This window comes from Tamandua tetradactyla, chromosome 4, assembly GCF_023851605.1.
Source record: "Tamandua tetradactyla isolate mTamTet1 chromosome 4, mTamTet1.pri, whole genome shotgun sequence".
In the NCBI taxonomy this organism is placed as follows: Eukaryota; Metazoa; Chordata; class Mammalia; order Pilosa; family Myrmecophagidae; genus Tamandua; species Tamandua tetradactyla.
Window position 1 is genome coordinate 127,669,449 of NC_135330.1, and position 72,089 is coordinate 127,741,537.

Sequence of the window (72,089 nt, forward strand, 5' to 3'; positions counted from 1 at the left end):
GGTCATAGAAATACTATGTTTGATTTCCACTCTTAAAATTGTATTGCCAAGCATAGTAAGTTATTACAATGTTCTCTGTGTACTAGAAAGATGTGTGTTGTCATGAGGGCACTAACATATTGTACCTGCTTATTAGGTCAATTTGCTAATTTCCAGTGTGATGTGTCTGGTGGAAGGCTGCTTTTCTAAGCCAATGCTCCCATCTATTCCCAACTCCAGATCAGTGACCTCATGTTGGTATCTTGAAATCAGCCACGGTGAGAGAATTTACACCAAAAAAAAAAAAAATAGCACATGCAATAAATCATGGCTTTTTTATTCTGGTGAGTCTGTTGCTAAGCATTTACCAATATATACTTGGCTGTCTCTTAGTATGTGCATGTGTACACATGCTAGTTTACAGGTCACTGAAGCAAGGGGTGTTAAAACTTCTCACTACAATTACGTGTCTATTATTCCTAGTAGTTCTGTCAACTTTCACCTTATATACTTTGAACCTATGCCTTTCTAAACTTAGAATTTTCCATCTTCCTGCTGTAAGTATGAACTTTCCCTTTTTATCCCTAGTGAAATGTTTTTCCTTATAATCTACTTGAGCATTAATATGGCAATATCGGCTATTTTTTGTTAGATTTTTAATGGAATATATCTTCCTATCTTTTTGTTTCCACCTTCTGTACTTATGTTTATTTATGCCTCTTATAAGCAGAGTAGAGTTGAAGTTTACTTTTTATAAATGGAGCATTTAGTTTATGTATATTGAATATTGTTATTCATATATTTCAGGTTTAAATCTATCTTATTAGGTGACTTCTGTTCGCTCCATCTGTGCTATGTCTGTTTTTTTCTTACCTTTCTTGGCCACCTTAATAAGATGATGTAGACCTAGCATAAGGATGGACATACTGATTAAAGGAATTGAATTGAGAGCCCAGAAATACTTCCTTACACTGACAATCAATTGATTTTTGACAAGGGTGCCAATTCAGTTGAATAGGAAATAATGATCTTTTCAATAAATAGTGCTGGACAACTCTATATCTGTATGGAAATAAATGAAGTTAGGACTCTTCCTCACTCCATATAAAACATTTACTCAAAATGCTATCATAGACGTGGAAGCTAAAACTATAAAACTTAGAAAAATATAGAAGTAAATCTTAGATATGACACGACACGCACAAGAGACAAAAAAAGTAAACACATTGGACTTAATTACAATTAAAAACTTTTGTGATTCAAAACCACCATCAAGAAAGTGCAAAGTGAACCATAAAATGGAGAAAATATTTGGAAATCATTTACCTAATAAGAGATGTATATCTCAAAAACATAATGAACTCTTGGAACGCAAACCTAAAACTATTTAAAAGCTCAAAGGATCTGAATAGATAGTTTTCCAAACAAGATGTGCAAATGACAAAAAACATATGATATGCTGTGCAACATGATTAGCCATTAGAGAAATGCAAATCAAAACCACAATGCAATACCACTTAAACCCACTAGGAAGGTTCGGATCAGAAAGATTTAGTATGTGTTGTTAAGGGTGTGGAGAAATTGAAACACTCATATATTGCTAGTGGAGAATATATAATATTCAATAAATTGATGCTAGTTCATCAATTTTTCAATTTTTTAAACATAGTTTTCCAGAATAGGCAAATAGAGATGCACAGCATAGACTAATGTTTGTCGGGGATGGGGATGGGAGATAGGGAATGACTGCAGATCAGTTTGGGGTTTCTTATTGAAGGGATGAAAATGTTCTAAAATTGATTGTGGTGAAAATTGCACAACTCTATGAGTACAGTAAACATTATTGAATAGAGACTTTAAATGGGTGAGTTCTATGGTCTTTCAATTATATCTCAATAAAACCATTAAAAAAAATCCTTTACAGGGCTATTTCATTTTTCGCTTTTCTCCTCATAATACCACATCTCCAATCCTCCCTTTCAACCTCATTTTGGCCTCTTAATTCAATAAGAAAGAAGTATTCAAGAGGGAAAAAAAAGCAATCACTTATTTTATACTTAAACCCATCTCCTATTGCCTTTTTTGTTGGTTTCGCTCTTCCCCTGACCTCCGTATAATGGTGTGTCTGAGTTTGAGTTTGTGGAACTATATCGAATCATAGGCAATCACATCCAGTCTCATGGTTTTTAATCCTAATTGTATGTTAATAAATACTATGTATAGCTCCAGTTCACTGCTCATGTCACACTCCAGAGTAGTATATCCAACTCTCAATTCAATATCTAAAACTTCACATCCAATGTTAAACTCTTAAGTTCCACCCACCCCTAAAACCAGTTCTTCCTACTTGTTCTTCCTTTATCTTGGCAAATGGCAACTTTATTACTGTACTTGTTTAAAACAAATATCATAGAATCTTTGTTGACTTCTTTCTCTTACAAAATATTTCTGATCACTTCTTATTTTCCCTATTGATATCCTTTTAGTCCAAGTCACATCATCACCCACTTGGATTATTAATTAGCTGCAGATCAAAAGCCTAGTTTTGATGCTTAGTAACAAGGCAGTTAGGTATTTCGGCATTCTGGATGTATTTTTCATCATTTAATATCCCCATTTTAGGACAGCGCCTCTATTTTTACTTATGGCATGTATTTCCTATTTCACAGTACCTCTCCTTTAAGTATATTGCAAAGTAATCTTCCAGTTTTCTGTGATAGAGTAGCTGTCTTCCATTTAAAAAGGGTATGGAAAGAAAATTTGAGAATCAAGTTGCTTTTTATATGTTCTTTCAAGCAATATTTCTATACTCAGTCCATGTTTGCCACTTTCAGAAATACTTGGCTCTACTTGTTACCTTTCTGGGATATTTTTGTATTTGAGAGATTTGCCCATATTCAGTTGACTTTTCTGTTTTCCCAGTTCTTTTTTTTTTTGGCATGGGTAGGCACCAGGAATTGAACCTTGGTCTCTGGCATGGCAGGAGAGAATTCTGCCACTGAGCCACCTTCACACCACCCCAACTTTTTAATGCATCTGAAGGTTTGAATCTGTTTTTTTTTTTTTCTCTCTGGTTCTCTTTGCCTGTTTTGTTTTGCTTGTTTGTTTGTTTTTCTTTTTTGGCCTTTAAAAAAAAATCCCTTTTCTGTCATTATAATAATGTAGTTTCTAAAGAATCAGTGATACAAACAATTTTCAATCTTAAATTTGTTCATGTCCTACTTTATCCTTAAACTCATTTCAAGTGCACTTTCATTTTTACCCTTCCACTTAAATTGCTCTTGTCATGGTAAAAGATATTTCAATTTTTCCAATCCAGTAGTCAATATCCAAGCAACTTTCAACAAAATTGTTTACTCATCTAGTCTTGAAACACTTTTAGCATTTGGTTTTCAGGACATCATTTATTTCACTTATACCTGGGTTTCCTTCCACTTCATTGAATCTCCCTATCCCCATTCTTTGCTGGCTTCTACTTATCTGCTGGACTTTGACATATAGGTGACCCCAAGGGTTCAGGACTTATTTCCTTTACATGAGTTCATTTAGTGTCATGGGTTTAGGAAATAGTTAAATAGACGATCCAAAATCCATATACAGTTCTGAACTCTTCCTTGACCTCCGTACTGATCATGTAATTATCTTCTGACAGATCCACCTCACTGTCTGAAAAGCATCCTCAATTCAACATTGAAAGCCCAAGTCTTTCTTCCTCAACTCCCCTAACATCCTCCACGTTCTTTTGTTCTCAGATTAGTTAAAGGCATCATATGCTACTAATTCCTCTGCATCCTATGGCTTCTCAACATGCCCATAATAAAAGCTGAAGTCTTAGCACGGCCTGCCTGGTCCTTGTTCTTTCAGCCATGGCATGCCTTGGGACCTCATTGCATGCTGCTATTCCCCCTTCATCACTATTTTCTCAGAGACACTGAGTTCAGCTGCGATAAGTCCCTAAGGCCTTAGAGCTTTTCTGGTCTTTACTCGCTCTAGCTGGCATATTCACATCATCTTTCATAGTCAGCTCTATATTTTAATTCATGTTTCAGCACAATAGTCACCTCCTCAGAATTTCTCTTTTTCCCCAGAAAATTGCTTTGACCCTTTTTTATTTTCCTTATATCAATGATTATCTTGGTTATTTATTTGTTTTTCTGTCTCCTCCCTAAAACATATGGTTGAATAAAAGAATGAATGAATATATCAAACAATAAAGGAAGTGATTTAAATAGTGATTTAAGTGATTGAGGATATGATTAAGGGAAAAATAGTGATTAAGGGAATGAGGTGTGATGTGAAGTAGCCTAGACAGCCTGGCATTAACATTGAATTAGTTGTTTAAATCAAGTGTTATTTTCCTCATAATTTAACTCTGAAACCCTGATAAATATTCATTAATACAAAGTGATCAAGGAGTTAGTAATAAATCTGAAAGTGTTGTGTCATAGAAGTCAGGGGAGTAGTGCTTTTTAAGAAGAGGACGCATTCAACATGTGTCAGGTCATGCTAAGAAGGCAGGTTAGATATGGAATGAGAAGGGTCCTTCGGACAACTAGAGACAAAAAGGACAGAAAGAGATAACTGATATTATTTATTTTCTTGGAGTTTTTTTTTTTTTTTCTGAAAGCATAGTGAAAGATGGCAGGATATTTGGTGACTGAAAAGAGTGCTGTAGCTAACTCATTTGGTACTGGAAGAGAAGTCACAACTTTTGGATGAAGGAACAACTGTCCAGTTTCTTAGATGGGATAAAACTTGGTCTGTGAGTTTACAGATAAATACCAAGAAATTATTCAATATCTTCTTACTAAAATTTTAGGTAGCCTCTATGTCACATGTAACAGACAAGCTTGTCCATTTCATAATGCAGACTTCTTTTTGTTTGTTCTGGCTTGTTTTGTTAGTCCAGTTCTGTATGTCTTCTGTTTATAGGGTGGTATTCATCCTATATTTGGCATTAGGTTGTTCTTCACATTTTTTAGTTTTGGTATTATATATTTTGATCAAACATGTTTTGATATATGTGTAGGCATTTCAGTAGGAAGATTAATAGGTGATTACATTCAGATACCATATATATAGAGAGAGTGGGAGAGAAGTATATAAAGACTCGTAATTAGTCTTTTATTCTCTATTCCTCAAGCTATTCCTATTTAAGTTAGATCATAAAGACATTAAAGATATTAGTATGTGTCACATTATCTTTCCTTCTTACAAAAGTAATATTTTACTTTCCATATTTGTAGAGGTTGGTATAAAAGAAATCCATTTGATGAAGTTTCCTGGGGCTTCTGCCAAGTAATTATAAATACATTGACAAATATGATGCAATATAATATATAGAAGGTTAAGGAAAGGTTAAGAAATGGGAGAGCAAAAGATCACCTAAAGTACAGTAGCAAGGGAAAATGGAGATTTGATAGGGCTCCAGGATCAATCACTTTTAACTCTGAAATTAGATACAAAGTTATCCATCCATCTTATGGCAATTTTCTGGAGAAGCATTCTGACTTGTGTAGACATTACGTAAAAAATAAGAAGGACTACATGGAGCCATTTCTCTTAGTCTTATTGAGTAAAAAATTCACCTCCTTTCAGTGAGGATGAGATGGAAATACATATAGGATCTCAAACACTTTTAAACATATATAAAGTATACGTTTCTAAGCTAACTTTCTGTAGAACATGTATTATTCTCAATCAGCTCTATTATGGATTAAATTGTGTCCTTCTAAAATATATGTTGAAGTCTTATTGCCTAGTACCCTTAGAATGTGATCCTATTAAAAAATAGGAATGTTAGAGATGGAATTGGGCAAATTAAAAGACTATACTGGAGTGTGGTGGACTCCTAATCCAATACGGCTAATGTTCTTATGAGAAGAGGAAAATTGGACACAGACAGACAGACAAAAAGAGAGAAGGTGGTTATGTGGTGGAGGTAGAGATCGCCTTATGGCACAAACCAAAGAAGGCCATAGTTTGGCAGCAAGCCAGAACACTTCAGAGGGACCATGGCTCTGCCAACACCTTGATTTCAGACTTCGACCCTCCAGAACTACGAGACAATGAATTTCTGTTGTTTTAAGCAATGCAGTTTGTTTTTTAAACCCTAGTGAATGACCTAGCAAAGGTTTATGTGTTTAATCATTCCTGGTTTATATTTTTTGATGTTTAATTAAATTCTTTAGATATTATTAAATACATATTCTTAAGAGATGAAACCAAGTTTATGTTATCAAAATCTGGCACCCGGAAGGGACAATACAAGAAAATAGCAAACTTTACAAAAAATGTGGTCTTCACAAACTTTCTAATCCTTAAAGCTTTAGCCAGTATTTGTTCAATGACTCATTTATAGTAATTCCCCTTTAAAACTGAATTCACATAATTTACTTGTATTTCCATAAATGGCATGCTTTTTTCATAAGAATTTTTTTTAAATCTGAGATATTTCATTTTGTTTTCATTGCCAGGAAAGTTGGACAAACAGAGAATTTAATTGAATTTACCAAATACCAAATGCCTAGTAACCTCAATTTCTGTGTTATTTTAAATACTTCTTATTAATTTCAATTTCACTTGTCCTGATTTATGTATATTTAATTTGTATGCACTTGGCACTCCAGAAAAACTGACTAGGCATAAATATTAGATATATAAAAAGCACCTGTTTCATAGAATAATTATAAACTTTACCTTTAAGAGCACATGATATTCTAAATGAAGGAGAAAATAGGACTTCAATAATACCATATTAAATGTATTATGTTTGTTCTGAGATTGGCCTAGAACTTTTATTTTTTTTAAGCAGATCTAAAGATAAAGAAATAAGCTCCAAGTCCATTAGTCACAGTATCAAGTGTGGAGGAATTGGATAAATCATTACAAAAATGGTACAGTCAAAAGCAGAGTAAATATAGGAGAGTGATTTAAAGAGTTAGATGATAGATTTATAAATGACATAAGTAACTGTTATAAGATCATAAGATACAAGTAGCGGGAAGTAACGCTTCAAATTTTTCTCTCTATATATATCTCTTGTTAAGAACCAGCACCAATATGAAGTAAAAAATGTTTAAAACAAAAATGTTCTAAATCATCAAGATGATATAAAATATGGGGGCAGAAAAACTGAAGAGACTTCTCAAAGGAAATGCATAATTTATTATCTTGATGTGCGTTCCTAGTTCTTTGAAAATATTTGTTTTCCTTTTAAAAAAAATACTTTTTTTTTTTTTTACATTCCAAAATACCAGATAAGCACTAAGGCTGAGATTTGCATTTATTTTTTAAAACTTCATCCTCCTGTCTCTCTAAAGCCCATTTGCAGATTCTTTTAGAAAAGGGTAAAATTAAATGGCCAGTTACCTTGAGGAGTGCCATTAAAATAATTAATTACCAGATTTCTAAAGTGACCTTATTAAATATTAAGTATCATTATAATAATAGTTTAATAAAAATATATCAGTTCTATTTGAAGTAAAATTGGAGTAATGATTTATTTTTTCATGGATAAAGAGGAAAGAAGAAGCAATATTTTAGTCTAGAATTCATGTCCTTTATTTAATTTCTGGCAATCATAAAATTATTGCAGAGATACTTCGAGTGATCTTTTATAAAAGAAGTATTACCCATGAAAAGACAGAAAGTCAAATGATCATATTTAGTGTTCACTTTGTGCCATTTAAGAGACAGATCAGAAAATGCATAATTACCTGAGCGTGTTCTAAATTGAATTGCAGAGAGAGAAGCAAGTCCTGAACAGATCCTCATGGAGGTGAAGGGAAACTCAAGGTCTCTCTAGAGACCTACCACTGAGGTTCACATGTCTTAGAGAAGTATCGAGACTCTCAATACATTTGAGTCAGTATTTTCTCTGATCTTTGATTAAATGGATGCCAACTCTCCCCATCACTGCAGATACACATTCCTCTATGTAACAGAGAATGTATGTATATGTGTATTTTCTAATCCAGACCAGAGACCTACAGAGAAAATTTATGCTAGAGAATCACATCAGTCTTTTGCAGAACACAGCTTACCTTTAACATTGCTATAATGCTGAACAAGCATAGATTTCCTTCAGAAAACAGGAGCTACAGAAGCATTTCCCTACAAAAACAGGATGTTTTAAAAACCTATGTGTCAGCCAGTTCTCTGGAGACTTAGAGACACTGTCTTCCTTCAAAATACATTTACATGAACAGAACATACTGTGAATTCAGTTCTCCATATGAATGAAGAAAACATCATACTTATGAATAGAATATCTAGGGAGCATCCCCAGGAAAGATTTAGGCTTGCATTTCATTTCATTTCAACTCCAACACTTCATAGAACTTATTTTGGGTCAAGCGGTTACTGTAGTTAGACTCTGTTTACTCTTGGCAACAAGCCAAGGATTACTTTTACACAATTTTATAGTTAAGAAAATTGAGATATATATATATATATATATAGTAATCTGTTCAAGTGGCTTGTGTTAGCCATGAGAATGTGCCATGCAGTCTACTGCTACAGCACAGCAGGGTAAGTAAACAAAGGTCTTAGTTGCTTTGCTTTAAATCTATCTTGTGCTAATGCCATAACTCATTTGGGCTGCTCTCGGACAGTGACTTCTTTGGCAGGATACTGAGGTGGACCCATTCCGGGGAGACACAGGACTTGTATAATGGCTGACTTTGGCTCAAGGACTTTCAACAACTTTGCCAAACCTTCCTTACACTGCACTTTGAACTGCAATACAAGATACTTCCACTTATACTGCTCTAAGTTCAATCCTATTTAACCTGTCCAAGGGATAAAATATATGGAACATTTAATTCATGATTTTAGCATACTCCTGATATTTTGAAAAAAAATTTTAAATGCAGACCTGAAGACTAAGCACAACAAAATAAAAGATAAAAATTAGTATCTATTTAATTTAATTTCACTTAAGTATAAGTGCTGAATCCTAATTAATATGCTTGCAAATAACTCAACCATGTATCGTAGAAAAAAATACAAAGTACATATCAATAGATAGAAAAAAATTAATGTCAAAACATATTTGCTAGGGCAGGCCATGGTAGCTGCCTCCATGCTGGAGATCCTGGTTCTATTCCCAGTGCCTGCCCATGCAAAAACAAACAAACAAAAATTGCTAATATTCAAAATCTATTCTTTAAAATAGACATCAAATTGAAAATGTGAGGTTACTTTCTTAACATAATAAAAGAAAACTCATTGTAGTAGACAGCCCCTAAGATAATTTCTGATATCCCTACCCCCTGTTGTTCACACCCTGGTGAAGCCGCCTCCATTTGAGAGTGGGCAGTATTTAGTGTCTTGCTTCTAAAGAATAGAATGGCAAAAGTGATGTCACTTTTGAGATGAGGTTATAAAAAGACTGCAGTTTCTGATTTGAGTGCACTTACTTTCTTGCACTCTTTTTTGGGCTGCCTGCTTTGGGGGAAGCCAGCCACCGTGTTACACGGCATTCCGGAGTGCAGGCTCAGGTGGGTAAGCTTGGATATAGGTCATCTCCCAGTTGGCTTTGGGGTCAGACTGTAGACCTGGCTGACAGATGAACTGCGATCTCTTGAGTCCCAAGCACCCAATAAAGCTGCACTCAGACTTCTGTCCCACAGAATTAAAGAAATGATAAATATTTGTTGTTTCAAATCACTATGTTTTGGGGTTAATCTATTACATAGCGATAGATAACAAGGCATATACCAGTGCACACATTTTTCATAATGGTGAAAAACTGAAGGCAATCCCAGTAAAACCAAGATACGCTCCTTTACTATTCAACATTCACCATCGCAATTTGGGCCAATTCAATGAGACATAAAATAATAATGAAAATGGAATCAAAGCTATTTTGTTTGAAAATGATTACATAGCTGAAAACATTTAAAGAGTTGACTGAAAAATTAATTAATAAGAAGTTTCAAAAATAATAGTTATATAAGGTGAATAAAAACATCGTAATAAATTTAAGGTATCTCAGCAATACATGCCTAAAAGAAATAATAGCCAAAATCTCACTCACAATAAAAATAAATATATAAAATACTAAGAATAACCTTAACAAGAAATGTACATTTTCTAAATAAAGAGCATTGAAATACAGAATTTAAAAGAAAGTGAATGAATGATGTGCTTTTTTCCTATATATATAAATGGATAGTGTAAATATAATAATATCTGGAGCTTATACAGAGCTTACAATACACCAGACACAACCTGAACACTTTTTAAAGTCATCTGATCCACCCAATACAAGGAGATAAATATGCTGTTATTATACCCACTTTACAGGTTGGAAAACTGTGATCCATTAGAGACCAATGCCTTACTCAAGTTCATTCAGTAAGAAGTAAATTTGAGTTTCAAACGCAAAGGCAGAGCATGCTTTGGTGAGGCTTTCAGCTGAGTCTTTAGATATTGCCCTAAACCAAGAGACACGCCTTGCTCCATGTCAACCCCTTCTAGGGCAGCCCTCATTCAGTAAGTTGTTAATTCTGTGTATAAAGGTTTAGCTCCTTTGCTTCAATGATAAACAACTCTGAAAAACCATCTCAACCACAGAACTTTCTTTCTGATCAACTGAGGGCTCTGTTGTAGCTGCCACTGTTCTCCCTGGGCCCAGTCCTGTGTCTCACACATAACAGAGAATTCCCAAAAAATCTCCTACACAGAACTCTCAGATTTTCAGGTCTGCTTTCTGGAAAATCCACTTTCAGATGTCAGGCACTCTAGCTCTATAGTCCTTGATCGTAATCAGTATGCTGTACCACTAAAACTTTTTAAATTTTTATCCCCAATCTACATTAAAAGAGTCATTATTCATTCATTCATTTATTCAGTACATTACTATTGAGAACATATAACAAAATAGACACCTGGTCTATTACACATATTTCCTGAGCTCATAGGACTCATATCTAATCAAGGAACATGATTTAATGATCTTTTGCAACAATTTGTGATTGATATGGGAAATTAGAAGTTTGATGAATGCACATTGCATAGCATTATATTTAGCCTAAGGGGTAAGGAAGTAATAACTGGATAAAGTTAGTGATGAAAGATGAGGCTGGTGAGGAACAACCAAAGTAATATCAGGAAGTTTGAACTTTCACCTAAGTGTAATGAGGGGCTTTTGAAAGTTGTCATTTTAGAAGAATTGTTCAGTCTTTATGGAGATTATTTTTGAGGAAGATGGGAGACTTGCTAGGAGGATAGTGTAATAGTCCATGGAGAAATAAACATGGTATGGACTAGGATACTGTAAATGGGTTGGGGTGCAGCAAAGGAAAGTAAAATAAAAGGAACTCCCACAGTTTGGGCTTAGATGATCTGTTATTGGGTGGTGATAACATTTACTGAGGTATAGAATATTGTTGAAATTTCCAATAAATTATCTTTGGAAATATAAAAAGAAAAACATGCAATTTTTTTTTCTGGGAAAAAAATGGAAAGTGATAAAACAAAGAATTTTGAAATAGAAGAATTAATGGAATAATGAATTTCCCAATCAGATATGGGTGAAACTGTAATTTGAGACAATGCATTATTGGCACAAAAATATAGAGTAAAACAACAAAACACTCCAGAAACAGATAACAATGTACATGTTATATGTGATCAAAGTCTGTGAAAGAAAATAGTCAGAAATAGAGCTAAGTTGTTTAGTGATGAATGGCAGGAAATCATGTAGGTGTTTGGGGCAGAACCAATTTAGATTCTCACTCATCATTAAACACTAAATAAATAAAATATATTAGAAGAAAGTGCAGTTCAATATTTCTGTGACATTTGAGTAGAAATTTATTTTAAAGCATTACATCATGCGCAAATCGAACGCTCAAAACAGTTAACTTAATATCTTCGATTTGTATGAAAAAATAAAATGTCAAACAGGAAATTTGCAAAATAACTTTTAGTCATTATGTCTGACACATATATTCATTATAAATTTATAAATAATTTACATAACTCAAGTTGGAAAAACAATCAGACCTTGGTATATAACTAGGCAAGATAAAAGAATAGATAATTTCCCACATTGCATCTACAAAGGCATTCTAAGCAAATAATAAAACATTAGATCATACTAAAGGAGGGATTTTGGGGAGTCAGACAATTAATAATTGTTTTTAATGTTAATATTCAAAAAGTTACAGTGAGATATGTAGTCGCATACTCTTGTACAATATAAAAGAGTTTGTGATATTATTTCTGAAAAAATATTTGACAATATCAAGCAGAACTATTTTATTTATTTATTTATTTATTTTTTTCGTGTGGGCAGGTACCAGGAACTGAACCTGGGTCTTTGGGATGGCAGGCGAGAATTCTGCCACTGAGCCACCATCACATCACCCAAAGTATAACTAAATGTTGGTATCCTTTATATGATTCCTCTTCTATAAATATATTTTTACAAGAAACTGTGAAATATTGAATATCATAAATGCAAAACTCTGAAATTCATATTCAAATTATTCACTGCAACATACTGAAGAATAATAAGAAAACAGTGGAAACACCCTAATTATTTAAAAATTAATGAATCATGGTTTTCATTGGATGGAGTATTATGTGCCCATTTTAATAAGTTTTATGAGGTTTGATGACATGTGGAAATAATTTATATTTATCTTAAAATATATAAATTCAAAGTCATGGTACAAAATGATCAGAATTATAGAATATTATTTGAATCAGAATTATGGAATAATATTTGAATCAGACTTTAATGTGTATTTTGTCAAAATAGGAATTCTGATTTATAAACAAATTTATAGACAAATATATAAACGCTGCATTTTTAACAAGATCTGAGTGATATTGATGCCACAGACCACAGACTGAGATGCAAGTATATAAAATAAGGAAAAAAAATGAAAAGAAGAAAATATCCTAAATTTTATGATTTATATTATTATAAAATGGTATGGCTGTGGGTAACTGTTACTATAATTTTATATTCTTTATATATCCAATTTCTCTAAAAGTAATATGTATATTTTGTGATCAGAAAAAAATAAAGTTGTATTAAAGACACTTACCAAAGAGTGAATGAAGGGAAAAAGTACGCCCTAAAGGCAAACAGTCTGCACCCAATCATAAGCATCAGAATACTTTGATTTTTATCATTTTGGAAAAAAAAAATAAGGACCATTGAAAGGCATTTTCAAGCACTTTTCAATGAACTATCAGGAAATGGTTCTCTAATGGGGAAGAACGATATAATTTTAAAAAGAGAGAGAGAGAAACTAAGTATTGTGTCTTTTTATTTTCTCTACTTGCGCCTAAGTATCACCTCTTCTAACACAAATAATTCTCCTCTCATTTCTTATCTCAGATATTTCTGGTTTCCTCTACCACTCTCATTGAATGTTGAACCAATTTTTAATTGTTCTATTTCCATTTTTGGTTTTATTTTTCTACTAAATGCCATCCTTCACTTACTGCATGCAGACAGATGTATGCACAGGAAGTTGTGCATGTCAGCCCAGCCAGAGTTTCCCGTCACTGAGCTCCAAGGGGCAAGAATTCAGCCATATTGCTCACCATCTCATTTCCAGCACTTTGCAGAGTATATGGCATATGGCAGATATTCGAATATTACTTAACAAGTAAATAGTAAGTATATTATTTATATTACATTAGAATTATTTATATTACCTATATAAGTATATACAAGATCAAGAAGGAACTGATGTTTCAGAGTTGATAAGATACAAGATACGACATTGCTTTACATGGATACCAAAGCTGAGGCCCAGATCAATCAATCTCATCTTGAGAATGTTTGGAATTTAATAAAATTTCTGTCTTCCCAGTTTTTATTGTAAACTGGATATTTCATAGTTTTAAATTTTATTACCCCACTTTAAAGGTTTTCTCCTTCCTCTGAGAATTAGAATGTATCTTGGTAACCATTATGATCATATAACCCATAAGTATACTTTCAGTACCAATTCTATGTCCTGTCAAAGTCATGTTTATCCATAAATGTGAATGTAACTAGGTAGCAGGTTCTGGTGTTCGAATATTATAATTTCCTTGGAGATGTACAACTCTGTTAGAACATAACCATGGGGATATTTGCTTAAAACTGCGATCATCATTAAGAATAATTTAGAAAATTTGGAAGAGTTTGATTCCAGACTTGCTTTAAATCCTAGATCTAACTGAAGCCACCAAGTTTTTACCTCTGGCAAGATTGAGTTCCAATATAGTATTCCTGTGAGGCATTTTTGAATTGTATACCTACATTTGTTCATATTTTTTTCGTCTCCATTAAGTCTGAAACTACTGTGGGATATTGAAGCTTTGTTAATAATGGCTGCTACAGATTAATAAAATAAGAAAAAGAACACCAAAGCAACAATGTTTGGATTTATGAAAATTTGTGACAAACACATCATCTTTAAACATTGAAGATGATAATCCTAAATTTAGCTGTTTTATATTCATGATAATAAGTCTGGAAAGCTCAAATAAATCTTAGTCTTTGCAGAGTTAGACCACAAGACTGTCAGTAAAGTGACCTCATCTGTTTTGCCTGCAAAGAAAACAAAACTAAAAAAACAAATGCTGTGTATAAAATCATGAATTTCATAATTCAAGCCAATCTCATTCTAAATATCTCCTAGTGGTTTATGTTTCTGAGAATACGGAAAAAATACAGGATTCCATCAAGTTAAAATGTTGTCATTCTTGGATAGACAGTCAACTTGTGTGGAAGTCAGACCAGGTGAATAAATGAAAGAATAAAGTAATGTACATAACGAATCTAGAGATAAAGCTGAATGCCTACCTTCTTTGTGTTCCAAGGTCATTGACGTAAGAAACTAAGGGGGTTCAAATTGGGGGGGATCAAATCTATTTACCATTCTGGCTGGGATCTCTTCTTGGTAAGCTCAAGCACACTGAGAAATCAAATAAAATTCATTAGGAGAACGTAAACATTCTTTATTTGTTATCAGGTTATAGCAGTTCTAATTCTCACGCCAAGCAGAAATCTCTGGTCTTACTTATGCCAGTTACAGAAGTGGTTATATCCTAAGTATGTATCTCCCAATCTTTCAGCCTCAGGTAGATTTAGAATTGTGTTTTCTCAGTTAACAGGAATCTCTCGGATCAAGGAACCCTGAAATTTAATTATAGGGAGGTTTAAGAGAATCAAAACACTTTTACAATATAAGGGATTCTGTCTGTATTTGGTTATTTTGCGTATACGTAGTGTTTAGGAGAATTTAGCCTTCTTGTAATTCTAATTTATAATGTATAATTGAGTAATTGATTTAAATGTGTTTTTTGAGTGTAAATCATGCAAAATTCAGAATCATTTAAGAGAAATTAAGTCGCACCTTACCATTAAGATAATCTATAACAGTTATGCAATTATTTAAGAATGTTTGCTTTTTTAAGCCCCTCTATGACAGCCTCTACATCCTCCATAGAACATTAACATTAGATTTCTATGGTCTTCATTTTTTATTTTCTTCCTCAAGCCTTTGAATTTTGCCAAACCATAAATAACTTTTGGACCAACAGGAGTAACCATATTCACAGATTTTAATTCCTTGTGTAATTTACTCAACTCACAGGAAATCATAAGAATCCATCTCCTCCTCAGTTCCTAGCCTCTATGGGATCTTCAAATATTTGTTGTGCTTAACCCTAAAGCTACTATCCCACATGACTATTTTCCTGGCCTACCCCTTAAGATATATGCTTCTTCAGTCTTCTAGCCTCTCTATATTGTCCTTTCTCTTAAGCCAGTTTCCTACTAGTCCTCTCTTTCCTGTTTCTCAACCTGCCTGATCTATTCTGTTTGTAGCAAGTGCACATTTTACTGCTCACATACTCAAGTGTGCAAAAATGATACTTTATTTTCTTATAACTTAATTTAACTTTCATTTGATGCCTCATTCCACTCTTTAATGGAAAACTGAATCATGCCTGTTAGAGTAAACTTAGTCGAATTTGTCATTTCTGTTTAATATAGGTTTATAACCCTATCATATTAACATCTAAAATGGATTTCTCAGGTTTTCTCCCAGTCTTCCAAAACGGAGATAATTTTAAGCTCTGCCAGGCACACTATTGCCAGAGAGTCATTGTGGCGATAACATCCTCTAGATTCTTCAGAATATTAAAAAAGTTCTGATTCTTACGCATAAGAATGGTGAGCTGAATGGAATTAAAGTTTATTCCATTCCATTTTGCCATCTGGTGCCAATGACTCACTAATACATGGGCTGTGTCCTCCCGAGTTCTTCAGGAGGATGTTCCAGATTGTATTATTCTTGATCAAACAATCTAGTAGCAGACCCAATATTTTCCTCCCAGTTAGTGTCTGTACTCATCTGGGGATAAGGAACTTTCAGATATGACTCCACTCCACAGACTCAGAGAACTTAGATGATCTACAGCCATCACAAGCCTTCAAATATCCTGCAGATATTTCTACTCTTCAGCACCAGGCTTCCTGTTTCTGCCTCAGTTGAACCTAGGTGCAGAAGGTCAGGCTATCCCTCCTCTAAGACTCAACTTGAACAGGGATTCCACATTGGAGGTGGGGACAATGAATTGACTGTCCCCCATCCCTGGCAAATTGCTTCTAACATATTAGCTTTTCTCATCAATGCGCTCTCTTTCTCTATCTCCCCTTCCTCCTCTCCTTTACATCCTCTGTTCCTCTCCTTCTCCCACTTTCCAGTTTGAGGACTTTTCTATTTCAAAGATTTCCGAGAAGAGCTTTGGCCATACTTTGAACTTTCGGCGTCTATGTGAAACGAGGTTCTTATATCTAGAAGTGGAAAATGTGGGGTCATTTTTCTCTAGCTCTAATGTGACAACTTTTCTGTAGGAGGGAATGGTGGCTTCTGGTCTTGCAGCCTGAATGCCAGTGGCCATAGAGTAGCAAAAAGGAGAATGTATAATTTATGTCTCAGATTATTTTTCTGCCACACACCATTGACTTCTTCACATACATTTGTGACTTTTTCTTTAATTTCTTGAATTATGCAAAAACATGATTTTTTTTCCAGAGGGCAGTGTTGCTGCAAAAGTCATTTAATTATTAATTTTCTCACACCTCTTTTGTCTTGGAGTCAAGAAACGCAGAGTTCCTCTTCCCTCCGTCATACTGGGGCAACTGTTGTCCTTCCAACCTCTTGTAAAAATACCTGCTTCTGAAACGTTCAGGGCATTTGCTTAGTAAATGTTCAGAGCACTTGCATTTTCTATGATCATAAACTTCTATCTCTCTCTTTTAATACAAAGATATCAATTCCTCTGATTTATTTGATTTTAAAAATCTATAATCTCTCCACACCCTCTTGATTTTGTCCCAGACTTTTTTAGCTCCTACCTAAATTTCAAAGGTTTTTCCACATCAACTCTCCTCTTTCTAGTATCTTTGATGCCTTTACCCTGTTTCATTACTCCTGTCCAGCAAAATCTCAGATTCAAATGTCCCCTTTCTCCATACTCCTGTGTATAAGAGCAGTAACATAGGAGATCACAGAATTATGTAAGTTTAAGTTCAAAACATCTACTGGTGTCATTTCCTTAGTTGACTCCTTTTCCCTTTACTTGAAAGCTGTATTTCAAAAATCCTTCAATGTCCACAAAATTCTAAACTCTCCCAGCTCTTATAATGCTCAACAGGTGACTTAATCTTCTTACTTCTCAGAGAAAATAGTTAATTACTCTCTTAAATTCTTTCACCCAACTCTACAACTTCACGTGTACCCATCGTGGGCTTCTTCCCTTTATAATGTGGTATCTTTCATCCTAAGGCCACCAGCTCTACCTTTTCTCTGGATAATATGCCCTCTTGGTTATTTTAGACTTGTGCTATTGATTCTTCATCATTGTCTTCATTTCTCTCATCTCCCCCTCCCTATTGTCCCCATTGCATCTGAATTATTATTTTTTTAATGGAGACGGGGTGAGAGGCCTCCTTCAACTTTGCCCTATATTTATCTTCTCTGTCAAAGCCACATTTCTTGAAGAGATTTCATCTGCTCTTGTTAACTTCCTATTAACACTAAATTCTGCTGCAATTTTGTCTTCACACTCATCACTGCATTGAAACTTCTCATCTCTAGGCCACGGTGACCTCTCTGCTGCTAGATCAAACTGGCATTTTAAATTATACGAAAGATTTTCACTAGTATAATCTTCTTTTTGCATTATTTCAATCTTGTGGCATTATCCATATTTTCTGAATAAGAAACATTCTGAAAGCTAATTTGTTCAAGATCACAAAATTACAACTATATTTGACCCAAGGTGATTTTGAAACAAAAGCTTTGACTCAGAATCTTATACTAGGCTACAGTAAAAAAAGGTGAAACTATTAAAATTTCAAATTCAAGACTCTATGGATATTTACAAATTAACTTAAATTCATATATTTCCATTGTCTAAATTGATAGCTGAGGCCATGGTGTCTGAAGATAAAAATAACTTAAGGTGACTCAGACACTTTTGGGGAACATAGGAATCTAGTGAGGAAACCTGTGCCTTATAAGTTTTCAAGTAAAATCAAGAACATAAACATGTTAGAGACAATTTTTCTCCAAAGGAATGTAAATTGACTCAAGCATAAGTATAAAGGAAAACAATGAAGGCATACAATCTCTTAAAAACTTGCTTAAATGGCCCCAAAGGCCAGACATTGAATAATTATAGATCTCTGGTCTCTTTTTCCAGACTTCTCTTTGTTTCTTCATAACTGTCTTTCCATGGAGGTACTTATAGCTTGGTAGCAAGAATATTACAAAGAATAGTTACAATCCACAAGATTTTTCAGTTCCTTGCTATATAGTACAGGTATGTGCAAAATGCAATGGAAGCAGAAGGAAATAACTCTTGAGGGTGGGCTTCCCAGAAGAGATTGTGCTAGAGCTAAAACTTGATGAACAATAGCCCTTTTTTTTCAGGTGGAGAAGGAAGGAAAGGGCATTCTAAGCCGAGAGACCAGCATGCGCAAAATGCAGACAAAGAAATCATTGTGTGCTTAAAGAACTACGACCAGTTGGTCCAATGAAGCGTCAGCCAAGACCTAAAAATATAATTAGTAGGGAGATAAATCAAAATAGTTTGGAGGAATAAAAACAGCAGAGTGGATTTATTGTTCATACACTGGGAAATCTCCAGAGTGGCTGGTTTCAAGCACAGATGGATCTGAGGTTTAAAAGATGCCGTCAGTTTGCTGCCTTGTTTGTCTCTCCTCTCTCTTTGTTCCATTCTTTCAGTCTCTGTTTTCTTTCCTCCCCATCGTCCTTCCCCTTCTTTGTCTTCTTTCCTCTGTGTTGACCTGATTTTTGTACAAAATACCCACCAGCAATGGTAGACTAAAATAATCTACATAGCTTCATATTATTAGATCACAAATTGTGCACTCATTTTATGAGTAATCTCCTTTGCATGGAATGGAAAATTCTTGATAATATGCCCCTACTCCCTTGTCCCTTCATTTTTTTTGTTTTCTACTCATTGGTCAGTTACACAAGCATCAGGTTAAGAAACCCTGCTCTAGGTTATTATGCCTTTGGCATGAGTAATACAAATCGATATGTGAGAAAAGCAAAATAACTAGTAATAGGGATGATAACCAAGAGGTTACATTAGTAGCAGAGAAATGACTGTGGAGTTTGTGATCAGACAGGTATTAGTAAAGGCAGAGAACGTGCTCTATATTACTTACAATGCTTATGTCATAACTTATTTAACCAATCACATATGAATAAAATAAAAAGGTTTTACCCCATTACCATCAAACTCTGCAATCAGTAGGTTTGTACATACACGTTGGAAGTTATTTTCCTTTGTGAAACACTTGGCTAAAATATTGCACATTTTGCCAATAAACTTCCAGAAAAATTTTCCCAGTTTTTGTTTGCATCAACAATATACTTGTTTCTGTTTTCTACCAGTATGGATTTACTGATATTTGCATTTTTATGTGGTGATCAAACCGCTGTTGGAAGATAACTTTTCTATGAATATTTTCACAAAGTAGGAAAATATCGATTGTTGTTTTCTGTATACATTCATGGTTTGGTTAAAAATGGGTGAAGAGATGTTTGTCTCAGCATGTTTACAATCTTGTGACTTCATTTTCAAGGATGAAATTATCAGTATGTCAACCTGAAGCAGTATGACAGGTGTAAGGGAGAATTGAAAAATTCTACATTTTTGCAAAAAACCCACAACAACAATAGATTAGCAGTGCAGATAAGGGAGAAAGGAACCAGATGAAGAGGGCTTCTATTACTGGCATCATGTCTCAAATGGATGAGCCAGAAAAACAAATGAGAAAACCATTTGGATATTAATTAGAGAGCAGGAGGCTGGAAGAAGAAAGAAAAAGTCTGTAAATGAAGAACAGCTGATGCATCTTTAGTTCAAACTCCCAAAATCTTTTGCTTGCCTTTCCTGCTTGTTCTGCTGTAACAATATTGTGGACACTCACTGAAATATACTCAGCCTTGAGATTATTAATAATTCTAAAATAGAAACCAACAGCACACAAATATATTGTAGAGCAAATGTTTGAATTGACTCCTCTGACTTTATTCATCCCCTATTAAGATAGTTCTCCTATTATATTATAGTTTAATTTTGGGGGTCCTTAACTAAACTCTGAGCTCCAAAGAATAGGTTCAATGCTCACTTTTTTCAGATATCACGTTGGATGCCACATGCTAGGTGCTTAATGCCAATTTTTGCCAAATTAATTTATAAATCAATTTTCATGTCTTCAGGTATACCCCCTCCCAAAGCCACTGAAATACAGAACAATATACATCACTTTTACTATATGTTCATTTAACAAGTGTTCATAGTGTTAGGACTGTAAGGATACAAAAATTGACTAATTTTTATGCCCTACATTAAACCATAATTAAATCAGTGGGGGGAAAGGGAAGGGAGAAGGAATCATTTTTTAAAGGATGGCCTGCTATGTACAAGGCACAATTCTAGGCATTTTACATAAATTCTCTCTTCTTCTCCAAGAAATCCCAGGGTCATCCCCTTTGTACAGTTGTAAAAATGCATCTTATAAATATTTACAAATTTTCTCAAGGGTTAACACCAGGAAAGGCAGATCCAGGATATGAACACTTGTTTGCTTTACTTTGGTGGATGCTGCCAATTCCTTTTTACTTCATCAGGCTAGGCAGTGTTTTCCTTTTTCTTTTCAGTCATTTAAAATAGGAGCATAAGTAGTGCAATACTCATCAGTACATCTTTCATTCCTAGCAATTAAAATTACTAGTAATTTCATTTTTATTTACTTCAGGTTTTCATGCGTAGAATATGCTTGTTCTATATATTTTTCTATGATTTTCCTCCTTCCATATTTTGGTCTTCTCTATATGAGGCCACTCTCATATTGGAAGTTGAAACAGGCGTCACAGAACCTGGCAGTGAAAGCCTTGAGCCAGTGGCTATTAACTGAAATTCCTGCTCTGCCCATTTCCTCCCTTTTGCCCCCTGGAGCAGGTCTTATACTCTACCAGGACTTAAGGGATGTAAGATGAGAGGACAGGGACCCACATTGCCTGTTTTCATTTCACAACCTCCTCACAGCAATATTCTCAGACTCAGCTCCACACCTCCTACATTGTCATCTAAGGCCAAGATATGATGTTTTTCTTCTAAAGCACACAACTACACTGATTTATGTGATAGTCCTACCTGGCATTAATTAATCTATTCATTCCACACATCTTTTATGGAGTTTCTACTATGTACCAGGTGCATGTTTAGCCAAAACCAGTGCTCTGGGAATGGAAATCAAAGCTACACTTACCATTTCTTTGTGGATCCCCATCCTTGTACCTTCTTATTCTATATGTGTTTCATGTGAATAACCTGAGTATAAATTGTTCCACAACCTAGTGGGTGATTAAACAAATGATGAGAAAGATGTTGGTTTTTGTGAAAGTATAGCTTAGAGTTGTACAACATTTAGACACAAAATATTTAGCTCCATAAGACATTATCACAAACTGCTTCTAAAATATATTCTAAATTAGCACCTAGGATCCCTCCCCCTATTCTTTCTTTATTAGCTCTGAAAATTTTTCTTTGATTGTTCGTTATATGTTATTTGGATTTTAAATTAATTTAAACCAGTGTCCCCATTTTCTTCTTAGAGTAGAATTTAGAACAGTAACTTTAGAGTCATCAAAAATGACTGACATTCAAATTATAAGAAAAATGTACATGCTTAAGAAATAAACATGACTTTTTATTTTAGCTTCTAATACAAATCCAAAACATTTGACTGCATTTGCAAAATGTTATTTTACCAACACGAATTGTTTACTATAATAAAGCCTATGTATTATATACTGCTATGCCAATAGTAAATGTCCAATACATACTAAATTGAAAGTTCTGATCAATTTCATTTTCTACTGTGATTTTATTGTACAAAGTGAAGCAATCAGAATTGGAAGTAGAATTGGTAGAAAAGTGGACAAAGAGTATTTTAAAACAAAATCCCAATACTGTTTGTTTTCATAGAATTAGAGATTACAATTCACTCCAAATGACCCATTAATTGAAGAGACTCAGTAACTGAAAAGTCTATTTTGTCTGAAATAATAAAAAAGATACATTTTTAATAGATCTTTTACTTCATCAGAGCAACCCTTTACATGTGTAATCACAACACACCTACTCATGGTACCTCAACTACAAATAGCAGTCAAATTGGGTCTGACATGAATTTACCAATTCAGTACTATTCATTCTAGCTTAGTTGACTGAGAAAATCTTTTAAGGGGAGAAGTTACCTCTGGTTTTCTGTTTATTCCTGTGACTTCATAAAAGTGAAGTGAACACAACAGTGAATTAACAGTATTACAGTGCTCTGCATACAGTAGGCTCAAGAAGCATGATTTTTTTCCTATTTATATTTACAATACCTATTTTAAGATTTGTCCATTTTGTAACCTAGCAAATTATGATTAGATGTGTAATTAACTCCCTTGTCTTGTAAAAAGCAATTCAAACATCCCTTGTAAAATTGTACCCAAATAAAGCAATGATTCAATAATGAGTCAACTAAGCCAGGCCTTTGATAGATGTTTGAAGTTTTATTTTAGGAGAGTGAAGTTGTTTTCTATTACTGCTGTACTGTAACAAATTACCACAAATTTTAGTGGCTTACACATCCATTTATTAAATTGCAGTTCCATATCAGCAATCTGGGTGCAGAGTGGCTCAGCTTGTCCACTGCTTGATGTTTCACAATACAGAAATCAAAGTGCTCTGCAAGTGTATTTCTGGAAGTTCTGGGGATGAATCCACTTCCAAGTTCGTTCAAGTTAATGGCAAATTCAGGTCTGTGCAGTTGTAGGAAGGCAGTCTCTGTTTCTTGCTGAATATCAGCTAAGAGCCTTTCTTAGCTCCTTAAATTTCATCCCAACAACTCTTTACACGGCAATCACAACACATGTGCCCCTGGTACGTCGATTACAAATATCAGTCCTTCAGTTCATCTCAACTCAAGTTGGTCTGTCATGTATTTACCAGTTCGACATTCTGTTTGCATGCCTTATCATGTTGTCCCCACCATCTTCAAAGCAGCAACGGGTAGTTCTAATTCTTTCTTCTTCTCAGTTCTCTCTAGCTTCTCCTTCTGCCAAATCTCTGTGACTCCAACTGGAGAAAGTTCTCTCTCTTTTTTTTTTTTATTTTTTATTTTAGGAACTCATTTAATTAAATCAGGCCCATGTGGATAATCAAAGATCAACCCTTATTTTAAGATCAGTAACCTTAATTACATTTGTAAGGTCCCCTTTTGCCGTGTAACATAATATATCTATTGGTTCCAGGGATTAAGGCATGGACATCTTTGTGCGATGGGAAGAATATTCTAACTATCAAAGATTGGTTGATAAATAAATGGATTCTGAAAATATAAAGCTTCCTTTTTAAGAAACCAATCAGAAAATGACTGAGAATGATCAAGGAAGCTGAAAGAGTAAGAAAAAATTGGTTTCTTGGAATTTTTCCTGGTTCCATGAGGCAGATGTTTTGTTAAGTTTTCATAGAAATTTTATCTTTCTTTTCTGATATGTACTTCTGCTACTAAGGTCTTTCAGAAATCACCTTCAATAGGGTTAATTATAATTTTATGTAGGCAGTCTCCACCAAACAACTGGACTGGAAATGTTGGTATGTCATGGTATATCAGACATGTCTTGAGAGTCAGAAACAAAATTCATATGCAAAAAGTAGTTCATATGATTCACCTAAATTGCATTAGATATCTTATTTGAAAGAATCTGATGCATTCATTTATTCTCACCTATTCTTTACAGAAATTTGGGCATTCATATGCTAAGTCCACTTGTAAATTAGACAGGGATCTACCAGACTCTTTACAGAACTTAACTATATTGAGAAATCAATGTATTCAGGATAGTTGCCCTTAGTAAATTTGAAAGCTTAGAAGACGCTATGCAAGTATTTTAAGAGCAAATTAAATACCTGTTGTTGAAAATTCTTCTACTTGCAGTGAATTTCAACCACTACTTAGAAGAAAATATGTAAATCAAATAGAACTTTTTACTGCTGAAAAATGATTGAAAGCATCATAAATGGAAAACTGTCTCAACATAAAGCAATAGTGGTTTTTAGCACCTGGTTTATAGTTAGCATTGTCCTTATTCATTTGACTTTGAAAATGTTTAGGACTTTATAATTTAACCATGAAAATGTTAAGAAAACTAGTTTCCTAATTTTAATGAAGTGGTGGGGGCAATGGGGGAAGCTTTTCAAAAAGAAAACACTGTAAAATACTTTCATTTTGTAGAATTTTAAAATTATTGTTCACTTCTATTTCTTCCCTTGTCTATTTCATTATATCCTTAAATTACAATGTTTTTCCTTATGAAATCTAAAGTTATCTTCTTAGGGATTTTTTTTTTCTTGATTACTTCTCAGGGATATTTTTTTTTTCTTGATAATGATATGGAGGTTATAGAATGCAAGTACAGTAATTATTACACATTAACATTAAAAAAACCTCTCATGATGCATCACACTAGATCTCATAACTATAAATGCTGTTATGTATTATTATTTGAAAGATTTGCATAACTCCCCAAGTACAATCTGCATTCCATTAAATCAAAACTTCACATTTTCAAGGAAACTTAATAAAGCTTATTAACTCAAACTATGAATTTGAAATGATATAAAATATGTTCGTACAGTAAAAATCTATGCTATTTTTGAAATATGGTGGCAGGGTCACTTTGTTTATGTACAGTCAATGAGTTTCATAATTAAATTTTAATTATTTTGAAATGTAAATTTATGATCTCTTCAAAGAGAATATCTGGTTCTCAGTGCCCAGCATATATTTATATTTCTTTAATCTTTTAAGTAAAAGATAGGAACTAAGGGGATTTCCAAATTATGAAATGAGTAAAAAAAATGCATGTTATAAAAAAAATCTTTAAATTTGCCTCATTCTATCTATGAAAAGGACAGAAAATATTGACCCCTATTTTTTTCATACACAATGCAAATGTTGTATTTTTCCAAAAATATTTATATTCTCCTGTATTAACACCCCATATGTAGAACAGATTTCTGAATATCACACCCTTGTTCCTTGGGTATAGGTGCTCACGTGAGAGCAGAGATGGAGACTACTCGGGGATGGGGGAGGAATACATACAGCCACTACCATTTGCTCTGGGATGGGGGGAGGAATACATCCAGCCACTACCATTTGCTCTGGGGTGGGGGGAGGAATACATCCAGCCACTATCATTTGTGGGCTGCATTAGTTCTTCCAAATTGGAGGATGGAGAAGAACTTATCCCTTGGGCCTAGCCCAGTTCCTTCCTTGTAATGGGCGCAAGTTAATGTAAATGTCCAGTAAATGAACAGTTGATGTTAATTGTGTTTCTTTGTTTCTTGAAATTGAAGTTTCAAGAAATCATACCCTAATATGTAGTGTGAATAAAATAGTGATCCCTAAGTTCTTTCTGGGCTGAAATATTTTGTATATAGAGAGTTTTTTGACATTCAGTCATTCTGGGTTTACCTCCATTTACATTACTATGAGCCCAAACATCCTCATTTTCAAATCAGTCCTGTCCCTCGTATACACATTTGAACCTGCCCTTCTGTATCTCATGAGATTTACATGAGTTGTTCAGGAGTAAATATTTCTTCCATATTGCAAATCAAGCTTATTCTTTTCAGTAGGGCTCATAAAATTGTCTTTAATTATTCTCAGTATTCCCCAATTTCTTAAGTTTTTAACTGTATTCTTGTAATTACTATAGTTTATACATTTCTATATATTTCTCTTTGTTCTATAAGTAGATGCAGAGGAAATATATTATTCTTAATAATTAATTTCAATAATTAGTTTTGACTGACCTCATTTTTAGATGACATTTCACTTCAGAGATTTTTTTTTAACGTCTGGCATATTGGCTTTGAAAGTAGCGCTTTGGTTAAAAAAAGTCTAAAGACAAAACTTAGAGTGCTTTGACTGTATAGGTCATCAGTCTAAAACACTGGCAATTTCATAGGCTTTTGTTTTGTAATAAAAACATTAGTTGAATGAATTTGATGGAAAAAATTAATTAATGAAATGCTTAAGACAACCTCATGACATTAATGCTTAATTCTAATTGCACTAAGAAGAATACTTGTCTAGCACTCCATTTGTGCTAAATATTTCATTTTAATTTTTTCATTTAATTTTTGAAATAACATCATGAGTATGACTCAGTTCAGTTTCCACATAGATGGATTCTTAGGAGAAAAAATTGATTGGAAGAGAGGACAGGGGGATTTTTTTGAAGGTGGGCCTGCTTTTACTTCTACTATGCATTTACTTATGCTGGGTTTGAAAATTCTACCAGTAAATACATAATATCAATTTCTTCATAATACTCAAAAGAAAACTGAGACATAAGATATGTTAAGTGACTCCTTTGATCCAAAAGTACTGTTAACCTGAAATCCTGTACACTTTTTTGCCCTAACTGTCCATTTCACTTTCTCATATTTCCTTGACCTTATCTGCAATTGCTTGGGACAGATATATTCTTCGCTGATAGTCACAATACATTTGAAATTATTTTTATACCTTATATTGTCCACTTCATATTTCATTGTATCTTTTCCTATATTTTCAACATGAATCTTTGGCATAGATATTTTTAGTGCAACTACAAGCAAAATGCTGCAAATGCCTTGGATAAAATTGCCTTGATAAGGTCAACCTCATATTGGAATAGATACCACATGGGCACACAGTAATGTTTTTTAAATTGAATAGAATTGACAATCATAAATATGAAATAAACTGGGTTAATTAGTGTCTTTATAATTCCATCTGTGTCATAAAGCCCAATATTATAGGATGGAGTATGGCTCCAGTGCTTTCATTGCTGATTTACTGTTTAGTAAATGAGTTCTGTATCTTCTTCAAATATGCTAAATAGGCTCAAAGGCAAATTATGGAAACCATGAATCTTGAGGTCTATCATATGTGTAATATTAATTCCTGTGATAACAAAAGTTTCTTTTTCAGCTGTAAATTATTTTACATCATATTTTGTACTATTATTTCTTTCCTATTCCTAGTTTAAGCTGCATCTTTAACCTAAAATTGTTACTACTACCTTCTAGGCAGCCTCCAGAATCTTCTTCAACATAAGTTCCACACTGTGGCAAAAATGATCTTTCTAAAATACAAATTCCCTGATGAAAATTCCTAAAATTCCCATTAGCTTTGGGATAAAATTCTAACTTTCACCCATGACATGGGTGCCTCATTATTTTCCATCAATTTACTCTCCAAGATTGTTCTTAATGTTCTCTCATTCTCTTCATCCCTTTAGTCAAGAACTAAGCTTGTGGTTCTCCACATATGATAGGCTCTCTCTCACATGTGTCCCCATCACTATTCTCTCTTCCTAGAATGCCCTTCCTGTTCCTTCTGCCTACTTTCCCCTTATTAACTTCAAGACCTTTTTCTAGACTTGATAGACATCCCTCCCTGTGAGAAAGGCTTAGATTAGAAAACAATCACTTCCTTGGAAGCCTTCTCATATGGCAGCCTATGAACAGACATTTATCACACGCAATGTTTTGAAATAGGAGGTTCACTTACTGGCCTTCCATACCATAATATAAGTTCATCAAGGGACTTGGTCTTGTTCTCAGTTAAATCCCAGTCGTAAAATAAATATGCAGAATGAATGACTGAATGACTGATTTTTTTTAATCACTGCAATTTTCTCACTTTTTGATATAAGTGACATTAGTGGAATTAAGTTTGAAAGTTTAAATAATCAATCAGTTTTTGTTTTACATCCTTCGAGAAAGGCATTTCTAATTTCTCAGTCATTTGAGAAAGACATTTTCTTCAGAAGAAAAAAATGCTATTTTAATAACTATTGTATATAAGGACAGACATTTCAAAATAATTACTGACTGCATGTATGTGTATGTTGTTTGAAAAATGTGCACGATTTTTTTTTATAAGTAGAAATAACCAAAAAAAATCTTAGGGCAAGGCTTTTATTTTGGAGGGCAGGAATTACCAATTGCGTTGACCGATATTTTTTCCATATTGTGAGTCCACCTGTTTGCCAATTCTCTTTGACTATATATTTATTGACTGTTTGCCTTGTAAAGGCACAGTGTTAGGCAGAGACTGTCAATGTCAGCAACATGGCATTTTTCAGCAATTGACTGCTTTCTTGAAGTAAACAAATTTACCTTGGTCTGGGGAGGAAAGGTTCTGTATCCATTTCTCTGGCCTCCTAGAGCTGAGGGCACCCAGTACCAAATATCACTGCTCTACTTTCATTACCTTCTCCATTGTCTGCTAGAGGTCGGGACCCCACAGAGTCCTCACTTTACTGAGGACAGGTTGAAAACTGAGTCTCCAAGGGAGAGGCTTGCTTAACTCCTCTTTTTACAGTTGTCAGTTCAGATGTTTTCTGGGAGCACAGATTTGAATCCTAATGGGATAGCAACCAAGTCAACTTCATACCCTGTCTGTAACATCGTTTCTAGTAATGTTATTTCACAGCAAAATCATGCCTGGTGTTTTCATAAAACACATGCAGAGTATCCAAACCTCAAAGGAATTGGCGGGGGGGGGTATTTTTATTCTTTATTATTATTTTTATAATACATATAAAACATATATGTATTAATATATGTCATATAAAATAATATATTAATATATGTTATTTTTGCTTATTTGTTTTGTTTTTAATACACTGGTCCTACCAAAAAAGTTTTAAAAGAAGCATTTGTTTTTTTAACCATTCAAATTCATAGCTGATAAAAGCATTTCTGCCAGGAGAACTTTTTTTTCTTCAAATAGGTTCAGGAAGCTGCTCTAAAGAGTCAAATAATGTAAATTGTTTCTTTTCCCCTGTAGCTGAAATTTCTATGTTAATTTTAAATTTCCCAATTCAAATTAATGAACAATTTTTTTTTCTGTAGTATAGGAATGGATTTGGCAGTGCAAAGATCAGAGCAATCTCTTCTTCATTAAATTGGGCACAGAGGACTCACTGGTTCACAAACTGTTAAATGGATATTAGGATTTTTAATGAATGGAACATTTATTTTTGTGCCAGCTCAACTAACAACATTGACATGATTAGCATACATTTTGGCAACTGCTCTAGCACAAGGTGTTAGTAAAAAGGGACTTTTATCTTCTAGCTTAATTTACTTCAGCTTCCCTTGGTTTAAATGTTTTTAATGTGAACGAGATATATCTTTTTTACAGAAATATGTCCTTTTATTAATGTTACAGGAGTTTCTCATGCTGGACATGATGCTCATACCCCACAATATGTGAATCTTCTTCAAATTCAGAAATGAATAGAATATTTTATTTATACTGATTGCAAAATCATTGCATTATGTAGGATTTATTGTTTAATGGTTCTGCTGTTTTTACAAGTATTGCTTACTTTAAAAAAGAGAGATAAGAAAAAGCGAATGACTAGATGAGGATGATTTCCTCCATTGCTTTACAACAATTATGAATGCAAAGTTTGGGTGTTAAATGATCTTGGTATCTTAGCCCAGGTGCCTTTCATGAAAAAGGAATTTACAATAAAAAATATATTTTGATAACAAACAATAGGGCCTAAGATGCTTGTTTTATTTATTCAAACTGTCCAGTTGAAGAAAACAAGAAGAAATGGGTTAACATACATTCAAAAGGTCTTGAGCTTTTGCATTCGATTCTTTTTTTTTTTTTTTGGCAGAGTATTTTTATTTTTTTTTTTAATTATTGAAAGCTCTTGGAACACAGCTATCAGAGATTTTGTCATAAATATGTAGTAGAATGAATGTTTATAGTTGCTGTTACATTTATAATAAATTAATATGCATGTGCACAGGCATGAGTGTAAATTAACATATGAGCTTCCATCAAACATATAAGCATATTCTATTTCTATTTCTATACATGTCTATAACTACACAGATTTAATAATTTACCCAATGTTTACTTGAGTAATGAATTAGTTTAATATAAACTTTTAGCATAGCAGAATACCTAAGGTTTACCAACACTTACCCCTAGAAGCAAACAAATGCCATTAACAGGCACTTCAGTGAAAGAGCAATCCCACATTCAGATATAAAATGGTAAAAATGAAAAGGAATTATGAAAATATATAGCTTTAATCTGCAGACATATAAACACTTTTGGTACAGTACAGACACATGATACCCAAAAGTAAAATGATCCAGTTTAAGCTAACACTAACAATCCTTGTTTATGCACACAAGTTTGCTATAGCTCTCATATAAAATAAGATTTCCAGCTCACACAATGAAGTGAAAGTGACCAACCACGGATGAACCAGCTTTCTTCATTGCAAAGGATTCAGTCAAAAGTTAAATTATCAAATAAATCTGCTGCTGGGCTTACAGATAAACTCGTAGACTTAATCCAAAGTCAAAGAAAGGAGGCCAGAAATGGTAACCCACAAACCTAAACAACAAAAAGATAAGTACAACTTTCATATAAAACGCCCAAGTAAAATGCCCAATAGTATGTACTAGCTTCTAGAATTACTCAGTTTTAATGAGATTTTTCTTTTCCTATGTCAGAGATGAGTTAAATGTATAAAACTCTAATATATAACCAAGTAGAAAGTACTACTGACAAGCTATGAAAGTACCCAATTGTCATGTATACCCATGAAGTAGCTACAGACCAAAACATTTCTTTGCTTCTGGCATTTTTTCTTGGGCACAATTTCTAGTTACATTTTCGGTAAGGAAGAATAAATGCATTTTCCCCAATAATAATAGGAAGGACGGTATAAAGCAAACAGAAAGCAATCTGAGTATTCAGAAGTGAAATACTCTTCAGCAGGTTGAATCTGTAACACATGGCAATGTTTTGTGTTCTTGCTAAAAAGGAATTGCGCTTCTTTTTAAGACGTCTCCAAGCTATACATGATTAACTTATGAGGTAATCAACATTCTGTTTGCAAGTGTCTATCTTTTCCCTCTGATTAAGTCGGGCAAAATTCATTAGTTCATTATTTGTTAAATTTTAAAAACAATATATTTAAAATATACTCTTTCATTGATTTCATGTACAACTGTCATGTACAATACCGCAAATAGTTCCCTGCAAAGGGGCAGCTGATGCCCTCTTGTGGTGAAAGGACTTTTTAGACAAAATATTTAATGTTTCATTTTCTTACCTTAACTCCCAGGTTTTATCAATCATCTGCCTGGTGTATGAAAGCTGCAAATGACGCCCAAGCATTTTTATGATCGTTATATAGCTGTTAGTACTAATTCTCATTAAAAAATTCTGTACATGTTTTATAACATCTAAATTTGAATTTAAAAACCTGTAAACAGTTATTTACAATATAGTACAAGTTATAAATTAGTGGTCCTTCATTGGAACTGCCATAAATATACCTTTGTTTAGGTGGTGAGACCTATCCAAAGTCAGTTAAAATATCTCTTTGTTTTTCACTTGGAGATATCAAATATTAGAAATATCCATCGGTTTCCTCTCTCTTATATGCAAGTCAATTTTTCCATTTAGTGGAATTTGTACCTCCAAATTTTCATCTTCTCTGTGATGCTTTTTCCCTTTCCTTAAGCAGATATATATGCCCATTCCCGTTATGAGCGTGATGGAACCCAAGCTTATCACAGACAGAGCTACTAAGGTAGGCATACAAGACACAGATTCTACCTTTCTGTGAGTCGGTTCTATTGAGATCTGTGGTTCTTTCTCCTCTATATTAATTTCTGCTTCCTTTCTTAAAAGACTCTCAATGTAGCTCTCGTTACTGACAGTGTCGTTGACAAACAGGTTGACCATGACTGTGGAATGGAGAGGCTCTGGGTAACCGTGATCACTCACTTTCACCAGTAGGCGATGGAGCCCATAATCAGTCTGCAACAATGCTTCTTCTAAAGTAATGTTGCCAGTTTTAGGGTCGATCCGGAAGGACTCAGGCCTTGGGCCTCTTCTCCCTATGATGCTGTAAGCTATGACGGCATTCATGCCTGTATCTTTGTCAACAGCATAGACCTCTGTAACTGGGGAGCCAGGGAGAGTGGAGGGCAATACCAACAGGTAGGACATATTAGACTGAGGAAATAAGACCAGCGGTGGGTTATCATTGATGTCTAGAAGGAGAATTGTGATTTTTGCAGTAGAGGAGAGGGCAGGCTCACCCCCATCAACAGCTTCCACCCACAAAATGTAGGAGCTTTGCTGCTCTCTGTCCAAAGAGACTTTAGCTCTCAACATACCTTTTCCTGTGTCTATGACAAAAATATCACTTTGATTCACCACCGAGAGGGCAACCCATCCATTCCGGCCAGCATCAGCATCTGTTACACTAATTACTCCGATTTCACCATATCCTGGAAAATTTTCTGGCACAAAAAAGCTGAAGTCCTTGTTGATAAACCGAGGGCTGTTGTCATTTTTATCCAGCACTGTGAGAGCCACAGTGGCTACTGATTCTTGGGGTGGCTTCCCAGAGTCAATAGCTCTGACTGTGTACCTATACTTTTCTTTCTCTTCTCGGTCCAGCTGAGTGGAGACTGTCAGAATCCCTGTGACACTGTCTAAGGAAAAATACGATGGAGCATCAGGTCCCAGAAAATAGGAAACTTGGCCTCTCTCTCCACTGTCAGCATCTGTAGCATAGAGCTTTGTCAAAAAGGCATTAGGTGCATTGTTTTCTTCAATGGTTAGTTCTATCAAGGGTTGAAGGAACACTGGAGCATTGTCATTGTCATCCAAAAGTTGTACTTTAATAACTTTTTTGACATGAAATCCCTCAGAGTTCCAGGCCGCCACAATTATTTCATAGAACTGCTGGAGCTCATAGTCCATAGGTTTTGTGGTTTCTAGCAAATATTCATTATTGTATGGTTTATAGGGTGACAACCTAAACGGTCCGTCACCATCCAGGTAGCAGTTCACCTTATATTTACCTTCTGGATCTCTTATGGTGAAAAATGCAATTGGAGTGTTAACCGGTTCCAGCTCTTTCAGGTAAACAACCCCATCTATCTCATTAGCTATATAACGAGGGACAATTTCAGGTGGTCTGAAGATGACTTTGATAATAGACACCAGAGCTGTGATAACGGCAGGGATGCAGCCTGGTCCGTTAGCAAGGATGGTGAGTTTGTGCATTTGCAGAACATTTCCCCCAATCTTACTGAAAAGTTTAATGACTCCAGTGGCTTCATCCAGATGGAATAAATCCTTGGATGCTTGTGGAACTTTCTGGCTATAAGAATAGGTGATCTGAGCATTGGTTCCCAAGTCTCTATCCACAGCCTGAACTGCTGCAATTGGGGTACCGACTGTAGCATTTCCATATACTGTGACATTGATTTGTGAGTCTGTGAAGAGAGGGCAATTGTCATTAATGTCACTTATACCAATGGTGAGGGTGGCACTGCCGGATAGTGGTGGAGACCCTCCATCCTCGGCTATGATGATGCTTACATACTGGTCCTGGACTTCCCTGTCCAAAGCCCCCATGACAATTAAGTAGGGAGTGCGCTCCCCATTCTCATTCTCCTCCACGTCCAGGGTGAACATGCCATGGTAGTCCAGCAAACGGTAGGTCTGCACCCCATTAGTTCCTACATCTGGGTCAACGGCAGGATGCTCTATGGCCAGCCGGGTATTTACAGGCGCATTTTCCGGGACCCAAACAGAGATGTGGGAAACTGGGAATTGAGGGGCATTGTCATTGATGTCTCGGATGGCGATTTTCACCTTCACAAACCTAAAGTATTCCTGAGGCAGGACCAGTACGTCCAGGAGCAAAAGGCAAGAGTCTGAGGAAGGCGCTGAGGAGATGGAAATGCTGCCGCCCCTGGCAGTCCCACCGCCCCCTTCAAGACACAGGGCCTCTCTGTCGATCTCCTGAGCAGAGGTGTGCAACTCCCCGGAGCGGTTGTCTAGAGTCACATACTGGCCACTCAGTCCCCGGGAGGCCAGGCTGAAGGAGAGGGGGGGTGTCCGCTGGGCGCCTACGCTCTCCGGTGGCTGCGGCTGCTGGTCCTGCCTCCCCGAGGCGGGGGGCACCAGCCGCAGGTCCTCGGCCAGGCTGCCGATGAGCACCCCCGCGGGGAGTCCCTCGTTCAGGCTGTAGAGGAGCTCCGTAGCCCGGCTGTAACTCGCGAGGCAACTGAAGGGTCCCACGAAGAGGACAAACAGAAATAGATGCTGGAGGTGGGGAGGGGAGGGAAAACGCTCGTTACACACTCGCGGAAAAACGGAAAGTGGAGTCAGAAACTAGCGTCCCCGGGATCGATGAGGTCCCCATCCCCATTCCCCTAAACGAAATCTCTAGTGAGAGCTTGCTGAAGAGGAAACTTACTGCAAAGGCGAAATCTAAGGGACAACACTGTATCCAAAACTTAATTTGTCTGCTCTCTTTCCACCCACATCCTGCCCCTGACGACCCCTCCCCCCCCATCCCGCGTCCCGTCACCACCCTCACCCAGCTAGCATCGTCCGGCCCAAACAGTGAAACACTCCTGCAAAGACGCGCCGGGGTGGCGAGGTCTCCCACTCAGGACTGCGCAACGCGACAGGGAACCGGCATAGAGCGTGTGAAGGATGGAGGGAGAGGAGAAGGCTGAGAGCAGAGAGGACCAAGTGGTGGGCAATGTATTTCCCATTTAAATGTCACCGCCTAAATTAGGGTCCTGGTACCCAAAATGTGTTACATCCCAATAACAATAACAATAATGATGTGGAAAGCACGGTAACACAGAGAAATAAACACCTTAGGTGGAAAACAGAGATTTCCATTTTAGCTCGAATCTGGTATCAAATAAATCGATAAGATCTGTAGCCCCACCCCCTTCCAAGTCCTTGCTTAATACCCCTCCCTAAGGGGAAACGCGGAAAATGATTATGCAAAAACAATTTGTCAATTGCAGTAGCCCTTCAGTGGCAGCCAGCTGCCGGCCGCCGGAAACGTTCTCAGAACCTCTCTGTCTAAAAGCGGATTGAGCGCACCTCCAAATCCTCGGACCATTTCTGCCTGTATTTCTGCTTCAGAAACTTCCTCTTTCGATCCCAAGACTTGCCTAGTCCTTGCTAAAATGAAGACACTATCCCAAACTCCCTTTTCTTCCCCCTTCCTCCCGTCCTTCGCAGGAAGTTTTGAGGAAGGTAAAAAGGTTTACAAACACATTAAGGTGCAGGAACTGCCTGACAGCATTACAACTAGTCGAGACTGCGGGGTCGCTGGACCCCAAGCCTTACCGGCAGGTTCCTGTGGCTGGTACTGCTCCTGGGACGAGGTAGATGCCCCATATCCAGACGCGGGTGCCAGGTCGCCGGGCGCCAGCTCAGTGCCAGGGCCCGCCAGCCGCGCGCATTCCCTCGGCCGCGCATTCCCCGGGAGGCTGCAGTCAGCGCGCTCCTGAAGACACTCCCTCTCGGCTCATGCAAATCGCTGGGGAACTTCAGCCAATAGTCACCAGCTTTTCAATTAAGGACCGATGCTAATAGGGGGCAGAAGGGCGCAATCACGGTTTCCTGCCCTGAACGCAGGTACCTCGCGACCCCGCCGGAGAGCCGGGATGGGGCACCGGCCTCTGAAGACTGCGACGAGGCGCTACCGGGTCCCGCACGCGAGCACGCGCCTGCTAGCTTCCCTCCTCGCCGCACCAGTCAGAGCCCACGTTCACAGGTTGGGAGAGCGCGAGAGGGAGAATCAAAATAAATAAATAAGCCACATGTATCTGAATGTCCGGGGAGAGGGAGCCGGAGCCAATGAGCAGTCACAGGCGCTGTCCCAAAACGCTTCTTTTGCCATCAGGACTTCCGAGAGATTTGGATCACGCAGTCTGCACAGAAAGACTATGCGGAGGGAAGGAATCTCAACTTTGTAACGCGGTGTGAACTGAAAAAGCAAAGATATGCGTTCCGTGAAGGTTTCGACATCCACCAATATTGATACGCCCCTGTTAACAGTAACAGAGCTTCTGCTAGTTTCCTAGATGTGGGCGCGAGACAATCTGCGTTTTGACCTCTGGTTTTATTTTAGAAACAGCGTAGCTTCTAGCTGAGGGAAAGAGGCAAGGAGAAAGTGGAAACAATTGTGCTGTGGCACAAGTGGCTCTGCATGACCCCGGTTTTAGCACATTTTTTATAGGGCATTTATTTTATTTTTCTTTTTTGGTGGGGGAGGAAGCTCTCACTTATGTCTATGTAACGTTTTGGTTACTTTTCAAATATCTTTCTGGAATGGTACTGGGAGTGTGGTTCTTTAGAAAGGAGTAATCCTGGAGGGGTGTAGAGCAAAATGTTTGAAGAGCCCTTCTGGCTCATTAAATAGCCATGTGACCCCTAAACCCTGAGGTTCTGTTTCCTCATTTATAAAATAAGGGCTGGTAGGAAACTCTAAAGCATTGAGTTTGTGGAGCACTTTTTGATCTGCAGGATGCCGTATAAGTGATGAAAAGGAACCCCTTTAATTTTCTTCTACTGTACATTATTTAGAATGAAAATTGCTTGTCTGAGCTAATTGCTTGTGAAGCTTCCTAATTTCTCCTCCTTCCACACACAATAGAGATGCAAAGTCTTAAATATTGAAAACACAGTACATCAAAATACTTGGTGTACATAAAACTTCATATTTCACAAATGGGGTAATAGAAAACTCCCTAAAACATGAATCTGGCATACCAGTTTAGTTTATAAAATCAGCTCCTTCCAGCTCTTTACAATGAAATTGGAGTGCTGCTATTCTAGTAAATGTACCTGTGTGCGCACACATGCACACATGCATACACACACCTGAGGCTAAGGCCATTCTATAAGCAGTGAATAAACCACAATCATGGAAGCGAGGTTTGCCTCTTCTTGCTTCTTCAGCAGTTTGTTCTGCCCTATAGCTGAACTTTTGCCATAAGTGGCAAATATTTACTTTGGGTTCTATACTCGAAACATATCTGACTCTGAAAATCAGTACCAAACTGTTTCTGAAATGTGCTTTATTCATGTCTTCACACAGTGCCCTACAGCTTCCAGAAGTTTGGGACATTCAGAATGAGGGAAGCCATAAGTGGTCACTTCTGGACCTACAATCTCACTTTATTCCACATCTATTTAGATGCCACGACAGTAGACTATATACTCCCTCACACTTCATGCCTTTTACAACTGGTTAAGATCACTCACTTTTTATTTGGATGAGACTATGGGGATCTCTTTCCTTAGAACTTTTGTTTGCTTTCAAGAATAATTCACAGTAGCTATTATTTATGAAGACAGCACAACTGAAATGACAATGCCATTTTGTAATTATTTTCTTGACTGTCTTTGATACTCCCTGGACTCTTTAAAGCTCTTTCTTTCTCCACTTTGCAGTGACCGCATTTGACACAGATACACATTTTTAAATTTAAAATTTAAATTGAAAATTTTAAAATTTAAATTTAAGGTGTCTTTTCCCTTAAGCAGAAACTTGCTCTTAAGGCTGTGTTCTAGTTTGCTAGCTTCCGGAATGCAACACACCAGAGACGGATTGGCTTTTAATAAAAGGGGATTTATTTTGTTGGTTCTTCAGAGGAAAGGCAACTAACTTTCCACTGAGGTTCTTTCTTACGTGGAAGGTACAAGATGGTCTCTGCTGGTCTTCGCTCCAGGCCCCTGGGTTCCAACAACTTTCCCCGGGGTGAATTCTTTCTGTATCTCCAAAGGCCTGGGCTGAGCTGCTAGTGCTGAGATCAGGAATGCTGAGCTGCTTAGCAGTGCTACATTGCAATCTCCCATTTAAGCACCAGCCAATTAAGTCAAACGTCACTCATTGCAGCAGACACGCCTCCTAGCTGACTGCAGATGTAATTAGCAACAGATGAGGTTCAGGTACCATTGGCTTATGTCCGCAACAACAAGACTAGGTATGCTCACCTGGCCAAGTTGACAACTGAATCTAGCTAACACAGGCTGTATCATGCAACTCTCTATGGTTAGTAATGCTCCACCCCTCAGTAAAGGTGGCAAAAAGTTAAACCTATGCATTGAGCAATGATTTTTCTAGTACATCAAAAAAGGATGAACAAATGAACTTTAGCAAAATTCATTCATATAAGTTGAAACACAGGAATGAAGCACTTTCTGGAGATAATGTTTAGGAAAACCATTGCTTTAAGTTACTATGGTGATTGCGAAGTTCCTCCATGGATGTTTGTTTTCAAAACTAGGATACCTTGGCACAGTTTGGGGTAATACCTTGCATGTAAAATTCCAAACTATTAATTGAGGTACTTGTTATTTTCCTTCCTCTTTGAAGATCTAAGCAGAGGTTGTACTCTAACTGGGCTTTAAAAAATAAAGACCAAATAGCGTTCTTTCTTTCCATGTACGTTAAATTTGGGCATTGTGAAAACTTTCCCAAACTACTGCTTCTTTGTAACTGCAGCCCTGTGACTTATCATCTGATATCAAGTATTCTTGCTAAAATGACTTTGAGAGCTTCTATTAGCGCCTTGAAAATAATACTTATGACCTTCTCTGATGTCTCAATTGCTCTCGGCCTGCTTCCCAGGTGTTTTGTAAAAATCAGTCTAAATGAAGAGTTACCTTATATACTTCCCAAGCCTTTTTTTTTTTTTTCATAGTATGGAAAATAGCAGATACAATAGATGGTACACCTGAGTTGAACCAATAGATTTGGATTCCATTCTCTGGGCTGTTGTTAAATTACTGTGTGACTTTGCACAAGTCATCATACCTCTCTGTTTCAGTTCCCTATAGAAACATTCACATACAACACATGAACACATTTTTATAGGATTGATTTACCTAATATCTGTTGTTAGCCAATGCATTATGATATATATGTTGAGTTGATTTTTATTTACTGCACTATATCTCTAAAATTTAATAATATTTTCAAGTTTTTGGACTTCTTAATATCTTTATAAAGCTGAATGTGCTTATAAAGGCTTATCATGATACCATCTTCAACGTTTGTACGTTAAATAAACATGGAGTAAAACTTTTCAAAGTTCTGAAGTACTATGTTTTATAGGTAATATTTCTTCATATATTTAAATTAATTTTGGTTGTCCTACTTATTTAAGGTATTTTAATAATGGCATGGTATCTGCAAAATTTTCAATAAATATTTATTGAAACCTATTTTGAACTGTAATCTTGCCCATGTTCTGGGTTAAAAGTTGGCAAGAAAAATGAAATATTAACTTGCTTTAAGACAATTTCATTTCTGTGCTATTAATAGAATGCATGAATTTAATAGTCACTTCTGATGACTTGGAATATATTTATGTGTATATAAATATAAAATGTGTATATGTTATATATATATATATATATATATGTATGTATGTGTGTATTTTTTTTTCTGATCAAATAATCAGGGTAAAAAATGGCCAAATTTTAAAACCAATACAATATTTGGGAAATGATAAATTGACCATTTATTGTTTCTAAACACTCTATTGGGTTCCTTACATGTATTATGACCAAATCCTCATAACAGGTTTATGAAAGAAGTATTTTAATACCAGTTTTTCTACAGCTGTAAATTACATCTTGGCCCTGTGTTCCTCAGCACCTGGACTCGGATCTGTGGCCTCCAAAGTGCATGGTCTCTGTGATCTAGTACCCCTTTTCATCAGAAAGGATGGATGCAGTGTCTATATACATTTAAGTGCATTCCAATCCAAAAGACATTTATCACTCTCATACAAAGAAAAGCATTATCGTAGGCATAGATTTGCTATATGATGTGTTTTTCAAGTGAAAGTTCCTTCAGTTCTTTACTACTTCCTAAGCAGACACATGTGCAGAGATACAAACTTATATGTGTATAAGTTAGATCTTCTCTCAGCTTGTAGACTCCAAACATATTGTATGCTTGTGTTATACTTGAATGTATTGCCAAGTTCTAAGCAATATTAGAGATCACCTAGTAAGCCCCTATTTTACAGTCTTTAGTTGAGAGCAAAAGTGGGGGCACAAAATTAATTCACATTCTCAAAATACTGGCATTTCTTTCACTAGTAATAGATTTGGGTCGCAGGATTGTCTGATAATAGAGAATAACTTAGAAAAACAGCATTTTTAAAAAACCGTCTATTGTTTCCAAAAGACTTGATCTTAAAAATTTCCACAAACACTGGTTAATTATTTCATTTTATATTATTTCATTTATTTTTCTATTCAAAAATATTTTTAAGGAACAAGACTAATTTGGATGAACTATTGTTCAAGTATGCAGACAAATGGGAAAAATAATCCTGTTGCATTTTCCCTGTATAATTCAACACTAATAAGAAATTAGCATGTTAGTTCTATTGCTAAAGAAAGCTGAAAAGCTAGTTAAATAAATATACATTTGCACTACTTTTATGTAAGGGTATAAATAAGCTAATAAAACTCACATTTTAAAACATTCACCCTACACTGAACAACTCATAAGTGTGATTTTTATAAGCATTTGTCTGTCTTAAGTAGCATTTTTAAAGAAAATTTTCTGTAAATAAGCTTTACATTGTACCTTTTTCCTCATATAATTTCAAGAGGAGGCTATATGATGGAGTTGAAGGGTATTTTTCTTTTCAGAGCTCTTAAGAGGGATATGTCTGGGTGGTTGAAGTCATTAGAAAACCCCAGGGCTAATTTTACCTAACATTTCCAACTTTCTGTCCTTACCCTCAAAATAATTTTAAAAGTCATTTCTGACTCATTTGGATTGCACATTCTTCCTTCTCACTTCTAGAAGAGGTGATAATGATCAGTGAAATCCTCAAAAGAAAGGTGGTGAGATTGAGAAGGAGTAGAAATGAAGGGTATGGAAAATCCACAAAGTGGATCAGCAGCACAATGAATAGTTAACTGGATGAAATTTTTTGATGATGTTTATGTCTTACTCTCCAAAGTCATTCCCCAGAGACTTGGAAAATGGGAGAGTTGTGGACTGTGCAAAGAATAAAGTGATTGTGAACCTTATAAATTAGCATAGAAATTAGGTCAGTACCAAAAAAAAAAAAATCCATTGAAGGAGAGAAAGAATTTTAAATTCCATTGTAGGGCATTTATCCTGTCTTTTTCCAGATACGTACTCTTCACTCTTACAAACTGCAGTGCTACATTTGGGAAAGTTTAATGAAAATGTACACTCAGGTAGTGTTCTTACCTAGATTGAGAGATCCTTTGCCTAACTTGTAAAATCTCTTTTTATCGGATTCTGTGACATCAAAGTGGGATTCTTGAAAATTGCATGACTGGTCTACTCTCAGTTTGTGTAGTATATGAACACTCTGAACAAGTATTGTAGGGTCAATGAAAGGTTTTGTCAGTGATGTAAAAAGTCCACATCTCATAGTGGTATAGCTATGATCACTCATAGTCTCTTCTTTTTTGATTTACTTTTTAGAAAGAAAGTAGAAGTTGTTGAATTGATCTCATTTACTCCTAACTGTTCTCACTTCTATAGCACCTACCTTTTGCCAAATGCGTCGTGAGCATTATCTCTAATTTTCATGAGGACCCTGCAAGTTAAGGATGAACCCATTTTACAGATGAGGATTCTGAAGCTCTCAGAGGTTAAGTAATTTGTCTGAGGCCACACTGTCAGGAAATGGCCAAGGTAGGAGTGGACAAGGAAAATTTGAGATGGTTTATTATAATAATGTGAATGAGTCTTTGTTCTATATACTAGGGATAGTCTCTTATTCCCTGAAGTAAAAACAAATGTTGGAGTGTTGCAATGGTGGCTTAGTGGCAGAAATTCTTGCCTGCCATGACAGAGATCCAGGTTCAATTTCCAGTGCCTGCCCATGCAAAAAAAAAAATCTGTTGAATATTTGATATGTGCACATTATAAACAATATATAGAATCTGGCCAAAACAAGGCCATTTGAAGATAAATCAAACTTCTGGAAAAAGGGAATAATTATGATATTTGATTAATTGTATATAATTCATAATGTTTATGATACAATAAATATTTTTATTTTTATTGTATATTTGTATATACAATAAATATTGTATATTTTATATTTTATTGTATATTTTATTTTATTTAAACAAATTGATTGGGTTTTCAAAAGAGGGAATTAAATTTAGTAAGTGAATATTAATTAACTCTTTAGATTTATATGGCAAATGAAATGTACTGATAACAAATTTGCAAATTTCCTAATGCGCACAAATTCTTAATTATAAATATTCTTTAAATCTGGCCAGTTATTTAGAATACAATAGCAATTGTGGATTGCCCTACTTTATAGATAAATAAATTTTTCATTTACTAGATTAAAATGGAATGTTACAAATAATTGATTTTAATGATAAAATGTTATTAATCACATTGAGGAGGATAGAATTGGGCACCTCAGTTTGGACATATTCTTGGCCTTGGCTCATCTTCTCATGAATTATAAATCAGATCTCTTCAAGATGTTACACCAGTTAAGGTGTGGCCCAATTGAATTATGTTGGGATTTAATATAGATTACTGGAGTCCTTTATCAACAGACTGAAAGTCAGAGAGAGAGAAAAGCCAGAAGCTTGTAGTCTACAGAGCCTGGAAGGGAAAGGAGAAGACATTACCTTGTGCAGTGCCATGTGATGGAAAAGCCAAGGAACCCCCAAATTGCCAGCCAGTCAGAAGATGCTGACCCTTGGAGGAAGCTGTCTTCTAGCCCCTGAAACTGTGAGCCTATAAATTCCTGTTAAGTCAATCCCTTCTGTGGTATTTGTTTTAGCAGTTAGGAAACTAAAATACGCATTATTTTAAGTATCAATATTTTCTCTTAGAATTAAAGTCAGCCAAACAAATCTAGATTTGAGCATTACTAGACCAATGTATTAGTTTGTTAATACGCTGGAAAGCAACATACCAGAAATGGGACAGCTTTTTAAAAAGAAACTTAATAAGTTACATGTTTACAGTTCTAAGGCCATAAATATGTCCTAACTAAGGCCTCCAGAGAAAGACACCTTGGCTCAAGGAAGGGCAATCTGAGAAAGCACGTGGCTGGTATCTGCTGGTCCTTGTTCCCAGTTCCATTGCTCTCATCTTCTGATGCCAGTGATTTCCTCTCGCTTAGTTGCTGTGGGACAAAACTCTGAGTTTCATCGCTTAGCTTAGCATCTGCCCAGGCTGGAGATTTCTTCTCTTCAGGTTCTGGCTATTTCTGTGAATCCTTGCATGGCACCTGGGCTATTTCTGTCTCAATCTCCAGACATGTACATCTGCTTTCTCTGTCGGCTCTCTGCTTTCTACAAAATGTTTCCTCTTTTAAAAAGACTCCAATAAACTAATCAAGACCCACTTGGAATGGGTGGAGTCACATCTCCATCTAATCAAAGATCACATCCACAATTGGGAATATCACATTTCTTTGGAGATATTCTAATCAAAAGTTGCTGCCCTATTCTATTGAATCAGGATTGAAAGAAATGGCTGCCCCCACAAGAGTGGGTCAGGATTAAAACATGGCTTTTCTGGGGTATGTAATAAATTCAAACTGGCACAATTAGTATCTGTCATTACTTAGAGTTTAGACTTTGTACAACTCAACACTCCCATAAATATGGAAGAGAAGAAAGCTAGAGCGGAATATAGTTAAGAGACATATGTAGGAAGCAAGCATTTTTAATGTATTTTTTTCTGAATGAAAATGGTTAAAAAATCTCCTGAATATGCCATAAGCATGGCATATATTCTTTACAAGAGAAATTGTCATTATTCTAAATGTGGATATATATATATGGCATGGCTTCTTGGGGAAAAATAATTAAAGCACAGTTACTGCTGTTTCCGTATTCCAGTATCTCTTGAAGAAAAAATTAATCTATTAGAGTCCTGCCAGAGCTTGTTAAGCTATTCAATAATGATCTTAAAAGGCATTTCACACACAACTACACCAGTCATAAAGCTGAAAAAACTCGTGTATCTTTGTTAGCACTAGGTATGAATTTTTTAGTATTTCGATGGGATTTCTGGGATGGGATTGATTCCAGGTGCCATCTCAATATACCCAGATAATATTTTAAAGAAGCACTTCTAGGCTAGCCATGGCCGTTGAATCTGCACCCTGCTCAGGTTTCTCTGAGGTGAACATTGCAGACTCCAGCCCATCTCCTTAATGTACACAGTCACAGAAGTGACTGGCTGTTTTTTGGCAAAAGGACTGTTTTTCACTTATCACTTACAACTTATGATGAAACATTAGAAATCTTGAGTCAGCTTTATGTTTGCTTTCTTTCCAGTGGATTTTGGCAAATAGATGATATATTCCTTGGAAGTTATAAGACATTGAAGAATGGCAGCACCAGGATAGAGGCTTAGGCTTCCCTTTTAAATCCTTTACACTGCACACTCATGGCTCACTTCCCTTGACTCCTACGACACTATACTTAATTGTATACTTAATTGTTATACTAAATTGTTATATTTAAAATTGTTATATTTAAACATTCTTGTTTTTGCCCTTTAAGTATAATAACTTCAAAAGCTTATTTTTCCTTCTATAATCACTCTTTGGGGACCCTTTCATGATCACAATTTCCACCATCCTTTTCTGTCCTTAGACCTCCCAATTCCACTTCAAAAGTCTCCCGATTCTACACATCCAAAATTGTTCGTGTCATCTAAGAGAAGTCCTCTGGAGTTGAAAATGCCCTTCTCCCCAAGTGTCACATAAAAGTTCTGCCCAATACTTACTCCCTCTTATTCAAATAAAAAAAAAAAGACAATGATTTTAGCATAAAACAGAAATGTCCATACCTACAAACAAATTAGCCACTAAAAGGTCACCGATAAATCTATTTATTTCTATGGCTACAATATAATGGAACCAATAACTATTGCCATCTGTTGAGGGAACGTAGAACTGAAAGAACTTGTGATGAAATATATAGCTTTGTTCTCACCATATTAATACATAAGGGATTGGTTGTTTCTGGAACATAGCAGTAATAGAAATTTAAAAGAATCACCTATCACAACAGAGAACTGTTGCCTGAAAAAGGTCAGTTTTCTGCCTCCAACGAGGCCTAAGAAAGTGGCATTAGAATGTATAGGAATAGTAACAGCTCCCAATTTTAAAGCATTCACTGAGCTGAGATATATATGTATATTTAAGATCTATATGTATGTCATATATGCATATGTATATACATATTCATACACATGTGTGTTTATATATGCATGTTTATATATGTAGGTGCATATTATATTTACAATAAATCCACCAGATTGGCATTATTATCTACAATATGGAAGTGGGGAAATTTCAACTTTAAGCATTAAATAAGATCATAGAGCCATAGCCTCCCAAGGATTACCTTAATTCAGGTACTATAATAAGTACAGTAATCTACATAGTCCAATAGTCTGAAACTCTAATTTGGGGGAGGAGGGGAGATAGAGTATTTTAAAATCTCAGGAATTAACTCATATTGACCCAGCATGATTATTTGTTCCAGTTTTCCTGGACTGTTCTCAGCCTGCTATAACAGCATTGACAGTGCTCTCCTTCACTCTTAAAATACTGTGGTTTAGATAATAAGATATAAGGTCAACATAAATTAACCATATTTACTAACTGGTGCAGAAAATCTGTGCACAATGAGAGCAACTGTCACAAAGACTTTCATACTTATGGTCATGGTCACTGCATTCTTTTTTGAAGATGGATCTAAGAGTGGGAAGTGAAAGAAGAGCTAGGGGAATCAAATTGTAAGAATGAGTCCAATGTTTACTCACAGCCAAAGAAAGTTGATACTCACAGACATTCAGCTTTGATTCTCTCTCCTCTGCTCTGTGCTTTGACGGCACTTCTTTTCTCTGTTTCCCAAGGTGGTTAGCCTCTCTGCTGATAATACATGATTTCTTTAAAAACATAGATACCTTCCTCAGGACATGGAGAAACCAGAGGTCCGGAAACCATTCTTTTCCACTGAAGAACATTATGAAGTTTCTGCTGTGGTTAATTTGTATCCAATCAGGGAAGAGGGAATTTTTCCTTACTTCTAAGTTATGGAAGGTGTTTCATTGTACCTGTCTCTGGGATCATGTGGATTTAGTAAAAAGTGTGTCTGTAAAGAGCTTAAATTTCTGAAGCAAAAAAGAAAGTCCCTATTTCATTCTTAGAGTTAGAGATGAATTCAAGTGGTTTTCATTTCCAAAGCTTGATAGTTAAGGCTATAGCTAGAATATTACAGAAAAATCTTGAAGTAATCTCTTGTACTCCAGTATCTGGGCATTCTTCATTATTTTCTTTCAACCCATTCTCACACTTCCTGTTACCTAGCTAACATTTCCTTTTGCATAATAGAAAAAAATGAAGTATTTCCCATAATCAAAGGTAACACAAGTAAGTCAGCAACTGGGATTCTCCTGTCAATATGGAAAAATGCCACATGCAAAAATACTGTATATCCTAGTATAGCTATTTTATATTAAGACAGCATTATAAAATTTTTAAAAAATTGAGATGGAGGTCATGTCAGAACATATAAAGTCACTGCTAATTAAATCAGGGCTTTTAAACAGGTGAGATTTTCTGGAATTTAAAATTTCTTAAGCGAGGAGGGATCCATACTATCTTTATTAATAAAAATTGCAAAGTAGTATTGAGCTCTTGCCTCAATAAAATCTTGCTGACAACCATCAAAATAACTAAGTGCTGCTATTATCCCAGTTTAGATGAGGAAACTAAGACACAGTGAGTAAATTAGTCACATTAAGCTAGGTTATGCTGTAGTAACAAATTAATCTTCAATTCTCAACAGCTTAATGTGGAAGGTTTATTTCTTGCTTTCACTATATGTCCATTGTTGGTTGCCATATACTCTCAGTCAAAGACCATGCTGATAGAGGCTCCACAGGTGCACGACTCTTCATCAGCTTTCAGGGTCACTGTGGAAGGAACGAGAAAGCACAGATAACTTATACCCACCACAAAATGCCATTAGCTACATGCGCATACATCTCATCCACTCAAAAGTCATTGGTCAGACCTCAACATATGCACTGCCCAACTGCAAGACACTGAGAAATGCAGTCCTCCCTTGTGCCCAGGAAGGGAAGAGGAGTCAGATGTGATGAACCCTTAGAATTTCTAATTTACGGAGAAATTTTAACTAACCAGCCCCCAGTTCAAGAGCTCGTAAGTGATGGAACAGAGGTTTAAATCCAGACCAAATAGCTCCAGAGCCAACATTCTTAACAAGCTCATTATCATTTTTATCTGGTAAGAAAGTATCTGATATCATTTTGTGTCTTTCAATTCTTGTTGCAAATTATAAGTTTATGAACTGATTTTGGAGTCTTTATTTCCAAACATCCATCATATTAAAAAGCCAATAAAAAGTTGCTTCTTAAAAAAACATAGCTTTACACATCTAATACATTAAGGCAATAACATGGAGATTGCAGCTAATAAGCACATTCTCAGTAAATAAAATTTTAATATACATATATAAGAATTATAAAAATATAGTTATAGTTATAAATGTAGCTATGTAATAGTTATAAAATACAGCAATAACTGAGATTTTTCCGTCTGTCTGTTTGTACTTTATTCTTTAAAGTATTAGGTTTTAATTGCTCAGTCTTTTCAGATTCTTAAATGTCACATTACATCTGTTACTTTGTAAGGTTATCAGTCAAGAAGGAAGACAAAGCATTCTGGATATTCTACTCATATCCTGGGGCTCGATAAATTCCCCTTCCTCAGCATGCAAAGCAAACTTTGTGTTATAATAACTCTAAGTCTACCGTTCTGAGAAAACAGAAGATGGATTTCAAGCATTATATATTACAATTTAGATACACTCCACAAAAGCTATAAATATGGAAGTTAGATTTTCCTATCCATACTTTTCTCCTAATAAAAGAATTCAAAAATTGAAAAAAAAAGCACATTAAATGTTAGAAAATCTTCTTCTTATTGTCTGTGCAATAGTAAGTGATAGGAGTTCCATAGAGTCTTGAAGAAGCTGCTGAATTTCTTGTGGAATGGATAGAAGTGCTCTCTTTTGTGTTAGACTCATCCCAAAGATTGCTTACTGGGGAAAAGATGTTTTATTGCCAAAGGAATTTCAGGAGTGCAGAGGATCACAATTTTTTAAGGACCTGCTATAATAATGAAATAAAAAAAATTAAAATATTAAAGGTCTTATGCTTTGTGATAAGAAATTGGTGCCTTTTAATTTGGATTAAACTTTAACTTATTTTCATCAATTATTTTATTACACTTTCAGCTAAATATTGAAACCACTGGTAATATATTTTATGAGTGCAATGAAACCTTTCAATAAGGCAAAACATGATTAATCTAAGTAAACATTTGGTTGGTTTGTACAATTTGCAAAGCTAGAATTATCTTTCAGAGTCATGTGCATTTAGAGTAGTAGGATACCTTAGTGTTCATCGCATATTCAAAGTTTCTTAATTTATGCTTGGGGAAACTAGGCTTAGAGAAAGTAAGGTCATGTCACTAACTGATGGTAAGGTAGGATGTTAAATCTACCTACAGTTATTTATTTATCTTGTTATTTTTCATTGAATTATAGTTCTAATAAATTTTGAACTTTGAATGTTATGATGTGTATAATTAAAGACTATTCCTATTACATACTCACAGATTAAGCAATGGTAGTATCGAAGCAAGGCAGGAATAAGTGTTTAGAGTCATATCATTGTTTTGCTTGCCTCCTATTCACTCCTTGGTGAGGGAGGACTTCCTGCTTTAGGACAGTAGGGATTTCTTAACCCACAACAATGGACACTGGACAGGTCTGTGGCAATGTATTAGCCATATATCCTCACTGGGAGGGTAAGAGGACACCGCGCCATGTAAGGGCATACAGGGGTGGCAAGCAGAAAGAGGGTGAACAACCAGAGGACCATGGGAGACAGGCTTTGAAGTTCAAGAGAATGGGATACTGTTCCAGTTTACTAGCTGCCAGACTTAAACACACCAGAAATGGAATGACTTTCTTTAAAAGGGGAATTTAATAAGTTACAAGTTGACAGCTCTAAGGCCATGAAAATGTTCCAAATAAAGCAAGTGTATAGAAATGTCCAATCTAAGGCACCCAGGGAAAGATACCTTGATTCAAGAAAGCTGATGAAGTTCAGGGTTTCGCTCTCAAGTGGAAAGGCACATGGTGAACACAGCATCGTCCGCTAGCTTCCTCTCCAGTCCTCTTGCTTCATGAAGCTCCCCAGGGGCATTCTCCTTTATCTCCAAAGGTCACTGACTAGTGGATTCTACTTCACGACTCTTACTCTGTCATCCTTCTCTGCTCTCTCAGAATCTCCAAAGGTCACTGGCTGGTGGACTCTGTGGTTCTCTCGGCCTTGTGGCTCTGCTAGTCTCTGCTGTGGCTTTCTCGTCGTTCTCAAAAGGCATTCTCCCCAAAAAATGTCTCCTCTTTTATAGGATCCCAGCAAACTAATCAAGACCCACATAGAATGGGTGGAGACACACCTCCATCTAATTAAGTTTAATATCCACAATTAATCGAGGCACATCTCTGTGGAGACAATCTCATCAAGTTTCCAACCTATAGTGCTGAATAAGGATTACAAGAAACCATTGCTCCCACAAGATTGATTAGGATTAAAACATGGCTTTTCTAGGGTACATAAATCCTCTCAAACCAGCACAGGTACCCTCTAGTTCCCACAGGAAGATGTGACTGGCTTGTTTGAATAATTCTGCACCTGGAAAGAAACTGAAACTGCTTCTCAAGAATAAGCTAGAACTGCATTTAGTCCATTTGATGAGGAGAGTTGGTTAGCTAGGGGACCCAATCAACCAGAACAGAGTGGGAGGGAAATTTGTAGTTAGCCCATGTCAGGCTCTCCTGGTAACAAATACCCAGGCAGCACATGAATTGAACCTGAAATTCAGGTCCTACAACCACACAAATGAATTAAACAATGGCTAATTGGCCATTATGACCAATTTAGCCTTGATTTTAGAACACTTAACTTGCTTCTCTCCTTTTGATTGCATAGGTTGCAATTTCATTTTGGTAACTCAAAGAAGAAAAATGTCTCTTTTGAGGCATCCATGAGAAAATGATGCACAGTGTTATACGCAATAGTTTTTTGGTTGCAAGCTTGAACCTTTACCTAATAAAGTGATTTTTGGCAGCAAAGTTTTGCTATCTTGTTATTGATTCCAGTATCAATTTATACATTCCGATAAATTATTAGCAATTTATTGTCCTAAAGCAATATACTACAGGAGAAAGTCTTTCTACTCTTATCAACACTAATAAATATATTACTAGAGCTAAAAACCCACCAAAACATTAATATTATATTGAACTTTACCCCTTTCCTGTTAACAGACTACTAATCATCTTTCTTTGAATTTGTCATAAACTGCTCTCAGATTCTGTGGAATTCTATAAAGGATCCTGAACTGATAGGAACAATATACAGATTTTATTATCGATTCTGTCTAACCAGTTCTATGATGTTGATCAAACTATTTTAAATCTCTGTGCTTCAATTTTATAATCTATTTTAAAAGCATTTTGGACTGAGTAATCTCTTCATTACTTATCTTCAAAATTCTGAATCTGAATCTCATTTTGTGATTTAAATATTAGCTAGAAGCTAGCAATGGAATAAATTTGTTTTGTAGATATGCTACTTTTTTTTCTTACATTTCCCTAGTTAAAGGAAATTGATTCTTAAATTCTCATAGCTTGAGAAGTTATTTGACTCAAATAATCCTAGTATATTCTAACAAAGCAATAGCCCTGTGCTAGAAATCCACACTGAGTAGTCAGAAGCAATAGCAGAACAGATCAATTTATCTTTTTTTTTTCCGCTGGATGGTTTGGGAATTGGACCTGGGTTTCCTGTGTAGAAGGTGAGCATTCTACTACTGAACCACCTATGCATCCCAATTTATCTTTTTTAAAATGAAATAAGATAAACTTTATTGGTAATCAGGGAAGTTAAAATAAAATCTCATTTAAGATAGTTTGCTTATACCTGCTAAATTAGAACACATTGAGATGTCTGACAAAATCATGTGTTGGTGAGCGTGTGAATGGGTAGGAATTTTCATAGGCTGCTTGTCTGCTGGTGGTAGGTCAACCAGCCCACTTACTTTGGAAAACAATTTGGCATTGTTTAATGATAACTTACATATATAAATAAACTATATTAAACAGGGAAGGCAATTACTAACATAAATGCAGACTGATGGCTGTGTCTGAGAAGAATCCTGGGATGGCACAGGGAAGGAACAAATATGGATTCAAGGACAGTGGATTTTGGTTTAGTTCTTAAATTGGATAGTGGGTTAATTTATTGTTTTTATTCAGGGTTTATATGTTACATATTCTTTTGTTTATATCAAATATTATATAATCCAAGCATTGGCAAATGACTGGATTTTATATATATATTAGCAAGTGTTTTTGTTTGCTAAAGCTGCTGGAATGCAATATACCAGAATGGGTTGGCTTTTACAATGGGCATTTATTAGCTTACAAATTTATAGTTCCAAAACCATGAAAATGTCTAAATTAAGGCATCAAGAGAAAGATGCCTCTTCTTGAGAAAGGCTGCTGGTATCTGGGATTCCTCTGTCACATGGGAAGGCACTTGGTGACGTCTGCTGGTCTTTTCCTACAAAATATCTCTGAGCTTCTTGGGCCCTTGCTTATTTTTCCTGCAGCATTTCTATCTCTGAGCTCCCTTCAAAATATCTCTGTGTTTTATCCTCTCACAAATAACTCCAGCAAGGGGATTAAGACCCACCTTTGATGGGCTGGGCCACATCTCCATGGAAAAACAACCTAAGCAAATGTTTCCACCCACAGTAGGTCAGCACCCACAGGGATGGATTAGCAGGACAGGCTTTTCTGGGGTACATAACAGATTCAAACCAGCACAGCAAGTAATTATAGCACACGTGCTTTCACAGACTGAATCAAAACTTTTTGTCAAAATGTTTTCCAGGAAACCATATTATAAAAAGTCTCTTATGAAAGTGGATTTTAAGTTTTCCTAAAGGAAAAAAAAATACTTATATGTACATGCCTGGGAGGATAAATTTTAATTCAATGGCTTGTTTTAAAGAAATCAGAGATCTGGTTGTACATAAAAAAGAATAATATTTAGACTTATTTTCTAGAAGCAGAGGGACATCTAAAGGATTATAACACTATGTCATATGAGAGAAGTACTTGCAAAGTTTTAATGGGAACATAAAAGAGAAATTCAGTAAAGCATGGGGAGTTTTAGAGGAAAACAAAAAAGAGAACCTAAAGGTAAAAAATATTACAAAAGAGGGTGGGCCATGGTGGCTCGACAGGCAAAGTTCTTGCCTGCCATGCCAGAGACCTGGGTTCTATTCCTGGTGCCTGCTCAAGCAAAAAAAAAATACACACACACACACACACACATATATTACAAAATAATTTATCTGGCAGAAAAGACGGGCTGAGAGATCAGCATGGACAAAGGCACAAGGAGTAGGGTAGTAAAGCAAAGCACTTTGGGTAGGACAAGGAGCCTAGCAAGAGTGGTGTTTTGAGGCCACAAAGAACGGAGGTGAGGTGGTTTAATAGCAGAAAAGTAAACCAAGTTGTGAGGAGTATTCCCACTGTATTAATACATTTGGACAGCAATTGATGGGGAGTTAAGAAAATTTCTGGATGATTCTATGATCACTATTTAGGATGACTAGAAGCATATTTTTGGGGGGGAAAGGTGACAAATAATCTGTTGAACATTTTTTTAAATTCCTGTATTGAGAACTAATTGCAAGAATACTTAGACATACATGTAAATCTCTGGAGAAAGGTGATATTAGAGATGTGATGATGTAAAATATTAGATAAACAAAGGCAGTTGAAGCTGTGGATTTGGTAACATCATCTAGGAATGGATAGAAGGATGCGAGATAGAGTCAGAGACAGAAACTTGGATTAAATAATACAAAATAAACAACCATAAGGGGCTGAGAAAGAATAATCAGAGAGAAAGGATTCAGAACCAGGGGAGAATTAGAAGAAAATAGAGTTAAACCTTTTGATAGCGAATAAGAGCTACCATTAGCAAGTGCTTATTTGTTCAACCATACTGCGTTCTTTGTATGCTTTGTTTCATGTCATGGTCCCGATAGGTTTAGAAATAAAATATTACATTTCTAATTTCACAAATGATGTGAATCAATCAGGAAAAGGTTAAATTTGCTAAATTCAATACATATCTACTAAGCGGGAGAGATAAAGGTAAAACTCAGGCCTGTCTGACTGTAGTCCATAATCTTTATGCCCTCCTTTACCAGAATGGAAGAAGCATTGATAATGACCAAAGGCAAAAATTAATCAAATGGAAATTAGGTAGGAATCAAGATTGGAAGAGAGGTCATTAGATCTGGAAATTTAAAGGTAGCATTGTTTAATGAGAGGAAGCTTGATGTATTAAAAAGAGAAATGTGTTAGGTCCGAGGGAATTTATGAAAGAATTTTTTTTATTATTTTGTAGGTAAGAAGGTGACAGAGGAATACATAAGATAAAGATGATGTAGAAGCAATGATCTGTATATTTAGACAAACTTTGTTTTCACGATAATGACACATTACTTAACATTTCAACATCAGTATTCTCCTCTGTGAAACAGAAATAATCCTCAAATATTTTGGTAGATAAAATATGTAATATATGCATTATCACCTGTACCATGGCTAGTGTACAGGAAAAGATAAAAAAAAAATTTGCTATTTCCTAAGAGGTGGTTTTGTTGAGTCCAGCTTTTGAAGAGTGAGAGGAATAGCAAGATGCTGAAGAATCATTGAGAAATATGGTAGGAGAGTATGAACGTAAATTAACTTGCTAAACATTTGATAGTGAAAAGGACTTGATGCAGTTGAATGGAATGAGAGAAATTAAGGTAGAAAAATGTTTATTGAATATATAGAGACATACCCTGAAGATGGAAAAGTTGATAAAGCAATGCCTTGGAGCAGTCCAAATATGATAAAATTTCAATCCCTGAAGTGATTTTATTTGAATAATTACCCTGATAATATCTTACTTTCCTTTCTTGTTGACTTTCCTTGAAAAGCGAGCATTGGCTCATCTTGCAGTGGAAGAAGTATCAGACAAAATTCCAGAGTACTGAGACAGGATCCAGCCTTCTGCCACTGGCTAGCAGTGCAACTTTAGGCAAATCACTCAGCTGTCCCAGTACTTAATTTACTCAGTTATACGAGACAGTTGGACTAGAGAATACCTGAAACCCTTTCCTGGCATTCTGACTTTAGTTTTGACAGTGTCTAAACCAGGTTTCCCTTGAATTTGGTATTTGCCCTTTTTTGCCTTTGTTCTTAAACCAACGCTAATCGCCAAACTTCGTGAATTAAAAAAAAAAAATCACAGAAGGTAGCCTGGAGATGTGTGAAAGTATCTAGGGATGGGTATTTTAAATCCTTTGCCTAGCTGAGGCTGGATGTTTAAGGACTGATAACATGATATATGTATATATCAGTCAGAGCTATTTTTTCCATCCTCCTTCCTCCATCCTCCATCCCTCCTTTCTTCTATACCAGCAAGAAACCATTTTCTTTCACAGCTCTTATTCTTTACAGTAGTCACTGCTCAATTGAGAACTTGATTTAGATACAAATAATACAGCAAGTATTTTAAGACAGGAAATATGTAAAGGTGTTATGTAAACAACATTAAAGGAAATACAGTTAAGAGTGTGAAGTGCTGATAACTAGAGAAATCATTGACTTTCATGTTTTGATGATTTACAAACCTGAGATTTCTGAAGCAAAAAGAAAAATGAGTATCAAATCATCTTAATATTTTACCTGTTAAAATGAAACGTTTCATCTTTTGAAATTAACTGTAAAACCCATAATTGTTTAATTTAAAAATCAACTGTATATCTTAGCATTCTCTGAATATACAAGTGGCCAGTAAACTGGTAAGGGTTAAACTAGGAAGATGTTGTGGCACGTTGAATAATGTACCTCAGAAAAAGACACGTTCTTCCTCTTAATCCCATTCTTGTTGGGATGAACCCTTAGCAGATAGGAACTTCCGAAGCTGTTATTTTAGGTAAGATGTGGCCAACTGAATCAGGATGGGTTTTAATCCTATTACTGGAGGTCTGATAAAGAGAAAGTCATGAGGAGTTGCTGGAAGCTGGAAGCCAGCAGGAACTTGGAAAAGAAAGGAGAGGATGGAGCCATGGGATGGGAAAGCCAAGGAACCCCAAGGACTGCCAGCGGCCTGGCCACCAGAGTGCTACTGAACCTTGCAGGAAGCAAGCAATAAATTCTCATGGTCTAAGCCAACCTACTGTGTGGTATTTGCCATAGCAAAGGGAAGCTAAGATGGATGTTTAGGTCTCAGTGTAGGAGCCTATGCCATCAGTTTTAAATAATTAATCATTATATTAATTCATAAGGCATTTACCGTGTCTACAACTGACCAGGTTCCAAGAATAAAACTGAGAGTAAAAGCATAAAAATTATGCCAAAATATACCCTCAGTCTAGTTAGGAAGTAGGCTAGCCTTGATGGAGAGCATGGACCTCAATAAAGTTGGCTAAAATAGTCATTAAATAATTAATGATGGTGGATGTCTACAGCATCTCCCTTCATGCTGAAGGTACATCAAAAACATCACCTGCTTCTCCAGATTCTAGGTAAATATAATTTATCTTCTTCCAAAATGACATAAATAGGTAAGAAATTCCTGTTAATGTATATACACTCATCTGAGGCTCATCTGAAGCAAATGAACCATTTTATGGATGAAGCATCTTAGACAATTTTGTATATAGATATTACATGCTGGTTAACTAATGATTTTTTAAGTGAGCATTTTGCTAAAGAACAGGAAAGGAACTCTGTACTAAGTATTAGAGGTACAGATTCCTTCCCTGGTCATCTGGAGAACCTGAAAGTCGACAACTTGTATGATATTATAGTCGTGTTTCCAGCTCTTATTCTAAGCTTGCTACTTGTGTATACCCAGTCACCGACACTCATACTCACACACCCAGAAATACTGTCACACTTTTACACACACACATACACACACTTACACCACATAAATTCACATCCACATACACATTCACTCATGTTTCTACCTATGGATAATGATTTGTAGAAGAATGAAAGTAATACAGGTCTTTTTTAAAAAAATTATTTTATTGCACTTCCAGAATACATTTTTGAACTAAATATTTTCAGACATATTTAGATGTGGAGAAATACACATTTTAAAACAAAAGAATTGAAACGGCAATATATTTTAGATCTTCTACTCCATTCGTTCTTTTCCCATTTATTTCTTGGGAGGGAAATCTTAGCATAATAATGATTTGTGTTTTGTGCCAGGGAATAGTAAGGCCTATGATATACTACTAATATGATACAGCTGAAATGTTTAATACCGTAAGTCTTTTATATCATTTCTTATCGCATTAGCACAGGGACAGCAATCCTCTCTTAGGCAGCTTAGTTTAACCACTGCCGGCAGGTACTGGGAATTCATGAATATATGTCACAGCTGGGAAAAGAAGCTCCTGTTAACTCTGTGCCATGGCTCACGAGCTGAGAGTGTCTCTTTTTTTTCCTGTCAAAAGTTAGATTCTCTTAAGGCAGATTTTATCACCTGAAGTAGAGCACAGCACCTGAGAGAGAGGGCTAGACGGTGCCAGGTACTTCTCAGAACACGGGAGCTGGGTTCTCTGAGGCTGTCGTGATTCATCCAGGTGAGTACCCAGGGCTAATGAGCCGCAGGCGCCAACGCCACCAGGCTGACAGCGAAAGGAGAGGTGTGTCTGCTCAGAGAAATTTCTGCTTTTTCACTCCTAGTTTCCTGCTGGCTTTTTGCAGTTGTGGATGTAGCAATTTAACAGACTGTCTACTATTGATCTTCCAGAAGCTTGTAGTTTTGCATACGTACTTTGCATAAACACAAGGCCATCTTGTGATTGTGTGATTCTGTATTATATTCTGATTCCTTTCTACTGAAAAAAGATAAAATAAAACATCAGTGAATGAATTTGTAGTCCATTATGATCACTAGTTTGTAATTTTTTTTGCAAAGAAGACAGCAAATACATACATACATTTATTCAATACATAGAATTACTTACAAAAATACACTTTCATGTTGAATAATTTGTTTTTGCTTTAATATGATTTAGATAAAATTATTATATGGTAGGTGTAGTGGGTTCAGCTTAGCAATGATCATTCAGTCAATCCACACTGAGATGCAGTGACAGCAGACTTTGGGCATTCTCCTAGGCACTGACTATAATAAAATCTATATAATCGAACTTTATTAGTTTAGATGCTTCCAGTTTTGCATAGGTATAAGAACTATTCTTGCTGAAAGAAAAATTTTCAAAATCCTCTATCTATTTTCCTTCCCCATGAATTTTCAGGGCTTTAATCTACCACCAATCTGAAGTTAATAGTTAGGAATAACTTTAACTTCTAATTTTCATTCTTAGTTATGAAGAGTTAATGGTAATTTAATATTTGTTATGATATTAAAATATAAGATGATTATAAGTGAATAAGTATTGATGTCCATAACAAAACCCTCAAGGTGACTTAAAAATGTATGATATTTGTTATCTCACATAAGATGAGGAATAGAGGTAAAATGGACTCTAGGTATAGCGTGATCAGGGCTCTGGTTCCATTCCTGTTGATTTTCTTGTCTATACCCTTCTCCTTGCACCTTCGTTCCCAGGCTGATCGATGACCCTCATGGTTATAATGTGGTTTGCAGTAGCAAGTGGAACAGCCTAGTCCTTTGTTTAAGTCTAGCAGAAGAGAGAAAAAAAAATCTATCTATGAATTCTTAATTATAAATTCTTCCTTGTAATCTGTTCAACATACTCAGCACACATGCTCACTCCTAAACAGCGATAATAATGAAAAGTGAGATATCGTGTGATTATTAGCCTAAGCCTGGGTTCCAGAATCAATCACTGAGAATAGGGATTTCGCTACTGGTGTGTAATCACCCCAGGAGTTGGCAATAGAGAGAATACTTGAATTAAATCTGTGTTCTGCTGGGAAAGAGGAAAGGAGAAATGGATTCTGGGTAGACAAGAAACATTGCCACTATGCCTTATTTTAAATATTTTTTTCATTTATATGTCTATTGTAATTGGATAATGTGCTCTATTTTAATGTAATAGAATGGATATTAAAAATATCTGTTCATAAAATATTGCAGTAATTTAGAATTACTTAAACTGGTCAACTAATTCTATTATTTTAATCATTCTGTTTGTAAAATTATCTTCTTAATTCATATGGATAGATTTTGCTCTAAGGATAATTTAGCTCATTTTTTGTCTCATAATAATATAAATTATTGAAAACACTGCTACATTAAACACGACTTACTATACTCTGGAAATAGTTTATTACATTCGCTGGTTACACATATTGCAGTTAATTATTTTCTGTTCATTAGAAAAGGCTGAATATAGATGCAGGGAATAGGCACTAGGATGATACGCTTTAAACTCTCAAATCATTTACAAAACTCTAAACTCACTCCTTACCACAACTAAAACTATTTTATGCATTCCCGTTCCATTACAAGCATAAACATACTTCTCAGCTATACTATTTGAGAGTGATTGTCTTTTGCTTCAGAAAAATGATGACATGAAAAAGCTTCTGTGGTAGTAAACAAATTATTTTAAAAAAGGGAGTATGGATAAAATAAAGGTGCAATTTTATGACATAAAAGTATGTTATGGATATTTAAAATTTCAGGGAGGAGCTTCAGAGGTTAATGCCCCATAACAAAGTTATTTTAGAACAAAGGAAAGCATGCAACTTTCCTAATCATGATAAATCTTCTAAAATAAATGTGAAGCACTTTTACATTAACACAAGATTCAGTACTGATTTATGAGTCATTAGCACATAAATTTGCTTCTTGAATTAAGAAAGACACATGCCAAATTGTAAGAATTTTCAAAATTGGACAATGACTTTAATTTTTTGATTTCTTAGAATATAAATTTACAAGTTATTTCAACACTATGCATAATATTCAGACATCCTATATAAATCCATTCAAATAAAAAAAACACACATAATTTTGCCAGTAACAAGTTAATGTTTGACAACTTAATTGGATGATTAATTTCATATATTCAACATTAATCTAACCAATGAATTAGAATTATGAATCTTCCTTAACTTCTACCCCCACTCAAATATATATATATATATATATATATATATATATATACTTTTTAATGTCTATAATCAAGAGGTAATCAAGCAGAGAGTGGTGAGGGGGCAGGGAGAGAGAAAGAAAGAGGAAAGAGAGGGAAAAAGAGAATTCAAAGCCAACTGATTATGTTATTTTACCGTCATTTGGTCAATGGTCATTTTATGTGGTTATGGTAGTTAGGTTCAGGTGCCAACTTGGCCAGTTGATGGTGCCCTGCTATTCTGTTGCTGTGGACTTAAATCATTGTATGCAAAATTCATCTATGACTGATTACAAGGAGTGTCTTCCACAATGAGTGATTTTTTTTTTAAATCTAATTAACTGAAAAGAGAGAGGCTGAAAAGAGAGAGGTCAGAAGAGACTCCAAGCTGGCTCAGACACAGATATTTGGAGATACAGAAAGGAACCACCCCAGGGAAAGCCATTTGAACCCACAAACTGGGAGAGAAGTCCAGCAGAAGTTTCCATGTGCCTTCCCAAATTAGTAAATTTGTAACTAAATAATTCCTTTTATAAAAGCCAGTCCATCTTTGGTATATTACATTCCAGCAGCATTAGCAAACTAGAACAGATTTTGGTACCAGAAGAGTGGGGCATTTCTGCATTTGCAAATGCCAACTATGTTGGAATGACTTTTTAAATGGATAAGGGGAAGATTCTGGAAGAATCAAGAGGAGCTTAATAGAGAAAGCCTAGATTACTCTGAAGAGATTGTTGGTGAAAATATGAACTCTAAAGATAGTACTTTCATTGCAGATTGGAAGGAGATGACTCTTGTTTGAAGTGGCAGAAAGTTTGGCAAAATTGATTCCTGGTACTGTATGGAAGGGAGAATTTGAATGTAACAATCTGTGATACTTTGTTGAGGAAATTTCCAAGCTAAATGTGGAGGATGCAGTCTGGTTTCTGCTTGCAGTTTATATAAGTGAAATGTGACAACAAAGGGATCACTAAAAGGATAACCTAAGAACTGAGACTTTGGGTACAAAGAAACCAGAAATTGATGGTCTGGAAAATTCTGGGCTTTGAGAAAGTGAGACCCCAGAGAATAGTGCCTATGTGAGGATTTAACCAAACCTGGAAACAGTTAGTCATTACAAGACAAAAGAGGATTAGAGATGCAGTCATCCAGAAAGGATTTGTGGACAGTCCTCTTGTCTAGTGGCTTTGATCCCTGTATGTTGCATGAGAAATCAACAATTTTTTTGTGTGTGAGACCTCTTTAAATGGAAGCACTTTTGGACTAAAAGAGACAGTTTGAAGTAAGAATGCCTCAGAGACAGAACATGGAAGCTAAAGTCTGAAGCCAAGAAACCTCATGCCATGAGAACAGATCCACTGGTGCATATGGAGGGGATGAGTTTGTCCCAGAGGCAGAGGGCCGGCCTTCTGCCTCGATGTTCAGAATGAGTTATTATGTCCCACACTTTGGAGAGGGTGGAGTACATTCCTCCAGGATTGGGGGGAGCCTGGCTGCCACCCTATTTTCTGAAAGAGTTGGGTGTATGCCCTGTAGATGACAGAGAATCTAGGTGCCATCCAGGTGCTTGAGGAGGGTGGGGCCTAGAAAACTGTGGTCTCCCCAACGTTCCCCAGTGTTGCAACCCTCATCCCAGTGTTTGGAAAGAACAGGCCCACTGCATAGGCTCTTGGAAAGAGTGGGACCCTTTTATAACCCCAAGGATGAATGACTCTCAAACTCTGAAAATCTTATGGAATTTGCCATGCAGGTTTTTGGGACTGTTTATGTCCAGTGATCTCTGTTTTACTTCTAATTTCTCCCTATGGCAGTGGGATTGTTTATCCTATGACTGCTCCTTCTTTTTGTATTGGAAGCAGATAATTTGCTCTAAGTTCACAGGTCTGCAGCCAGAAGGGAATCTTGCCTTAAGACAGACCATGCCTGTCACTGACTTTGATGATATTTTGTACATTTTTTAGATGATATTTTATTTGTATGATTACTGAAATGATTTAAGGCTTTTGTGATATTGTGATGAAATGAATGTACTTTGTATATGGAAAGATTTAGTGCATTGTATACAGGACTGATGATCATTTTTAGGCAAAATAAAAACCACATCTGTTATCGTTTTCTATTTAGATTTTGTGAAAAATATGTCTTATTTTTTTCTATTTAGAGATTAAGTAGGGTTTAAGGTAATGGGTACAGTTGCCAAGTTGACAAGTAGTGAATTTCACAATAGTTAAGTCCAGGTGTCAACTTAGCCAGGTGATGGTGTCCTGTTGTTCTGTTGCTGTGGACTTAAATCATCAACATGTAAAATTCATCTGTTATTGCATCTACAGTTGGCTAAGGGGAATGCCTTCTGCAATGAGTCATGTTTAATTTAATTAACTGGAGGTGGAAAAGAGAGGGGTCAGAAGAAATCTCTGAGCCAACTCAGACCCAAACATTTGAGATGCAGAAAGGAAACACCCCATGGAAAGCTATTTGAACCCAGAAACCAGGAGGGGATCCCAAAAGATGTCACCGTATGCCTTCCCAAATTAGTGAATTTGTGTCTAAATAAGTCCCCTTTATAAAAGCCAGTCCATCTCTGCTGTATTGTATTCGGGCAGCATTAGCAAACTGAAAGAGTGGTTCTCATTCTTTCTGTTGGTTTTCTATGACTTCCATGATTAGGTAGCACAAACTTGATGGGTTAAAACAACCAAGTTTCACAATTCTGGAAGCTAAGATTTTGAAAATGTATCAGCTAGTACATGCTCTCACTGAAAGCTATGGGAGAGGATCCTTCATCACTTCTTCCTAGGTTCCAGCATTTACTGGCAATCTTTGGTGTTCCTTGACTCCTCTGCCTCCATTTCCATATTGCCATCTTCTATCTGTGTGTATCCCTTTTCATATAGTCTTATCTTTTTAACTTGATTACTTCTGCAAAGACCTTATTTCCAAATGAGGTTACATTCACAGGTACTGGTATTTATAATATTGTACTGATTTGAAAGGATGTATGCCCCCTAGAAAAGCCATGTTTTAATCAAAATCCTATTTCATAAAGACAGAATAATCCCTATTCAATACTATATGTTTGAAACTATAATCAGATCATCTCCCTGGAGATGTGATTTAATCAAGAGTGGTTGTTAAACTGGATTAGGTGACTCCTGGGTGGGTCTTGAAAAGTTTCTGGAATCCTATAAAAGAGGAAACATTTTGGAGAATTAAAGAGGTTCAGAGAGAGCAGAGCAGAATGACATAGCCATGAGAAGCAGAGTCCACAAGCCAGCAACCTTTGGAGATGAAGAAGAAAAATGCCTCCCAGGGACCCTTATGATGCAGGAAGCCAGGAAAAGAAGCTAGCAAATGACGCTGTGTTCACCATGTGCCCTTCCAGATGAGAGAGAAACCCTGAACTTCATTGGCCTTCTTGAACCAAGGTATCTTTCCCTGGATGCCTTAGATTGGACATTTCTATAGACTTGTTTTAATTGGGACATTTCCTCAGCCTTAGAACTATAAACCAGTAATTTATTAAATTCCCCTGTTTCTGCTATATTTCATTCTGGCAGCTAGCAAACTAGGACAAATATCAACTTATATTTGGGGGGGCATAATTGAACTCATAACACTCCTTCATATTTTGATTTTCTTTAGAAACACAATTATTTTACAGAAGAAGTGTTATAACAGTGAAAATTATCAATATTTACAAAGATAAAATTGTTATTAAAAGAGTTTAGACATTTTTTTATATTCCCAGGTAGAATTATTAGCAATCAACTTGTGAATTTGTTTACTCTGATCACTTTTAGGACTGAATTAACTAAGCTTAATAGTTAATGTCCGTTAGAGACTACTTGGCTTTACTATGTGGCACATATCTTTTAAATGGGGAATTTTGTCAATGTTTTTCCATTAACATATTCTTGTGTATTACATTAAACAGAGTAGCAATAAAGTTTCATCAGAAAAGAAATACCAACAGACATAATAAGAAAACATGTTACATAAAATCATCTTTTCGATTTGTCTTTCTACAAAAATTCTGTATGCTGTATAGCAATTTTTTTAACAAAAGCAACAGAAACACTAACAAAGTACTAGCATTAATATGTCCAATTTTTTGTAAAAGACAAAACCCAGATATTTGAGTCCAATACTGCCTTTGTCCTATGAACATTTGCCTCTGTAGAACAAACAGCTGTGAAATTGAACTGTGGTTTCGGCAGCCTCATGGGATAAAGGGATATGGGCAAAACCCATGTTTTATGTAAGGTGGGGACTCTGACAACCTCCCCCATGACCTGGGACCCTGGTCAGCTACATCTCCAAGGTAAAAGTAAACTGGAGTTAACAACCTTAGCAAGAATAGCATTCCAGGTTGATATCCTCTGAATTGTCAATTGAACTTCTAGTCTTATAATTGGACTAAATTTCTCTTGGCCTTGTGCTCCTAGAACCCTTCATGAAGCTAATGAAATTTCTCTCTGGGAAAAGGTTCTGTCAATCTAGGCCTCAAATACTCCATATTCTAAGCAACATAAGAATTTTTTTTTTACTATATAAGCAGGAGCAGAACTACTGGGTTTGGGGACATGCATACATTTAATTTAAAAAGGCAGGGCCAAGTTGTTCCTCTGAATCCTCACTAGCAGTGCATGAGGTTCTCCTGTCTGGTCACGAAACCACTCATACTAGATACTTTCCAGTTTTTGTCAGCCGACGAGGTGTAGTATGAAATCTTACTGTTTAATTTCTTCTCTGTTCATGCATTAGTTAGCTTTTGGGGTTTCCTTTTTGCTTTAAATAACCTCTTGATTTTCTTTTCTTAATTTTTCTGTTGGGAATGCTGTTCTGTTTTAAGGGAGATCTCTTTCTAGTTATGTATTTCTAGTTATTAATATCTAGTGGCTTTAGACTTTGCAAGTCTCTCTCCCCATGTTGTGATCCGGTGTTATGTTTTTAATGCAGTTGATCCTATTGATTAATAAGGTCTTAGGACTATTCTGTTCCAAGCATTAATGGCTTAAAACAATGACATTTATTATTTCTCATGATTCTGTGGCAGTTATTCTGCTGGTCTTGCATGAGCTCACTTACATGTTTGTGTTTGGCTGGGAGATCTTTTGCGCTGGGAAGATGGGAGGGTTGGTCCTCTCTCTCCTTGTGCTCTTCATCTCGGCTTTCAGATGACATATGGCTGGGCTTCCGGCATCCCAGGATGGAGGGCAAAAGCAGAAATTGCAAACACTCTTAAGTCCTAATCTTGAAAGGTAGAAAACTATCATTTCTTTTACATTTCATTTGTCAAAACAAGTAAAAACCCAGCCCAAATTTAAGAGAGAGAGTAATACACGCCACCTGTTAACCAGAGGAAATGCTAAGTCATATTGCAAAGGGGCATATGGACAAAGCGAGGGGACAATCTTTATAAGCATCAGCCACAAAACAAACAAGGACAATGCAGAAATCAGTGAATGAAGGAAAAGTAAGAAATTTTAAAAGATGTTAATCATAGAACCATTATTTGGCTCTGAAGAATATTTACATAATCATCATAATGTAACTTTAAATCAGTTTGAGTAAAGGGTGTTTAATAGCTCTGGGAAGGTTAAATCCTCACTCAACATAAAAAAGTTAACAGATAGTTTATAAAATCAATAAATTAAGGAAAAGTAGTACAGATATAATTTAGAAAATTGAGGTAAATACTGGAAGAATTCACTTGAAAACTTGAAAGTTGTTTCCTGTGGGGAGTGAGATGGATTCTGGGAAAGATGTGAATCAAGAATTCGTACTTTTCATCATGGGTCTTTTGTAAATTTGTAGAGGGATGCACAAGAATAATGATTACATTAAAATAGCATTTGATTAGACTCCCCAATAAAAGTTCTTCCGACACCTAGCCAAACCATCTGAGAAGACACATAATAAGATTAACCCTCTCAACATACCATAAGCTAGAGTTTGAAATTAGCCTATTGCCAGATTCCAGGAGGAAGTTCCACTAATTCTAAGGCTGATAAGACTGCTTATTCAAAAAGGCACATTCCATGCCTGATCACCCCAAATAAATTCTCTTCCTGAGCATCTGCTCTCTGGCTTAGAAATCTATCGAATGCCCGCAGAAAAATGGGGCAGCTGCATCTTAAGACATTGTGGCTGCATGGTGTATAAGTGTACGAGGACAGCCAGAGCAGGCGTCGGGGCTAGCAACCTTCCTGAATCCATTCATTATGATACCGGACAAAGGTGGTAAATCCTCTGTCTGTTAGCTAAAATGACCAATTCCTGAGACACTTGGGTTTCAAAGAAAGAGAGAATTTATTGCTAGGCGCAAAGCAGGAAATCAAATAGCCTAGTGGCTCAAAAATCTGTCTCCCAGAGTTTAAAGGGTTCAGATTTGTATGGAGTCAAACAAGGGGAGATGGAACTGTTACCATTACAATAGTAAGTGTACAGAGGACTGAGACTAGGCTTGAATAGCCCTTACAATACTAAATATAAACAAGGGAGAGAATGGTTCCGTTTCGGTAATTTCAGGTATTCACTTTTTCTATAATATACAAAGAAAAAACATCTATATAATGATTCAGCAACCATAATTATCCCTTAAATCCTAATTTCTTGGTTACATTAGATTGAATAACAATTTGGGAGGAAATCTTTGGGGGCAGTGGGTGAATTGTGGACTGAGAAAAGTGAGGATTCTAAGTGGTGTTTTTCAGAGTCCCAATAATCAAAGTGCTACAACCAGTTTCCAGGCAAGGAAATAGGCCTAGGTACAGTCCAAAGGTTTTTGTATTTTTGTTCTGGGTTTTGCATTTAGTTTGCATAGAATTTCATTTTACAGTTGTTTTATGAATGCTTCTCCTTTGAATGTCAGAGAACTAATCATGCGGATAAGCGATATCCTATTTCAATTCAGGAAAACAACAGTAAAAGAAAGCCTGCTTGACACAGGGGACCAGAAGGGGAGTTATGCCCATGAACTTGTTTGAAAGCTGTAGAATAAAGGTACTTTGAGAAATACCTATTTGATATACACTGAAGTCAGCAAATAAAATATACAATTTTACATAGTATTTAACAGCATTTACGGCAAATGCATGTAACAAAAAGTATGGAGAAATATGCTGCATCATATTCTTGTTGATTTTATCTAGGCTGTAGGACTTTGGATCCTTTTTCTTTTCTCTAATTATTTTATATCCCATAGTGACCATTAATGACTTCTGTGATAGAAAATGTCTATCTCAATGTGAAAGAAAAAATGTAATAGGACAATGAATATTCTTGTGGGAAAGAAAAAAAAAACAGGAAAAGAGGTACTATGGAAAACATCCTAGACACAACCACAATAAAAGAACGATCATATTTGGTAACAAAAATAGCAAAATAAAAGTCATTTGTCACACAGGTGGCAAGTGTCAATGAGTTCTTTATACAAGTTTCTTCTCTTTTCATATTCTTGGCATCCTTGATTATCATGATTATAACTTCATTCTCATGTTAAATTAAATGAAAAGGCAGGCTGCATTGATGTTTCCAACAACAGCCCCCTTTTGGAGAAGTGACAAGGACTTTCTAAAGAGTTAAAAATAGAAGTGGAGGCTTTCTGAAAAACTGGAACATACCCTGAAAAAGTTACAGTTTAATCATAAGCTGGTTTCAGTCCAATAGAGATATCCTATGAAAAATAGACAAGTGCTATAATAACCTATCAATGACCATTTTCCACTTTGTAAGACCCTCCTTCCTTTGTAAAAAGGAAACTAAATGTCAATCAAGTATTATAAGTTCCCCCTTGGAGATCCTCTGATTCCCTTTATAAGCTATTGTAAGCTAACTATTTTGAGAATTTTACTTCCATTGAGGTCTCCCTGTTAGAATAGTTTCTCTTTCAATTAGCCCATTATTTTATTATTACTGATGATTCAGTTTCTTATGACGGTTTCTGGTATCATAAGCAGGATTCAGAGAGGACTCTGACCATCCCCATGGCTGGTGAGTGACTAATTGTTAGCACCCACCCTTTGGGTCTGCTGCTCTCTCACCATCCATGGAATACTAGGGCTAAGTTTCTGCCAGATATGAGCCCACTTTCTTTGCATTGAATTCTCTGAGCTTATTTTGAGAATTGTTTTGGTCTTGATACCAGAAAAAGCTGGTGAGTTCTCTGCCTGATGGCTCAAATGACCAATTCCTGAAAACAACTAGGTTTCAAAGACAGCAAGAGTTTATTGCTAGGCCCAAGCAGGAGATCAGATGATCTCTGTCTCTCCAAACTGCACTAATTCTGATAGTTTTACAGTATTAAAAGATGGGCAGGTTTTAGGATAATGAGCACAATGGCTCCAGATGATGTAATTAGAGGTGAGTTAAATATTGAGCATGCTCAGATTGATTGCATTCTTAGTTACAGAATGCATGTAAGAAAATGGCAGCCTTAATATGATGATGGGTATGATGTTTTAGTATTATAATGAGGTATTGGTGACTTATAGGTTAAAGTCTAAGTTACTGTGCATGTCAGGTGGGCCCGTTTTGGTTACATCCAGCTTCTGTCAACAAAACTTTGGACTTGATGTGAGACAGGTCAAAATTGCTGACCATATAGAAATACAAACCGACCCTCACAGGTCTTTACCTAAATTATCCCAATACCCCATTATGCCAGAAGAAATATATGCAAAGAACAGCATTAGTTGTCCTTCGCCCAATTAAAGGAAGCCTTGATGCCATCCTTAATGATCTGATTACAGTTTCAAACATACAGTATTGAATAGGGATTATTCTGCCTTTATGAAATGGGATTTAGATTAAAACATGGCTTTTCTAGGGGACATACATCCTTTCAAACCAGTACACTTAGAAAATAACTTCAGCCAACATTGAGGCTTCCAAATAAATGAAGATGCAAGAACAATACTTTCTAGTTATTTTGTTAATGGCATAAAACTTGAACTAAGTGATGTGGTTAAAAGTCATAAACTAGAATAGGAAATTACTTCTATTTGAGAACTCTAACACTTGGCTGAACATTTTGAAAGAACATTAGAACATAAACATGCTCACCATGCTTAAAAGCTGATGGCTCTAAAGCTTCAGCAATTATAGTCATCAAATAACAAAACCCATTCTGAAGAAAACAGATCCCTATTAGACAAAAATACCTGTCATTATTGTAAATCAAAGGGATATTACCAAAACAAATGACAGCCCCAGCTTGCCTGCTGATGGGATTCCCAGAAGAAAGTTGGCAGGCTGCCGTTTGCTCCTGTTTTCCTCATAGGGAGAAACTACTCTGCTACTTAATAGGAAGCTCTGTTCTTTCCTAATTGATACCAGAGCAATCACATCAACAGTGGTGGGTTGAGTGAGTCAAATCCACAAGTTTCCATTATCCAAATTTTTTAGTACAAAAATAGGGCCACTAAGCAATGAATACTCTTTTCTGCTCGTGAGATGTCTCCAGCAAATCTCTTGGGAAAAGCTCTTCTCACAAAATAGAACTGTGAATTCCATCTTACACTGGAAATTCCAAATCATCCAGTACATATATGCACCACACAAGCCCAATTCAAGTTCTCTTCTGAGAAACTGTTAGCTATTTCACACTTCTCTGATCGACTGCTTTTAGAAGTACCAAATTTTCTTTAGGCAGGAAACATCATTGATGTGAGACAGGTCAAAATTGCTGACCATATAAAAATACAAACCAACCCTCACAAGTCTTTACCTAAATTACCCCAATAGAAATTTGGGGTAATTTAGATAAAGACTTGTGCCAGAAGAAATACATGCAAAGAACAGCATTAGTTGTCCTTTGCCCAGTTAAAGGAAGCCTTGATGCCATCCCTAAACTTAGGGTTACCTAACTACAGTTAACTTTTTTCACTGTTTATGCATGAAACTCACATTCAAGCTATTGGGAGTTGTGACTTGAAAAAATGGATGTCAACAGAGATCCCTAGCTTACTACAGCCTTCTGTTGGATTCAGTAACAGGAGCAGTTTCAGCTCGCCCTAGAGCCATAGCTGCTGCTGCCAAATTGGTTGAGGCCATCTGTTGACTTAACCCAAAGGCAAACCTTACAATTAATAGTGCCACACATTGCTCATCAACTTTTAATTTCAGGGAAAACTCAGCATATATTAGCTAGCAGATTGACTTCTTATGAATTAGTATTGCTTTCCCCTTATTAAATATCCACATCCACTGTTGCAATATTTTTCCTCCTTTTTTTATATTGCTGCTGCAATGTTTTAAACCTTGTAGTACTGTTGCCCTTAACTAAAGAAGGAGAAAGCCATGATTATGAAACAGTGCTCTCTGAATTATTTCCCCATGACCAGATTTATAAGAAACCCCTTTGGCTAACTCATATTTAATAGTTTTTGTAGATGTGCCTTCTTTTAAGACAAAAACGGTTAGATATCAGGAAGGATACATAGTAACCACTACTGTGGAACTAATCAAAAAACAATAAACTCCTAACCGCACCTCAGCTCAACAACATGAGTTAAAAACTTCAGCTAGAACCTGTCATCTAGCAAAAGGAAAAACTCTCAATATTTATGCTAGTAGTAGGTGCACATTTGGAGCAGTTCATGATTTTGAAATGTTATGGAAAGAAGGGAGTTTCTTGACCACATCAGGAACTCCAATGAAGAATGGAAAAGAAGTAGATGAATTTCGAGAAGCAAAATTACTATCTGATAAAAATAGCTATAATGAAAATTGAGGCTCACATTAAAAAAACTAAGCCAGAATATAAGGGAAATGCATTAGCTGATCATTATGCAAAGCAAGCAGCTCAACAAATTAAGCCAACAGCAAAATTTGGTGTCACAAATGAAGAACCCCTTCAGACTTGTCAGAAAGAATAGGCAGAAAGTGAAATCACTTTAAAAGAATTGGCTAAATATCAGTTGTCTGCTTCTGAATTTGAAAAAGATGATTGGCGACAGCAAGGATGAAAACTGAATTCTAACAACAGATTTTGGGACTGCCGCCTGGTCATTTCAGAATTCTTCAAAGAACTTTAATCAGAAGCCTTCACTAAATAACCCATCATGGATGCCAAAAATGAAAGTAATAATGGTCAAATATTGGTGGGGAAATTTTGACTCAGTTGCTGGAAAAACTTACAATACATGCTATACCTGCCTCACACATAATCCATGAAATATTAGGGTGACACCTGGAAAATTAAACCCCTCACAGAACCATTTGAACACTGGCAGGTGGACTTTATTCAACTACCTACATCTGTGAAATAAGCTATGTATTAGAAATAGTTTGTATGTCCTCTTTATGTATTGAAGCATTCCCCTGCCTAAAGGCAGATGCAACTATAGTAGCTAAAAAAATATTAGAAAATATGTTTCCCACTTCGGGAGTTCCTTGGAGCTTCCTAACAGTCATGGCACTCACTTCACTTGTCAAATAATTAGAGAACTTTGCCAAGTCATCCCCATTCATCAGTCCTCTTGCAAATTAATGTTAAATGTGGCAAAATTATCAGAGATTCTAGACTTACTTTGGCCTAGAGTCCTGCCACTGGCATTAATGGCTGTAAGAGCTAAACCTTCTTGCAAACATTGCTTGATCCCATATGAAATTGTCACCAGCTGTCCTATGCTAGCGGTGGTAGGATTTTTCTGAGTTACACAAACAGAACATTATCCAATATTGTACAGGACTGATGGAATACTGTCAAGGTTATTTTCAACAGGTCCAAGGGGGTTTTTAGTGATCCTCTACTGCCAAAAAAAGAGCCCACTTACCTTATAACCTGCAACCTGGGGCCTTTGTATCTTGGAAGAGACATTAAAGGAAAACCTGTTTTGGATGCCACTGGAAAAACTTTAACTAGTTTTGTTAACTTCTCACAACTGTAGTTAAATTACAGAAAAGAGAGCCTTGGATCCATATCTCTCTCCTTAAAAACAGGCAGCCCTACCAGAGTGGCTATGTGAAAACTATGATTGACACAAAATTAAAATGAAAAGAAATCAGAAACAGATGACTTGTGAGGTGGGCAACTTTCTCAAGATTATAGAACAAGACTCATTGGGTTTCATCTTCCTGACTTAACTCTTACAGTTCTAATAGTAATTATTGTCATAAGATTTATAATTCTCCCTTTTCAATGTCTAATTTGTCCACATTTTCTTCATTACCAAAATGATGCTATTGCTCCCCAGTGTTTGCTTACACATGGACTTGGCTATTCATCCTTATACACAACCCATACAGGCCTTAAGCTCAGCAGA

The 72,089-nt window shown here is 35.9% G+C and overlaps 1 protein-coding gene across 1 annotated transcript; it reads right to left on the reverse strand.

The window, feature by feature from the left end:
• Positions 1-30,279: 30,279 nt before the first annotated feature.
• On the reverse strand, positions 30,280-35,962 carry PCDH20 (protocadherin 20). The gene is made up of 2 exons (XM_077155839.1): positions 35,831-35,962; positions 30,280-34,780 (listed from the first exon to the last, which is right to left on the reverse strand). The coding sequence occupies exons 1-2, from the start codon at positions 35,960-35,962 to the stop codon at positions 32,054-32,056; spliced, it is 2,859 nt and encodes a 952-aa protein (XP_077011954.1). The 3' UTR covers positions 30,280-32,053.
• Positions 35,963-72,089: the final 36,127 nt, after the last annotated feature.

What these genes read in the sequence shown, in the direction of transcription:
- PCDH20 (XM_077155839.1), bottom strand. Translation starts at nt 35,962, where the DNA reads ATGCGCGGCCGAGGGAATGCGCGCGGCTGGCGGGCCCTGGCACTGAGC. An exon ending in CCAGCCACAGGAACCTGCCG is followed by an intron (nt 34,781 to 35,830) that starts GTAAGGCTTGGG and finishes CCCCACCTCCAG; the next exon opens with CATCTATTTCTGTTTGTCCT.